Source organism: Artemia sp. Qi Xiang Cuo, chromosome 11 (genome assembly GCF_049724085.1).
Source record: "Artemia sp. Qi Xiang Cuo chromosome 11, ASM4972408v1, whole genome shotgun sequence".
Classification (NCBI taxonomy): Eukaryota; Metazoa; Arthropoda; class Branchiopoda; order Anostraca; family Artemiidae; genus Artemia; species Artemia sp. Qi Xiang Cuo.
In genome coordinates, this window is record NC_142804.1 from 14,786,981 (window position 1) to 14,859,069 (window position 72,089).

Consider the following 72,089-nt stretch of genomic DNA (forward strand, 5'->3'; position numbering starts at 1 on the left):
AATATGTAAACTCCGTTACCGGTACTATAAACTATTTATTTTCTACAAATGTGTTGAATTTATATCCTTTATAATGAAGGATTTACAGCTGACAATAGTGAACGGAATAAAGGAATAAAGGAATCCAAATTTTAATCTCTAATTATTAATTTAACACCTGATCAACTGACGTGGATCAACTGATCAACTGATCACGTGGATCAACTGACCTTCATTATTTGTTGTGTTCTTTCAAGTGATATTATAAAAAGATTTTTGAGATTTCTACCTTTATTTTCTCATATTGGTGAAAACTTTGAGAAAGTCATTTTAGAATTTTTAAATAATAAAGATGCGTAGACATCACTAATTGTCAGGGATAGAGATATGATATTGCGTTTAATATGTCAGGTAGGACTCTAAATCCAGAGTAAAGCGACCGATTTTTTCTGCTCTTTTTATATCATGCGCTAATCATTCAGTAATTTCCATTGGAAACACTGCTGCCGAAAGCGGCATAGAAATTTCTACTTTTTTCAATATCATTTAGGAATTAACTTTTTCTTAACAAGTTCTGCACATTGCTAGAGCGCATTACAGAGATTTTGTAAAAGCAAACACTTGAGTATTGAACCTGTTGGTGACACTAAGGGATCTGATCGTTCCGATGCTATAAAATTGTTCAAAGAAAATTATGAACAATTTCAACTTTTTTTGTGTCATTTTTCCTCAAGTAAAGAAGAAAACATTAAACAAATTCCAAAGGAGTCAAATTGCATAATAAACTATACAGATTTGAGTAAGTATTTACTATATAGGAAAAGGGAGAATAGATGCTTCAAACGAGACTCTTCAACAAAATTTCAAATCCTTAAGTAAGCAATTTTAATATATGATTCATTAATATATTTCATAAAAACTGTTAGAGATGAGTATAACAATTTAGAAAAAGAAGCGAAAAGGTTAAAGATATTGCAAATACCAATAATAAAAACGGCAAAAATAACAAAAATATTTCTTGATAGAATCCCAGAACACAAAATGAGATCCAGTGACAAAATCATTTTAAAGTTAATATTTTTTGTAGTTGCATGCGATTCTTTCATTAGTAACATTAAAAAAGATCTGAGGGATAAATATTAATTAACAATAATTACAAAACAATTTTCAGGATTGTAATGTTTTGACTGTTCAATCGAGAAATTAAATTGTTATGAACAAGATTTAAACATAGATGAAATGAAAAAGGAAGCATTGCAATTTAAGACTTTAACAAATATACTTTATTGTTTACACGTTACGTTATATTGCTACGTTATGTTTATACGTTGTTTATACTTTATACGTTATAAAAAGTATTGTTTCACCAGTAACCATATGGAATCTAGGAAAATAATATTAATGTAACATTACCTAATATAAACATAATTGTGAGAATTTATTTAACCCTTCCAATAAGCAATCCCAGCGGAGGGAGTTTATGTTCAGTCATAGTCAGCACATTTTCTTTAAGATCCACATTAGGTCAGCAAAATCAAATATTTTATCACTACTTTATATAGAAAAAGAGTTATTAAATAGCCCTATTAATTTTGACAAACTGATTGACGAACTTACAGAATTAAAAGTTAGAAATAAGGCAAAATAACTAATCAACTTGGGTGTATTTGTTAAAGTATTATTTTTTGTTTAAATAAATTACGTTGATGTTCGTTTCTTAAATTAATTATGTTTTTTTATATATGTTTATTATTTTTTCCGTTTCTTCTTCTAATCCGATAATTAAATAAAACTACAAAGTATATGGTTTAAAATCAAACGCAAAGCATGTGTTATGACTGATAAATAGGCCCGGAATTCCAATGTTGCCTAAGGCCGCTGTAGCCCTAGTCTATCATTGTATACAAAGTGGATAAAGGCACTGAAGAAAACAAATATGCAGGTCTAATCTCTTTCTAGCCATCAGAAACTTAAAAAAATATACAAAGTTATGATATGTTTAATTTAATATGTTTGGGACTAGACACATCAAAAATATTCTCTTTTTTCAAATCTGTGAAATGAAAGGAGAGGTCCCATAAGCTTTCCACTATACCATAACAGTACTTCATCATTTTAATATGATTTAGTACTTTAAATTTTAGCAGCAAACTCAAGCTTTTCGTAAACGTCAGTTTATACTCAATTCTATTTTTATACTCTTAGAGTGACAGCTTATCTCAGCAAGTCTTCTCAATAGGTCTTCTGTAATCTCTAAAGCAAAGGTTTGTTCTAAGTTTCAGCGTTAATTGCTATGAAACTGAGTTGGGAAATTAACAAAAATTTCAACTGACGTTTGATTATTGAAGGCTCTGAAGGCTACTGACTGAAGCCTAGTCATTTTTAATGCTGAATTGCAGTTATATGAATGGATATTATTAGCTTAAAATTATTTTCAAGTTTTTGAACACACTAAATTATGTTTTTTTTAATATAAATTTTAAACCATTCTAGAATCGACAGAATGTTCTCTTCTTTTTCGCTCATTTAATGATTTTATTCAAAATTTTAGGCTTTCATACTTTACATCGTGGCAACGCTACCCTTCTCGTAAGAAATTCAAATAGTACACTGTCAAGGTAGAAACTTATTGTAAATTAGGACGTAGCCCTATAACAATTATTATATTTCCAAGTAGCATACCTATTATTATATGTCGTTCAATAAAAGCCCATTGGTTTGGCTTGACCTAACTTCTCAGCTGTAGGCCTAGGCTAAGTATTAATTTAATATCTTTAGTATGCTTACACAACCTCCCATATTATCCTAATCTTTGACATTATACAGCCTATACAGGTTTACTTACTTGGAACTGGCTTGATAAAGTTCTACAAAATCATATTATTGAGTTAGGAATAAAGTGAATACACCATTCAATGCCTTTTTTTATGCTGATTACAAATAGGCCTATAATAATCATTTAGCCTATATTGGAAATAAATTTAAGCCCCCCCTATATATACCTAACACAACCTAACCCTGAATTGGCATATATAAGGGGGGGGCTGAAATTCATTTCCGATAGAAATGATTAGCCTATTATATTTGTAATCAGCATAAAAAAAGGCATCAAATGGTGTATTCACTTTATTCCTAACTCAATAATATGATTTTGTAGAACTTTACCCTGGCTTACAGTTGGGACAAGACTAGTAGGAACTAGTTGACTAAAATCTCAGAAAACTTCTGGTTTTCAGTAGGCTAGTCAAATTTAGACAAAAGGGTAGGCTAAGATTTTCCTTTATCATATTACCTTAGTTAAGAAGAAAATGAATGCACACCTTGATGCCTTTTTATTACCTTTCCAAATATGATACAGGGGAGATTCCATTTTTAGCCTTTGACAGGGTCATGGTAACTTATTACCTTGTCTAGCCTAGCTTATTGTTTTTAGACTAGCCTATGATGTGGTTAAAAAATTAAAGTAATCAAAAACCAACTATATATAAAAAATAGCTTTTAAATGAGCCTGTGAACAGTTCTTTCAGAGCACTGTTCTGTTAGTGCAAAAAAATAAAAAAATGAATAAAGAGGACATAACAGTGTTACCCATGCTAGAAAAGTAAGTTTCTTTGTTTCTCAAGTTGGAAAGTTGTAAGTTCCGTGTAGGCTATAGTGTTTTTGACAATAGTGATTCCATAGGAGTACTTTTTGTTTTGCTCTGTGGTATTTCCAAAAAGTTGCAGGCACTTGTAGTTTTTGGCCTCATATTCAATGTATACCACACACAGGCACCCATAAGTAGATTTGTTTTGTTGGGGGGGGGGGTACTTTGTGTAGTTGGCACTTCCAATGTTGGATATTGACCCTGGTGCCATGCCTACACATGCATCAAACACTGCTGACAAGAGGCCTGGTTGATTGCTGCTGAAGTATCATAATGTTGCCAGCACAACACCACTGTCTAAGGTGGCAGTGTCTGCTGACTTTGAATTAATGTGAACCAATTCTTTATTACATCAACCACAATGTTAGAGCTTTACTTTTCTTGTTTTGTTAAGGATTTTGATTTCCCTACCTAGAAATCAAGTGCAGTTTGTAAAATTAAACAAACAAGTGCATATACAAATAGGCTAGTTTGCATGAATTCCTTGTGCTTTCAGGGTGAGTTTTTATTCAGCACTAGTTCTTGTAGCACATCCATTAAATAGACAATTGTCTCTTGCCTTAAATTGCATGTCTGGTGAGATAAGGTTGTGATAAGCCTCCTGTGGAATATCTTGCTGGTGGTGTGACATTACTGCTGGTTTGCATTCCAGGTTAGCATATACCCTGCATTGGCCCAATCCTGATCAACTCCTTTCTTGAACACATCTATGATTTCAGACTAGATAGTGGCTTCAGAGAGGTTGTTCCAGTGTGGGACAGCATGTACAGAGAAGAAGTGCTAGAAATCATGTCAATGGCAACAAGGGACTTGCAGCTTCTTTGTGTGACCTCTTGTTGTACTTGCAAGGGATGAGGAGAAAACTTGACTTGAGTGGTTGTTTTCTAGCAGTTTGTGACTAGCAATTGTGTCTCCTCTCTTCCTTCAATAGACTAAGGTGGGGAGTCTGAGGGACACAAGGTGTTCCTCATACAGCTTGTCTTGCAAAGCTGGTATAAGCTTTGTTGCTTGCCTTTGGACACTCTTGAGTGCTCTAATGTCCATTTTATAATGGGAAGACACTAGGGTCATTCCAAATTCCAGGTGTGGACATACAATAGCTTTGTACAGCTTCTTGACCACACATAGCTTCCTGGTGGTAAACATTTGTTTTATGAACCCTAGGGCTCAGTTTGCTTTTTGCAACTTGAGCTTGTGTATGGCTGTGGAACTTGAGTTCATCATTGACAATAACCCTCAGGTCCTTCTCCTCACTTACAGCTTCAAGTAGGTCATTTTCAATATGGTAAGGTTGTCTAGGATTGTCATACCCAAGATGTAGGACTTTGCATTTTGACATGTTGAACTACAAACCCCACTCAGATGACCATCTAGATAGCTGATCAAAATCTTCTTGCATTGTTGAGTGATTGGGGCTAATTTGGGCCTGTCCTAAGAGCTTGCAATTGTCAGCGTTTAGTGGCAGTGGGTTTTTCAGGTGAGTTGTACAGTCATTAATGTATATGCTGAACAACATTGGCCCTGGGATTGTACCCTGTGGAATTTCTCTTATGACAGAATTTTTGTCAGAATAAACAGTTTTACTGGTGGCATCATAAACTACTACCCTCTGAACTCTTCCAGTGAGAAAGGCTTCGATCCAGACAACTATGTCCTCATGCACCCTGTCTGCTTCCACTTTCAGGAGAAGAAGTTGATGCTTACTCTATCAAAGGCTTTTGCTTGATCAAGCAATATGACATCCACCAGAAGTCTCATCATCCAAGAGTCTGGTCACAAAGTCAAATGTTTCAATGAGGTTTGTATTGATTGAGCAACCTTTACAGAAACCATACTGATGTTTTGAAAGTGACCGATTTCTTTGAAGGTAGGAAACCAGTGTGTCATTTACAATGCTCTCAAGGACCCTGTATACATCTGCATAAAAAGCAATAGTGCCTTTTTTGGGAAAGCTTCAAGATTTCTGCTTTCTATGGGTCCAAACTGATGGAGAATAATATGGGATCAGACCTTGTAGTAGCTGATGATCTGTGTGCACTATGGTTTTACCCTCCTGGCAGGCGTCAAGTGTTTGAAATGACACCCATGCCTATTTTGAACTCACTTTTCAGGAATGCATGTATGAATTTGGGCATTGTCTGTCTGAGGTGGTACACCATAAGCAATGAGGCTCAGATGTTTTGAACAGACACCAGATTAAATTCCAGGTAGGAACTTGAGATTTAAGGACTTCTCTATTTCAAAACACCTTGATATAGCTAAGAATCAATATTTCTTGAGTCCTTGCCATAGGCAGGTGTTTATAAATACTTAGGCTTTGATTCTATGACAAACCAGTGTTACTTGAAATGGTAGGTTCTGAAAATTCTCAAGTTCTTGGCTGTTAAATTCTGAATTTAATATCAAGGACAATTAATGTGTTTCATTATTTGTCATAAAACCACTGGAGGTGTAATAAATAGGAGCAGACTAGGAGGTGTCTAATTATAGGACAGGGACCTATTTCAGACATCAACAAGGCACTAGGCCTTTCGATTTCCAATCGAATGAGCCCTTTTTGAAACGACAACGCTTTCTAAAAACACCTTATATGTCCCCAGGGCATAAATTACAACCCTTACCCTAAGGGCTGTTAGGGTGGTTGTCATCCTCTAATACCTAATTTCAAGAACTTTCAACTACATTAAAAAAATGGCTATCTCAAAATTTTGATTGGATGTGTTTGGGGAAATGGTAGGCGTGAGAGGGGCGTTAGTTGCTTTCCAATCACTTTCACCTATTAAAAATGGCACTACCCCTTTTAATTTACAATCAAATGAGCCCTTTTGAAGTGTCTACGACAAAACTTTCAATAAAAGCCTTATATGCCCCCAGGGCATAACTTATAACCCTTGCCCTGAGGGCTGGGGGGGGGTTGTCATTCTGAAAGACCTAATTTCCAGAACTTTCTACTACTTTGAAAAAAATGGCTATCTGAAAATTTTGATTGGATGTGTTTGGAGGAATGGTGGGCGTGGGAGGGGGTTTAACTACCCTCCAATCACTTTCGACTATTAAAAAGGGCATTAGCCCTCTCAGTTTCCAATTGAATGAGCCCCTTTTGAAGTTTTACGACAATTCTATCTATAAAAAAAACCTTATATGCCCCCTGGGCATAACTTACAACCTTTGCCCTGGGAGCTCTGGGGGGTTTGTCATCCTTATATACATAATTTCCTGAACTTTAAACTACATTGAACAAAATGGCTATTTCTAAAATTTGATTGAACGTTTCTGGGGAAATTGTGAGCGTGAGAGGGGGGTCAATTACTCTCCACTCACTTTCTACTATTATAAAGGGCAATTTCAATTTCCAATCAAATGAGCCCTTTTTGAGATTTCTACAACAACTTTCTATATAAACCTTATATGCCCCCTGGGCATAACTTACAACCCTTGTACTGAGTGCTCTGAGTGGGTTATCATCCTAAAAGACCTAATTTCTAGAACTTTCAACTACGTTGAAGAAAATGGATATCTCAAAATTTTGATTGGATGTGTTTGGGAAAATGGTGGGCGTGAGAGGGGCGTTAGTCGCTTTCTAATCACTTTCAACTAGTAAAAAAGGCACTAGCCCTTTCAATTTCCAATTGAATGAGCTTTTTGAAGTTTCTACAACAATGCTTTCAATAAAAACCTTATATGCCCCCAGGGTATAACTCACAACCCTTGCCCTGAGGGCTGTGAGGGGGAGGGGTTGTCATCCTTAAAGACCTAATTTCCAAAACTTTCTACTACGTTGAATAAAATGGCTATCTAAAAATGTGTTTAGATGTGTTTGGGGAAAAGGTGAGCGTGAGAGGGGGCTTAGTTGCCCTCAAATCACTTTCGACTATTAAAAAGGGCACTAGCCGTTTGAATTTCCAATTGAATGAGCCCTTTTTCGAGTTTCTAAGACAAAGATTTGAATAAAAACCTTATATGCCCCAAGGGCATAACTTACAACCCTTGCCCTGAAAACTGTGGGGGGGGGGGGGAGTGTCCTGCTCAAAGGTATAATTTCCTGAACTTTAAACTGCGTGGAACGAAATGGCGATCTCAAAATTTTGATTGGATTTGTTTGGGGAAATGGTGGGCGTGGAAGGGGTGCTAGTTGCCTTCCAATCACTTTCGACTCTTAAAAAGGATATTACCCATTTCAATTTCCAATCGAATGAGCTCTTTTTGAAGTTTCTACAACAATACGTTCTATAAAAACCTTATATGCCCCCAGGGCATAATTTATAATCCTTGGCCTGAGTGCTGTGAGGGGGTTGTCATCCTCAAAGATCTAATTTACAGAACATAAAACTATGTTGAACAAAATGGCTATATCAAAATTTTTATTAGATGTGTTTTGCGAAAAGGGGGGCGAGAGAGGGGGGTTAGTTGCCCTCCAATCACTTTTGAATATTAAAAACGGCACTAGTCCTTTCAATTTCAAATCGAATGAGTCCTTTTTGAAGTTTCTACGAAAGCGCCTTCTATAAAAACCTTCTATGCTCCCAGGGTATAACTTACAACCCTTGCCCTGAGGGTTGTGGGGGAGTTTCCTCCTCAAAAACATAATTTCTATCTGGAAATCAACTTTGGTGAACAAAATGGTTATCTCAAAATGTTGATTGGATATGTGTCGGGAAATGGTGGCCGTGGAAGGGGCGTTAGTTGCCTTCCAATCAGTTTTGACTATTAAAAAAGGCAGAAGTCACTCTAATTTCCAATTGAATAAGCCCTTTTTGAAGTTTATACGACAACTTCTTCGATACGAAGTGCCCTGCTCTAAAGGAAAAAAATAATAAATAATACATTGTGCCAACATCATTCTTATATGCCCCCTGGGCAAAACTTAAAATCCTTGCCCTGAGAGTTGTGGGGGAGTGTCCTCCTCAAAAATATATTTTCTATCTGGAAATCAACTACACTGTACAAAATGGCTATCTCAAAATTTTGATTGGATGTGTTTGGGGGAATGATGGACGTGGGGGGGGGGGGGGCTAGTTGCCCTCCAATCACTTTCGACTATTAAAAAGGGCACTAGCCAGTCCAATTTCCAATCGAATGAGCCCTTTTCGAAGTTTCCACGACAACTCCTTCGATACGAAGTGCCCTGGTATGGAAAAAAACAACAAAAAATAAATGAATAATACATTGTGTCAACATCGTTCTTTACTTAGGCAGCGTGACTGCGCTGCCTATGATCTATTAGCATCAAAATTCCGTTTTTTTTAGTTTCAATTACTATTGAGCTGGGTAACTCCTTACTTACAGTTTAAGGCTAACTCCTTCCTTACTCATTAAATAAAAAAAAAACAAGTTTCTTCAACTGAAAGTAAAGAGCAATATTAAAGCTTATAACGAACAGAAATTATTACGTGTATAAAGGGTTGCTCCCTCTTCAACACATCGCTCTTTACTACTTTTAAAAAAGCGTCTTATTGTTCTAAATAGACGGCATTGTGTTTCAGGAATTATTCTTAAAGAATTGGGACGAAATTCAAACTTTAGCGTAAAGAGTGAGGTGTTGAGAAGGGGGCGACCCCCTTTGTATACGTAATAAATTCTATTTGTTTTAAGTTTTAATGTTGCTTCTTACTTTCAGTTGAGAAAACTTGTTTTTTTTATTTAATTTCTGATCGTTTTTTAATAATGCCAGGAAATGCTGGCCTCACCTCCACGGAGAAACCCCCTCCCCACAGAAACATTATCTAGACAGTTTAATACCGGTGAAAATTTACCCCGGACAATTACTCTTAACCACTTTGCGCGTAAAATTGAGACGGAAAAGAGAAATCAAGACACAAAAAATAATTTTGTATAAGAACTCTGGCAAATCCCCCAGTGTAATTTCCCCTGACAAGTTCATTCCCTGGAAACTTCCCTCCCCATGGAAAATTCCCCCTGGGACAAACCCCCAGCAGAAAAATTGTCTCTCCCCCACCCGAAAATGCGTGCATACTTCCCAATAACAGATACTATGGGCAAACAATGGGTAAATTTTATAACTTAAAGACCTTTTCCCTTGGGCTGTGGGGGGGGCGTCATATTATACCCAAAGGCATTGTTATTGGGCCTTTCAACTATGGTGAACAAAATGCTTATCCCAAATTTTGATCAGAAAAAAGGGACGGAGGAGGGGCCTAGTTGCCCTCCAATTTGGTCACTTAGAAAAGGCACTAGAACTTTTAATTTCCATTCGAATGAGCCCTCCCCCGAAAATTTAGGACCACTGGGTCGATACGATCACCCCTGGAAAAAAACAAAAACAAATAAACACGCATCCGTGATCTTTTCCCAAGATCAAATTCCCCATTTTGCAGATATGAGCTTGAAACCTATATAGTTGGGTTCTCTGATATGTTGAATCTGATGTTGTGATTTTCATTAAGATCACTTGACTTTTAGGGCGTGTCTCCCCTTTTTCAAAAATCAGGAATAGTTTCTCAGGCTCGTAACCTTTAATGAAATTTATATATTTGAAATCAGCATAAAAAGTTGATTCTTTTGATATATCTATTGTTATCAAAATTCCGCTTTTCAGAGTTTTGGTTACTATTGAGCCAGACTGCTCCTTACTTACAGTTTGTTACCGCGAACTGTTCGATTTTCTAGTAATTGGTCAAAACACTCTTTGAATCCATTTGGTGACTAAGGCCTGGACATGTAAAAGTTTATCTTCATATGGATGTATTATGTTGAACTTAACCAGTTATATTTGAATGATCTATGGCTTTCAGAGCTCCAGTTCTATGGCTTATGGCTTTCAGGCAATAATCTACAAGCGCCGGAGGCCTAGCTGCAATATGACCAACTCTCATTCGTACCCAATCATCTTCATTTACTTTGCTGATTTAATAATTGTTGTTTTTGCTTTTCACATTAAGTGCTCAAAAAGTCCATTTTGCCAAAAAATCAAATACGGGAGAAACCTTCTTAGTATTCAATGTGTTGAGATTAATTCTACCTTAAGATTACTGTCAGCAAACATAAGTAAAGTTGAATCCATTTGTTGCCATTCACTATTAAAAACAGTTAAAACCTAAATAATTTAATAACTTTCCATTAACTGTTTTTTTTTCTTTTTGTCATCCCAATAGATCCTGTAATTTAAGTAGATTGGACATGTAATCCACAGTCTGTAAAATAATATGTGTGTTATATGCACCCTAGACTTCAAGTCCTGATGTCAGGAGTTTGATTCCTAGTGTTGCTGGTTATTTGGTTAGGAATAACCAGGTTGTGACTCTGTAAGCTCAGCCATAGTTAACAGCTCTAAATGAAAGCTCGGAGAAATCTGAGAGTGGGGGGAATATTGGAAGCATTGGATGATTTGCCCTCAACCACGCATTTCACTCCCGGCCAAAGGTATCAAATCAGATGATTAGTACCTGCACAATGCAGAAAATTGGTCATTATGCAAAAAAGTTTTGTTTTAAAGATTTAAGCGTACAAAATTCATTATGTATTTTCTAGTCTTGTCCTATTTTTTTCCCATTTAAGTGTTCCAATTATCTTTTTGTCATTGTCAGTATTTCTAAAATATTTCAACAAATGGTTGGCTTATGCACCATTCACAATGAGATTATGCTAATACTAGATTCTTCTAGTGTTAATTTAAACCATTAACACCTTTTCATAGAATTTTCCAACCAATCAGAAAAGTTTATGACAAATCTGATTGGCTCAAATTAGCACTAGTTAGATATCAGTATTAGTAAAATCTTATTGCAAATGACTTTTGTAGATATTTATTGCTACTCTCTTGAAAGAAGCAGAAGTGTGTTGAATATTGAGAGGAACCATAAAACTATCTTTATATTGATAATATTTTTCAAATGGCGCTAATGTTTTTGGTGCAGGCAATAAAACATATAGTTCACTTAAACCTTGTAAACCTTATACCATCCCAAAATGTATCTAAATGATTTGCCTATCCTAAGGTTGAGAATATTATAAATATCCTTGGGAAGATTTACTTGGATAGTTCTAAAGGTAGTTATATTTAAATAATGTTCTGTTCTTCAAAAAATTCTTTTCAACAATGTAATATTTGTAAAAAAAAAAAAAGCTGAAATGCACAAGTGTTAAATCATAAACCAAGGTTCAAACACCCAACAGAATTATTACATAAGCAAAGGAACTGCAAAAACTATACAATAGTTGAAGGCAACAAATTACACTAAGCACTCTAAGCAACTCAATATTCAGTTGGAACTCACAGAATTAGTCTTGATAGCAGTTTAATCTGTCTGCAGCTTCTCGTTGATATTTTACTTCTATCAATAATTATTATTGCCCTGTGACATTGTCAGTGGGATATTGAGGTAGAGAATTATTTCTCTTTGGATACCTTTGTTGGAAATTATCATTGGAAATTAGGTTTCAGATAGTCAGGAATGAAAGATAGGATGTATCTTAAGTGCGTGCCCCTATAGAGCTTTACTGGAGATGCATAGCCATCAACTGGTGTGTTAATGTGTTCCAGAAATGCATGGTCAACATCATTGTTGGATATTTGTGTTTTTCTTGTTATGGCTTTTCCAGTACCAACTGCCTTTTTTGCTAGGCCAATAGGCTGTGGTGTGGACTAGAAGTTCGATTATCTATGCCCCATTCTTTCATCAAACTTTGAAGTATCCGTCGAGGGGAAAACTAGTGGCAAACTCAACATACACTCGGAGTTATATCCCATCTCATGATAGAACTCCAAATTGGAATTCCATGCGTCTCGTTCCTTATCTTTTCCCATGTTTAAGATTTTTGCTTAATATTAAAGTAATTTTGTAATAATTTTGAGTTTTTAGTGTTGTTCTCATTGAAATTTAAGATTTTAGCTTTGTTTCCCAGGAAATGGAAGATTATCCCAATTTTAGTTGCAAGTTGTAATTCTCAGATGGCGTCAATCATGGAGAAGTTTGTTGAAAAATATTCTATTTTCAATTTAGATTATTGTATCAGTTATTCTAGTATTTTTCTTATGTCAATTACTCTTTGTATTTGGACCCAATGCACATACATATAGATGATAAAACTTGACCTTCAAGTTGTAAACTCTATTTTGCAAGAAAAAAACTTCTAGCGAGATATGTGGCAGCTCTTGATACCCGATATAGACCACACAAATTTATCTATTTACCGACAATTTCTCAGAGCGAACTAATTGACTTTCTTTCAGCAGAAGTTAGGGAGAAGATCCTCGACGAAGTTTGAATTCAGAAATTTATTCTTTGATACGATCCCCGATGCTTTACACTCTGATAAGCTTGTGCTCATAATCTGCACTATAAACTTGGATGGGACACCTAGAAAGAGATTATTACATGTTAGCGAGACTAATGACGAAACCGGGCAGGGTGTGGCCGAAAGCATAATAGGAACATTGTCAAGGAGAGGAAGTCCTCTGGATAAACTAGCTATTCAGTCTTATTACTATGCAAGTACGGTGTCTCGTCAATTTAATGGAGCCCAGTAGGAAATATCTGAACTTCCTGATTGCCGTGTGCCCGATGTTCCCTATAGGGCCGTATCCAGGGGTTAATTTTTTTTATAGTAAAACCCCCTCCGAAAAAAATCCTGGGTACGGCCTTGGTTCCCTGACAGGCCCACAGACAAAACATTGTTATAGAACATAGTGGCAGCTCATCTCTTTGGATAGTTGAGCTTTTCAACGACCTTGACAAAATATACGTGTTCTTCTCTTCATCTACAAAGCATTTTGCCACCCTTAAAGAAAGCTCTCTTTGATTGAAAACAGCTTTAAATCCTTGAAACCTATCACGGACTTGGTAAACTGCAAGTGCTGAAACCATACAAGCAGTAGTTACTTATTTTGAAGCAATAGTCTTAGCCCTTTACGAAACAAAACAGATAAGGAACACCGATGCGAAGTCAAAGGCACATGCTAGTGGCCATCTGAAAATGATTTCAAACTTCGAATTTATCGGTTGCTTCATCTTTTGAAAAAAATCATGTACAAGATGAGGATAGCAACAGAAAAACTTGAAGAAGAGGAGATCAACATTATCGACGCAATTGTGATACTTGAAGAGATGAGTAAACTTTTCAAAAGAATATTGGAGGATGAAATGAACAATTTCATTGACACTACAAAAATGTTAACCAGAATGAGAGAAGCCGATCCAGAGGCAGGTTTCGTCAGACACCATCGTCGCCTGACTTGAACGATCTCGTTTTGACAAGTCAAGCAGAAATCTCAATGTATCAGTTTTATAGACAGCGGTTTAGAATCCTGCTTGAAACTTTGAGTACAATGATGGGAGATATCTTAGAGCTTGCCTCGTCCATTTTTAGCCATTTTGATCCTAACTTTAGCTTCCTATAAAAAAGGGTTTCAGTTGCAGACATTGAGCTAGCACCAACGCTTTTTTTCTAAATCAAGAGAGACCTCCGGATTATACTGATTTTCAAATAGAGCTTGAAGTTCTGTTTCAGTTTCGCCACGGCGCTACTTGCTTCAGAGAAGTCCCAGGGGAAGAAAATTGCCGACAACACCAGCTTAAGTAAGCTAATCTCCTTAGCCAGCCAAATTGACTGCGACATCACCTGTTGCAGTTGCTGCTGCCGAAAGAACATTCAGCAAGCTCGAGTTTACTAAGAATTTCCTTAGAACGGCCTTGGTTGATTTTTGATTAGAGTCCTTATGTTGTTGGCGAATGAGAAAGACCTCACCGATGCCCTTGACTTAAACAAGATTGTCCAGCTGTGGTCCACTTTGAAGAACAGTCGAATAAAAACATAGCTGTCCTTAGTTACGCATGATATATTCGGTTTCAGCTTCTTGTTTGTCTCCGTAGATAAGTATAAATGATAGAACATTAATTATAATAAATTTACAAGAGTCGTATAATGTGACCTAGGAGTCATTTTAATAGTGGGATTTCATCCCCCCCTGGCCTTAGTCCTTCGAGCCATCCCTGTATTTATGTATTTACTTATCTAATTTATTTTATATATTTATTAATGTTGGAGTCCTGAAGTAAAAAAAAAAAAAAAAAAAAAAAATGTCGTAATATTTATAGTTTTATATACAAATCAGGAAGTTCGAATTCCAAAAATCATATTTTGAACATGCAAAATTTTATTTTGGAGGGAAAACTGAACGTGTTCAGAATCGAAAATAAATGAGATTTGCCCCAAGGGCTAGCTTCAAAGATTTCTCAAAGGCTTTATTTATGCACTCTTTAGGTTTTAATATTGCTCTTTACTTTCGTCTGAAGGTCCAAGTTCATAATAATCCATGGATTTAGTTCAAAACTCATTCCCTTTCATCCTATGTCATTAATTTACTTGTTAAAAAGGAGCGTATTCATTTCTGGGTATATATGCCAAATTAGGAGGATGTATTTCTCCTTTTAGTTTTCTGATATTTTCAAATATATAGTTTGAAGCTAAAAAAGAGTTTATTCCAATTTTGACTGGTAAAACATAACGGTTTTAATTTATACCACGTACAACTACAATCACTGTTATCATTTCCTCTTTACGTCTGTGTTAAGTTGAGTGATTGAATTGAATCTGTTCATCCAGCAGATGGTTTCAAGGTAATGTATTAATTTAAACAACTTTGGGAATACTCATTTGCAAAGACAAGATGAGACTAAACCTAATAGGAAATATTTCTGAAGGTAATTTTTTTTTCAGAATTAACAAAATGGGAAAGAACAAACCACGTGAGAAGCCTCAAGCGAGCAAGCATGCCCATAGCATGAACCCAAATAGGAGTACCACCACCTTAAAGGGGGTAGCCAAGCCAAGGGACAAGGCAACTATTAAACGACTACAGATGTACAGGAACTTCAAAGCTAAACGTGATCGAACCGGTAAAATTATCCGAGCAGCACCTTATCAGAGCAAAGTGCCAGATGGCACCGTGGCACGGGTTGAACCGAATCAGAGGTGGTTTGGTAATACAAGGGTTGTTAGTCAATCTGCATTGCAGAAATTTCAGGAAGAATTGGGTAAGGCAATGCGAGATCCTTATCAAGTTGTGATGAAACAGACTCGTCTTCCAGTAACCTTGCTAAATGAAACGGCTAAGTACAAGCGAGTTCATCTTCTTGATACAGAAAGCTTCGGGTCTGTTTTTGGAAAAAAGAAAACGAGAAAGAGGCCTTCTCTTGGTACTTGCGATCTGGAATCCTATATTGAAACTGCTCATAATTCATCAGAACTTTATGATGAAGACAAAGATAAGTCTCTGATACGTGATGCGCCTGACGAGGTAGCTGCTTCTAGAGAAATGGTGATGAAAGCAGGACAGAGCAAGCGCATTTGGAAAGAATTATACAAAGTCATTGATTCATCAGATGTAGTCATCCAAGTTTTAGATGCTCGAGATCCGATGGGTACTCGGTGCAAACAAGTTGAAGCCTATCTGAAAAAAGAGAAGCAACATAAGCAGCTGATATTTATTCTGAATAAGGTTGACTTGGTACCTGTTTGGGTTACTCAAAGATGGGTTAAGATCATCAGCAAGGAATATCCAACCTTGGCTTTCAGGTAAACACTTTTTATTTTACGACAACCGAAAGAAAGAATAATGCAGTAGTAGTAGTAGTAATGATAATTTATTATACAAAAAATAGACAAGATCAATCAATTGCGCTCCAAAAGCATCGTTTGCGAGGGTATGCTACAAAAAAAACGAATATACATGTATATATTCTATAAGAATTGGAGGGTGAAACTTTCATAAATATTTCATTCACAATAAAACTACAGAATATCATGATTTCAAAGTAGAAATGTTTATACATTTATTATCATTTTAAGTTGTGTGCGATACACAGCTAAATGTAGCCATATTTTAAGAAGGTATTTAGCAGATTTTGAGGGGGGGGGGGTCGAAAAGAAGGTTTTAAAAGTATCAAGGACATTACAATGGAAATTTGCTTGTTTAATTGTAAGTAGAAGCTTACACGAGTATATATCTTGTCAAATTGGGAAAAATCAGGTTTTCAATTTTTTTTGGGAAAGGGACTTATATTCCGTTATAGTTTTTGGCAATAGAGGGTGCCAGATTAAAAAAGAAAACATGATTGCAAAATTAGCAAAATAAGTCAAAATGTGTGACACCAAGCAGCCTGAGGAGATTTACCGTTTTTTTCAGGAGTTTTTTCACGAATCAAATGTTTGTTTTAATTTTTACAGATAAAATGCATTGTCAAATTTAGCTTTAATTTTGCCATTTAGATTCTGATAAATAAATATTGGAAATTGAAATATTTATGGCATTATGGAATTATAATTTGCTACTTACTTACAATTTTTTCATAATTTCTTTAATGAAATTTCTGCATTGTGTATTCAAGAGGTGACTTCAAGAAAGAATTTGTTACTTACTTATTTACAATTTTTTCATAGTTTCTTAAATGAAGTTTCTGCATTGTGTATCCAAGATGTCACTTCAGGAAAGAGTTTGTTACTTGCTTACAATTTTTTCATAATTTATTGAATGAAATATCTGCATTGTATATCCAAGAAGTGAAAACAATAAAGAGTTTGTTACTTACTTGCAATTTTTTCATAATTTCTTGAATGAAATATCTGTACTGTATATCCAAGAGGTGAAATCACTGCATTAAAAAATAAATTAAATTGATCATACGATCTAAATTATTTCATCAGATACGCCAGCATTCATAAATGATCCTTTTATGGCTTTTATGGTTGTTAGGTAGTTGGTTTTAATTCTTTTAATTTTTGGCTTTTATTGTTACATCGTTTCGTTTCGCGCTGAAGAAGAGAGGCGTTTGTCCTCTCGAAATATTCGCTTTTTTTTTTCAGTATCGTCATTTGGCCTATAAAAACCCCATTTTTGCTCGTTTTTCTTTATTTATGTGAATACAAATATCTATATTCGTTGCTAGTTTCGAATAGTGTGCTAGTGCAAATTATCATGGCCGTATCCAGGGGGGGGGGGTACCCGGTTTGAACCCCCCCCCCCCGAAATTTTTTTAACGACTCGAAAATAAGTCGAAAATTAGTAAAACCTAGGTAAAAATCAGTAAAATTAGTCGAAAACTGAGTCAAAAATTAGTAAACCCCCCCCCAAAAGTCAAAAATTAGTAAAAACCCCCCTGAACAAAAATCCTGGATACGGCCCTGCAAATTATAATTACTAAATCTGTGGAATATTTCAGTAGAAAATGATAAACCATAAACCATTTTGATAATATAAGTTTAGAAATAGGTTTGAAAAACAAAAATGTGAAGGCAGGCACGGGGGGGGGGGGGAAGGGGATTTTTTCGAAACCAAAAACAGGTAAAATATATGAATATTGTGGAAAAAGACTCACAAACAGGAGGTTTCTTGGACATTCTGCTGAAAAAGTTCTCTTGGACGTTTTGCAAATATTTTGTTCCAATATTGTAATTCATCTACCAGTGTTTTATTTTAATTTGGATAAAATCATAGTAGAGAGCCAGCGATTGTCATTTAACATTGAAACCTTTGCTCTGGAGACAGTTGCGACAATTGTATTTTGTTAATATTGGTGGTGGTTTTATTTGTTTTTAGTTTTTTATCTTTATTTCTTCTGTGCTGAAGACGCCTCGTTGACATACAGGCGAAATATCCGCGTCGTCTTAGTTTATTTTATGTTTCCTCTACTGGCAGCAGTCTCGTTTTGTTGTTTTTCATTGAGTTGTTTCTCTCTTTGTTGTTTTTGTCAAGGCTTGCCAGTTTGGCATAAGATCTTTCAATAATTTCGGTTCGTTTTAAGTTATGGCGCCCCTTACTTTGGGTTGAATTTTGTATTTATTTTTTATTTCATAAGGTATAAAGGTTACTCATTGAACCTGAACTGAACTTTTATATCTTTATTCAACAGATAGCTTAAATATTTTTTTTTCATTGAGGCCTAAAATATTCATTATGATCCCGGAAGAAAGGAAATAAAAGGAAAGCTTGGAAAAACTTTGAGGTCAAGAAGTCAGTCCATTCTTTTGATGGCTAAAAATAAAAATGGGGTGTTAATTGGTGATAATTGGGTGATGTGGTAAATGAGCTTTTGAATAATGGTGTTTACAAAGTTATAGATAAAATGTTATAAAAATGATTTTGGATTAATAAATAGGGTTTTACATAGGGATTCTAGTAAAATTGAAATTCAAGCGGGTTAATTCTTTGCTCATTAAAGTTGATTCACTGAAAATAATTAGTTGAATAAAATGGCAGGTCTCATGGAACACAACTAAAGTGCTTACCTATGCAAAGGGGTCAACTGTGTGTTGATAATAGTTCGTCAACTCTCTGTTTGCCAACTCTCTAAAAAATAGTTTAAAAAACGCTTAAACACTTTGTCTCCTTAGTGTTTTTTTAAACTCAAAAATGATTATGCATACTATTTAATTTGGTTTCAGGAATGCCCACTCATTAGAGCATGCATAAACAGCTTTAATTTATTTATATGATTCATTCTTTTGATAAGATAATGGTTGTCTTCCTGCTGAAAAAGTTCTAAAAATGAAAAAAACATCGACTCCATTTCTAAAGAAACTTAATTTGTAGACTTTTCCACATAGGAATATGCAATAATTGTTTAAATTGGCTTCATCTCATAATTGGCTCGGTCCATCTTCTTCAGCTCGAGGGCTGATTTATCTTCAACACACGCTAAAGCAACATTAAAAACAAGAAAAAAAAACGCAACTAATATTTTAATTCAATTTGATATAGTTGTACTCTTTTTATATGAAAAAGCGTGTGTAATTATAGTCTTAAGCGCACACGACCGAAACTCCAGGTAGAGTTATTTCTAGGAAACTCCAAACGATTATTTCTAGGAGGAGGAAGGAGGTTTGAAATTCAAAAAGATATTCCTGGTTACAGTTTTTGAATTGTACTGGGGTGTATTTCATAGAGGGTTTCCTTAGTCTTTATAAATACAATTGAAAAGACGGAAATTTTTGAAAACTTCGCTTTTATTTACATATATTCAATTAGACCCTCCCCCTTTCCCTACTCCCAGTCTTATATAGGATAACCTAGGATGTAGTGCTGAGAAGAAACATAAGTTAAATTCAAAAGAATGTTCTTGATTTAAACTACGATTACCTCTAAAATTTAAGGCGAACATAAATTATTCTGTATTTTTTAGGGATTCCCCCCTCTCCCTTTCTCAACCCTACTGTGCTTTATTCTAAAGTTTAACTTACTTCCCCGATACTTCCAGAAAAAAAAGATCCTCTAACACATGGGCAGCGGGTAGTAGATTCTTCAAGAATGGATTCACAATTCTTAAAGAATAGAAGGGGCTTACTTTTTCGATTTATGTGTTATGAGATTGAATCAGTAGTAAAACACTAAATAATATGTCAATTTTAAAGATTTGTACATAAACCTTGTGATAATAAAAGTCTATTTGGCAGCTTTAGCAAAAGTTTAGTTTTGCTCTGCTAATTATTCAACATGTGCAATAAACTTTGAGCTCGTTATTTGAAGTATTAGAAAGTGTATGTTGAAATTGTGGTCTTGCACCTTTAGAAGAACGTTTTAGCTTTAGTTTAAGTAACTAAATTTACTTTTAGATCATCTTTAACTCACCCTTTTGGAAAAGGGTCCTTGATCAACCTTTTACGACAATTTGGAAAGCTCCATTCAGATAAAAAACAAATTAGTGTTGGTTTCATAGGATATCCTAATGTAGGAAAAAGCAGCATAATCAATACACTTCGGTCGAAAAAAGTTTGCAAAGTGGCACCAATTGCTGGCGAAACCAAAGTGTGGCAATATATTACCCTTATGAGAAGAATCTTTCTTATTGATTGTCCAGGAGTTGTTTTCCCTAGTGGAGAGACAGATGAAGAAAAGGTCCTCAAAGGTAAACTTGATGTTCCCATATTTTTGAAAGTCTGTTTATATTTATGTCCTATCAAATCTAAAAGGCCAGACTTGTATTTCCACCTTCCTCGGGCTTCAGAAACCATGAGGAATTATTAGAATTCATTCCTTCTTCTGGGAAATCCGGCGCCCCCTTCATAGCAATGTCCCTTCCCCTATGAAAACTTCCTCCATGGTAAGATCCTCCCACATAACCCCCGATGCATATAAAACTTGCTATGAAGGTTAATATATTTAAAACATATATTTATAAAAAAACATATAATAACATATAATAATTATAAAACATATAAAACCTTGATGAAAGAGAACTAAGAAATTAATCTGAAAACAGTGCTGGATTGGATATGGTCTGTCAACCTATTTTACTAGTTTAATTGAATTCAATTGGAACTTGTGAACAGGAACCCATGCCATGCTATATAGTTTTTTGAGGGGGGGACTTACAAAAAAAACTCTAAAGCATGCATCAAAATTTGTTTGTATGCATTATATGTTTATATTTCATTACAATTCATTCCTTCTTCTAGGAATATTAGTAAGGAGATTAACGTCTTCACTTTGTTTATAAGAAGATGCCTTTTTGATTGTTCTGATATAGTTTTCACTTCTGGCTATCCTATTTAAACTTATTCAGATATTATAGATACATTTATTCAGATACCAATCTAAATTTACTCAGGTACCCATTTAAAATTATCTTTATGATTATATTTATAAAGATTATTATTCAGATACTCATTTAAAATTATCTTTATGGCTATATTTATAAAGATTATATTTCAAAATTTTCTATATAATAAGTTGCTTAATAATACATTAAAATCCTATTGTTGTGCTTGTATTTTTTTTTTTTGTGTGTGTTAACATTTTTTTTTTATATTTTAAGTCTGTTTCTCAGAAATATTGTGTTCTATTTTAGCCAAATATTGCTGAGTTCAACATTGGTGCTTAACTTGTACCAGAGGTGGTTTTGGGGGAGAGATAGAGGAGGCACTTGCCCTGATGGCAGAAATTTTAGAGTGCAGAATTTCAAATAATGAATCTAACGGTTATAATCATTTTGTAATTTTGAAAATTTTATTTCTATTAAAATGAAGTAAAGGGCGTAGTTAATAAATTAAAATAATTAATAAATTATTAATTAATTAACACAATAAAACTAAATTAAAAAAAATTAAAAGGTACTAAATATTAATAATTAAAATAGTTAAATTATAGTAATTAATGATAATTAAATAATTTAAATGTTAAACTAGAAAAAAATTAAAACATTTATCATTAATCAATTCAAAAATTGAAAATATTTTTGTTAATAGATGAAAATTTTGTTAAAATTTGGGCTTAAAATTTGCGGGAGACGGGGGGGGCGCTAATCAAGATTTTTACCCGAATGCAAGAGAGGCCAGAGCCACCACTGGCTTGTACAGTCTGTTCCATTTGAAAGCTTCTGAAAAAAAAGTACAAATGGAAATCAGCCTCTGTATTCTCGTCTTTCTTTGTCAAATTTTTAAAGAAATGATTCTGTCCCCTTAAATCTAAAATAGGTGTGTTGTCCTTTTTTCATATCTTTCTTTATGATCCGATTAACGCTGCATAATCAACGTTTACATAAAATACTGCAGATTATCCAGGTTGCAGCGGTAGCTTGCAACCTAGTAAGAGAGGATCACGTCCCATACTAAGAAATACAATAGCCCATAAATCCTAAAAATAGAGTGAGATCGAAACACAAAGCCTCCCTCTGTGGTTCCGGAACCGGCATTTAATATCGCGATTCGGCCACCCTGATTTACGGGAAAAAGTGACTGTGCTTGCGGGAAAGCTGTCGTTATCTGCAGTTCTTACTGCGCATCATAATTTACGTCGTTTTATGTAAATAATTGTTAAGTGTGCGAGTTTGCTTTTTGTTGTTGTTGTTTTTTTTTTTTCTTGATGTACTCCGCTTCTTTTTTATAGTGGGTAATAAATAAATTATTATTATTATTAAAGAATACCGTTAGAATAGCCTTGTCCAACACCCCTATACATGGGCGCCCATAAGCTGAATTCCAGGGGGGGCAAACTTCGTCTAATTGCTACTTTTAATGCTATATAATAGAAATCTCAGAACAAAAATGTAAAAATAAGGCAGCATCATTCATCCAGGGGGGCAAGAGCCCCCCCTGCCCCCCCATATGGGCGCCCATGCCCCTATATAGGAAACTTACAGCTCCTTGGCTTGAATAACTAAGAAAATGTATTGGCTTGAAAAACATGAAAATTCGCTTGAACTACGATATTCTGCATCGCCGGCATCTTTTTTTTTCCTTTTTTTTCTATGCAGCTAGCGGGGCACTGGAACATCATAGAGAGCTTTTTAATGGCTCATTTTAAAGGAAATTGGTGTATTTAAAAATCTTTTGCAATTGAAAAAAATTATTTTAGAAATAGATTAACTATAACACAACTATTAACTAACAACTATAGCACAAAAAATAACTATAACACATAAAAATGCCAACAACTATAACATATAAAAATAACAACTATAAATTCTACAATTATATAACACAAATAACACTAACGACTATAACACATAAAAGTGCTAACAACTATAACTTATCAAAATGCTAACAACTATGATATAAATGATAGAGCTAAAAAGTAAAGGATCGATATAGCCCATCGTTTCATCGGATATAGCTGAATCCCATTCAAGAGCTAGCCCACAGTCCCTTGTAATTTCACTGCAACATTGGGTGCTCTTGGTTACTTTTGGTTGCTCTTGGAACATTGCAACACTGCAAAATTGGGTGCCTCTTGGTTACTTTTGGATGCTCTTGGAACATTGCAACACTGCAACATTGCAACACTGCAACATTGGGTGCCTCTTGGTTACTTTTGGATGCTCTTGGAACATTGCAACACTGCAAAATTGCAACACTGCAACATTGGGTGCTCTTGGTTACTATCGCTAGCATATTCAAGACTTAATAGGGTAAAACCACTCATAACCGATAGTAAAATATGTTTTCTACGAATTATATTAAAAGTCGGTTTCAGAATCGAGGATATATATTTATGTTGTTCCATTTGCGTGACTAGTGTTAAATTATTATTTATTCTTTTTACAATTTTAATTTTCTAGACTCTCTTGAAAATTATCTTGATTTTTTCGTCTGATTCCTTTTTGCTTTGTTACCAGATCTTGTATAGGGTAATTCTTTTTAGGGCTCATGTATCCTTCAGGTTCATTTACCTTAATTTTTACCCATCAGCAAGTTAATTTATCCTCATTTTCACCATTACTTTCGGAATCGAGAATGTATATTTCTACCGTTCCTTTCGTCTTATTAGTTATCTCCCCTAGATTTTTATTACCGAATGCTCGAAGGTTTCCATCCTCAATTCTACTCCCTGTTGCTGCTACATATCTAATAGGTATGTTTTCATCATCACTTTCAGAATCGAGGATATATATTTCCTTCGTTCCTTCTTGTTTATTTTTTAGATTTTTCATTTTCAAGACTTTTCTTTCTTCCTATTTTTCCTCTCCTATTTGTCACTGGCTCTTCTTTAAAACTACCTAGTTTATGATCATTTTTCTTATTGTTGTTCTATCCTTCCGGCTCTATAACCTTAACACCTACGTAGTCTAACTATTATATTAGAATTAACGAAAAAATTTATGCAGTTACCACTTTCTTAAAATAGTTTGAATGCATAAAATATTTGTGCAATAATATTTATGTAAATAATATCTCTATTATAACATCGAAGTTGCTTTTTATAAACTAAAGTTTATAACCCAATTTGTATTGTCATGGTAACCAGACTACTATGCAAAACTTCAATCAGGCTACTATCCAAAAACAAAACAAAGCTTATTATATATGCATGATTATAAATATGCATCTCTATGCCCATAAAGTGGTGTTTTGGTTCAGGATGCGAACCAAAGAAGTAATCTCATTTGTTGCTTAGAGATCGAAGCAACAAGGGAAATTAAAGGCTAGTAGCCTTTAGCATGGCAGAAAATAAAAGTGGTATTGGTGCATTATGCGGGCACCGCTATATACTGTATGTGGAATGTCAAACGGGAAATGCTACAGTCAAACGGGAGAGAAAGATACCCGGTTATAATGGCTTATGAACAAAATAATAAGAATTACAAGTTACAATTATGCGCCCAGAATGCTATAATGTCTTTCGCAATCGCTGAAAAATAATCTCTGCTTTCAGACTTCACTTCAGATTGTCAATTAAATAAAAAAAACAAGTTTTTTAAACTGAAAGTAAGGAGCGACATTAAAACTTAAAACGAACAGAAATTATTCCGTATATGAAAGGGATTGTCCCCTCCTCAACGCCTCGCTCTTTACGCTAAAGTTTTTTATTGTTTTAAAAAATAAAGTTGTGAGACAGAGTCAAACTTTAGCGTAAAGAGCGAGGCGTTGAGGAGGGGACAGTCCCTTTCATATACGGAATAATTTCTGTCCGTTTTAAGTTTTAATGTTGCTCCTTACTTTCAGTTTAAATTTTTTTTTTTTATTTAATTTTTGAACGTTTTTGAATAAATGCAGGTTTTGATCTTGGCTCACCGTACATGAATAATTAAAACCAAATTGTTATATTAATTTACTCTTGTTTAGTTAAATGGCTTTCTCGAAACTTGTTTAATTTTATTTACGAACGTTTTTATTAGTAATAAATATACGTAACTTACGAATTAACTTACGTAACGAACTTCTATAGGCCTATTCATTAATTTTTAATTTGTTTATTAGGGGGTTCGCCCCCTAGTCAATACCTTGCTCTTTAAGCGAAATTTCGAATTTTGTTCCAATTCTTTAAAAATGACCGCTTAATCACAAAGGCCGTTAATTAGAATAAATAGCTCTTATGAAAGTACAAAAAAATCTTTGGCTTAAAGAGCGAGGTATTGACTACGGGGGTGAACCCAATCATATATGTAATATTTTCTGTTCGTTTAAAGTTTCGATGTTGCTGCTATTGCAGTTGAAATACTTGTTTTTTATATTAAATTTCTGATCTTTTTTTAAATAATGCTGGGAAGTCCGGCATCCCCTTCATAGCAATGTCCCTTCCCCCATGAAAACTTCCTTCATGGAAAGATCCTCCCACATAACCTCCGACCCCCACCCCCACTACCAGGAAAAGTTTCCCCTGAAAACGCCTGTATACTTCCAAATAACCAATACTATATTGGGTAAAGTTCATAACTTTCAGCCCTCCCCCCAGGAACTTCGGGGGATTAAGTCATCCTAAAAGACATACTTATTATATTTTCGAACATGCTGAACAAAATGCCTATCTCAAAATTTTGATCAGGTGACTGGGAAAAAATGAGCGTGGGAGGGGGCCTAGTTGCCCTCCATTTTTTTGGTCACTTAAAAAGGGCAGTAGAATTTTTAATTTCCATTCGAATGAGGCCTCTCATTATATTCTAGGACCACTGGGTCGATACGATCACCCCTGGGAAAAAAAAAAAAAAAAAAAAAAAACAAATAACCACGCATCCGTGATCTTTATTCTTGCAAAAAATGCAAAATTCCACATTTTTGTAGATAGGAGCTTGAAACCTATACAGTAGGGTTCTCTGATACGCGGAATATGATGGTGTGATTTTCATTAAGGTTCTATAACTTTTAGGGGGTCTTTCCCCCTTTTTTAGAAAATCAGCCAAATTTTCTCAGGAGCCTAACTTTTGATGGGTAGGGTTAAACTTGATGAAAATTATATATTTGAAATCAGCATTAAAATCTGATTCTTTTGATGTATCTATTTGTATCAAAATACCGTTTTATAGAGTTTCGGTTACCATTGAGCCGGGTCGCTCCTTACTTACAGTTCGTTACCACGAACTGTTTGATATGCTTCTCATACAAGTATAATGTCATGGTGTGTATATTTTCGCACTCTTTTTGTCTTGGGCAATTACCCCTTATCCTGTAAAAATTCAGGTGCCTCTTTTTCTGTCTTTGGCAAATCCCAAAGTGTAATGTTAACATTCATATGTACCGGGTATCTGTCTCTCCCGTTTGACTGAAGCATTTCCCGTTTGACATTCCACATACAGTATATAGCGGTGCCCGCATAATGCACCAGTACCAATAAAAGTTTACTACAGACAAAAAGTACACGGTATCTGTAATTAAAAGCTTCAATTCTTTGGGTCCTAGAGTTGTCTCCATCTCTTTTATAAAAACCATAGAGAAGGGGGGGGGGGGGCAAACACCAAAAAAAATTTAAAGATCGAAAATGTTGGGAATTGAGAGTAGCGTGGCGGAAAATCATAAGTTACTGCAAGCAACAAGTAGACACTGGCTGTACTTAGAAGCTCTGATTCTTTGAAGAACAGTGATATCCACTCCACTTCTTTCACAAACCATAGAGAGAGGGATTCAGCAGGTGGGCAAACAGCATAAAAAACGGCTTTAAAAAGCGGAAACTTGAAAGTGGGATTAGCTTGATGGAAAATAATAACCTACTGCAAGCAGTAAGTGCGCGGTGGCTATCATGGTTACATCTGTGGACCAAACCTAGTGAAGAGCAAACCCCGGCCAACAGCAACCGGAAGTCTAAAACAGGCGTTTTGAAAAAAAACTGTCAAGTGAGGAAGGATCGGCCCTGAATTTGATTTTTAGGTATGGTAGCCTAACTGATATTTCGACTGATCTTAACAGTAAAAATTTATTGCGAAAACAAATTTATGGGAATTTCAAAAGAGGCTGAAACCCCTTGAAAATGGTGTCTGATCGAATCAAAATTACGCCATTTTAATTACCATGGTCAAAGACATCATATAGGAGAATTACAGTCCCCCATCTTGAACAGCACGGGAAATCACTTTTTTTGCATGCAAAGCGCTAATGTCTCTTTTTTATTCTTTTTTTACGATGGGAAACCGTCCCAGACTAGTGGTCTTGGGATCTTAGGAGAGAGCTCATTTGAAAGTAAATGTAAAAAAAGAATTTGACCTTCATCATTAATTAACAGGTGCAGAATAATGTTTGAACTGTAAATAATCCTAGTAGACAGGGATTGTTCCAACAATTTTAAAGATGATTTTTACAGATTTAGAATATTTTTAAAGATTTAAACAAAAAAACAAAAGAGTGCAATCTCAAGAGAAGTTGAAAAATGTGTTGCACCATTATGGCAGAAACATAGCAATAATGATAACACAAATTCCCTTGAATTACATTAGCTTCACATCTAAAATTAGTTCAATGTCCTTCAGTTTTTTTAAAATCTCTGTATATTTATGTGGGACAATATTTCATGAATATCCGAACTTTGAATCTGCAACTCCTCAAAGATACATACAGTAATTTACCCCTTGGACTCTATGTGTGACAAAATTGAAGGCTTTTTAAGGAAAGTCTAAGAGAGGTGCGAAGTAAAATATATTTTTAATGCCCTTTTTTAATAACTACTCATTTTGACTTATTTAATTTATTCATTTAAGTCAGAAATAGCAAAGTTTTTTCTGGTGGAAACGAAGAGTAAAGTTGAATTTTAGAACTAACGCAAATTATTGTTTCGCACTTTCTGCAAAATGTAATTGCAAAGCTGGTCTAAATAAACAGACTCGTGAAATAACCTAAATTAATAGAATATTGGGATACCAGCTCTTTGCTGAAAACTGAGCGTGCTCGGGTTTTATAGATCTACACGCTACTTCAGGACTTTTCTGCTCCCACTCCTGTTTTATTGCGCTGGTTTGGTGTTTTCAATAGTTTCTTCCCACCACGCCTTACGTATGAAGCACAGTTTATATAATTATCCAGTATGATCTTTCCCTATCTCACCCATTATAAAGACCCGGACCGGGGTGCAAGTGCTCCGGAGAACGTTTTTGCAGATAGAAACATAAGCGGCATCAGATCTTTTCACGGGTAGACAAGTCAGATTTCTCTTGGACGCGAAACTTGGCTTCAACGTTGGAACACTAATTTTGAAGAAACTAATTTTAAATTAATTTATTCCAATACATACATGAAAATCGGTAGTTAGTAGTGTAATGTTATTATTAGATGTTTTTAGGAATTAGAAATAGGTTTTGAAGTCTCAAGTTGGTTTCAAAGGCATTTTGAGAAAGTTTCTGCCAAAATACGTGTTCCAGGGTAATTGGGCCGCTGAAGGCAGATCAAATTAGAGGAGCTGTTTGTACGCGCCGATATAAATATATACACATATATATATATATATATATATATATATATATATATATATATATATATATATATATATATATATATATATATATATATATATATATATATACACTACGAAAACTTTACGAAAAAGAAAGTTTTTTTTAAAGAAAAGTAAAGGCCATATTAAACTTAAGATCAGTAGAAATAGAAGCCTACAATAATTCAAACTCAAAACGACCAGAAATTATCATTAAAGAATAAAGAAGGAAAGGAGAATAATTGGTATGGCGGTAACACTGCATATACATTTATATGAATGTATATATAGTGGGCTGTAATAAAAATGATAAACTATCCAGTTGCGGATCCAGAGGGGGGGGGCGAGGGTTACCCCCGTAAAGTAGTCTAAAGTAGTGTAATTTCCCTAATTAACGCAAGTTTTCATTAATTAAACTTGCTCCTAACGTAAGTTTGTCGGATCAACCTACTTTGCGCCCCCCTCCCCTAAAAAATCCTGGATTAGCCCCTGAAACCATCACACCTACTCCGCCAGTTATTAGAAGAAAAAAAAATTCCTTATTTTTATAAATTTCATCAACCGCCTCCTTTTTTACAAAATCCTAAATAGGCCAATCATTTGAGTCCACTGTATGTAAATAATAGATTAAGTCATAATTTGTATATAAATTAAGTCATACCTGTGAGATGGGACACTTGCAAACCACTTGGCTGGCTCACCAAGTTTTTTTCTGCTTTCGCAATTACGAATAATGCACTGTATAACCATTTCTCATTGAGTCAACACACTAACCCGCTAATGCAGAAAGAAGTGGGAGGAGCTTTTTGTTCGCACCGAGAACGAAGACCAGAAATGATCTGCGATAATTATATAAACTGTGGTATGAAGTGACTGAAAAAAAAATACATTGAAGCCTTAAGGCTCTTTATAGGCACGATGGAACGTTGCCTCTGATCTTTAATTCCATAAGATAGTGTATCATTTTAAATTAGAAAATAACTCAAAATTGCACAAGAATATATTCCAAAGGATTTTGTAATTTTTACTTAAAAGATAGCTTCCCAATTAAATATTGTGACACACTATGGGCTTTTTTGACACGGTGCCTCTCGGTTGTTTATGCTTTTGCTGTAGTTTTTAATCGTTGCTTTGTCGTTTTAATTGTTATTTTCTTTTTCTTTGTGGTTATATTTACGGACCATTCTCTTTTTGGATTCACAGATGCTTCTGCCATTGTGATGAACAAGTTTTTGGAGATTTCTCTTGCTGCTTGTGATCACTGCATCTGCGTTTCTCATATCAGATATAACTAATTCGTTTTTCTTTTATATCAGCTATATTTAGCTTGTTTCAAAACAGAGGTAAACAGCACGGTAGCTTTCTGGTTAATTTTGGTTATAGAGCAGAGATGAGATTTTAAAAACACCCTTTATTACCCATATCATACTCACTCAAAAATTTGATAATTATCGCCATTGTGTTTGTAATACAGCCCCTCCCCCCTCTAACGGGACTAGGTATAACCTCAAGCTATATAAAAAAGTTTATTGAATTGAATGAGGTAAGAATTTAGCTGTTGTAGTGTTTAGTTCAAAAGAGGAAATAGACTACTCTGGGTTAATTTTTGATATAGGCCAAAAATGTAATTAAAAAGATACCATTTGATTCCCAGTTCAATGCTCTCGAGTAAGAAGCTGAGAAATAAATGGGGAATGGTGGGAAATAAACTGTAAAGCTAATCAACGAAGAAATTATTGAAACAAATTGATAAATGAATGGTCTTGTGTCAAACTATTACTGGCGAATTAGAGAATTTAATTGTTTATCTTTGGTTATATTTTTAAAACATTGATTATTTTACAGGTGTGGTGCGTGTTGAAAATATATCAGCACCAGAAGATTATATCACGCCATTGCTGGGTCGTGTCAAGTCAGAGTATATGAAAAAAACATACAAGATTGAATCTTGGAGCGATCCAAATGATTTCTTAGAACAACTTGCAAAGAAATGTGGTATTTAATTCTTCTTTTGTATTTTTCTTTTCTAATTTAGTTGGCATCAATGCCTGAAATTTTCGGTACAATATCTCAGGAACGGTTAAGGGTATTAAGTTGAAACTTTCAGAGAATGTTTAGGGGCATGTCGAGCTCAATCAAAAGATATTATGTGCATCTCGGTTATCACGAGGGTGTATCTGTAATATCCCAGGAACGGTTAATGGCACACTGTTGCAACTTTTAGGGAATGTTGAGGGCAGTGTGAAAATGAATTAAAAGACACTAATCAGAAGTACTAAATTATAATCAGATATTTCAATTCTTAAAATGGAGACGTGAAAAACTTGAGAAATATTCAATCTGTTAACCAATAACAAAACTCTGGCAATCAAAAACGAACAGAAATTAATTAAAAAAAAAAACTTCCCAAAAAATAGTGTTTCAAAGAAAAGTCAAGATCCATCTTAGACTTAAAACCTACAGAAATAAATTCCCATTATAATCCAAACTCAAAGCGACCAGAAATTACGATTAAAAAATGAATGAAATCCAAAACGGACAGAAATTAAATAAACAATCATAGCAAACATACAGATAATAGGTACTAATATAAATGAATAAGTAAATCTTAAGACGAGCAAAGACTAAATCGAATGTTTAAGTCGAGCAGAAAACGAACAATATCACTAGAAACCGAACGGCTCTCATAATTAAAGCTGCGATATATGCCATTTCGGTCAAAAATAAATTGTGTACATGACGTGGGTAAACTCAGCACGAGGAATCGAATAATACGGTCAGAATTGTCCTATCTCGAACTGTTACGATGATTAAATAAGAGGCATACACCACTAAGTGGCGTTTATCAGTTCTTGTTGCAATTCAGAATGACAAAAAAGGATTATCTCACGGAGCTATAACATAGGGACCTGGCATTTGTCTCCTTTTTTTGTCAATAAAAAAGGAGACATACGCCATAAAATAGAATAATTTAGAATTCGCTCGATGTAAACTACTTTAGAATACTTGAATTTAATTCATTCCATTGAAAAGAACATAAGAAGTTGGTTTAGAAGATGTTCCCTTTATCTCCATTATCCTCTTCCTTCAGAGTGCCCACAGCCGACAAACATCGTCTGTTTTTTGGCTCTCCTGAAAAGTTACAAAAATGACGTATGTCGCCCTTTTAATTATCACAGCCAAGGAGTTTTGCTACTGCCCCCTTCTCTCGCCCCTAATCGTAAAAGTCTAAAGCCTATTACGTCATTTGTGCTTTACTTAAAACGAATTATATTGCAAATATTTTCTTTTATTTTAACGATATGAAAAAAAAAAGAATCAATGAAATAAAATCTTGAATTGCCGAGTTTTCAGCAATCATTATTGTTATATATATCTAATATTTAGCTTATGTAGATCTTTCTAAGAACTGTTTCAGGCACATATAGTTTTGAATAAAACACAAAAGATATCTTCAATGAAATTCAAGTAAAATAAGAAGAGAGGAAGGAAAACGGAAAAAAGGAAAGAACCGTGACTCAGGCACCCAAAATACACAAAAGAAATTGAAATTACTGCATAAACAAATTGCCAGTCGTTCCAAAGAATGTATATATCTAGTAACTTAGACGGCTGAAATTGCAAAAAAAAATTGTGAACACTTGGTCCGTAACATTTCGGAACGTTCCGGTCTTGCCTTAGTCCTGGAAAAAAATATTGAAAAAAATTTCAATTTTTTTTGCAATTTTTTTTTTCAATTTTTTTTTTCAATTCAATTTTGCAATGACTAAACATTGCACACAACCTAAAAAAAATGAAAACTAAAAAGGAAAATAAAACTTTACACTTGAAGCTATACACAAATCAGCCACCTTCCGAAACTAGTAAAGTTCACAACGAAACAAGTTATCCTTATTTTGTCGAATATTTTTTCTCGTATTTTTCTCCTAACTTTGCCATTTTTCTTTAAAAATATGTATGTACTTCAATAGCAGTATGTTCGGACATGCCGATAAAATATCACCTCGGTTTAAAACTGAGGGAGGACGACTATACTGACGGAATATTATTAGTAATTATTATATTACTAATATATTATTATTAATAATATATAATAAGTTAGTATTATTAGTATTACAAGTATAAGTTAGTAGTTAGTATTATAAGTATTATTAGTAATATATTATTAATTATTATAATAAGTAATTATTAAGGGTGTCGTAAAGTCAGGAACATTGCGCCCTGCATATGCCTGTTCTAATGCCTTTGGACGGTTTGCAAACCCCAACCCCCGTGTATGTATTGTTGTTGATTTGATGTTGTATATTAAAGACAGAAGTGGTTTAATTGACAACAAAACATAGGAATGGGACTGCAAAAATGATCAAAAAGACGTTTTCAAAAAGACGTTCTCAGGTAGTAGTAGTATTATGCATTATTTTCCTGCTATTATCTAGATATTTTTTTTAATTGGATTGTTTATTACGTATTATTCTGCTGTCCTAATTGGGTATCTGAGGGGTCCTAGCCCGTCCTCAACCCCCGTTCTTGACACTATGGTTCTGTAGTCCTTTATTGAACATATGATAGACAATTTAAGCCCGTACTTAGTGATATATTAGTGGTAGTTTGTATAATTTGTAATTGGTAAAGATTTTTGTCTATTTGAAATTAGCAAACTATAATTTATAATTAATAGAGATTTTTGTCTATTTGAAATTAGCAAACTATAATTTATAATTAATAGGTATTTTTGTCTATTTGAAATTAGCAAACTGTAATTTGTAATTGATAGGGATTTTTGTCTATTTTAAGTCAGCAAATTATGTTTCTAGTTGCTCTACGTCTATTAGCTGGCGTTTCATTTTTTTAATCTCATATTGAAAACTAGACTACTTCAACATCAGAGAAGAATTACATTGTTTTTTTTTTATCAATAAGAATAAGATAAAAAAATAAACCCAGACACAAAAACCTAGTACAACCATATTTAGGTGTTTAACTGCATGTTTGGGAGCCCCCCCCCCAAAAAAAGAATATTACCTCAGTACTATAGTATATAATTTATTTTTTTGCAGGGAAATTGTTAAAGAAAGGTGAACCAGATATTAATGCTGTTGCTCGAATGATATTGAATGATTGGCAGCGTGGCAAACTTCCATATTTTGTAATGCCACCTGACAGTGAAGCTTACATCAAAGAACAAGAAGAAAGAAAGGACGCTAAGAAGCTACCAGAAGTGATTCAGGTGATATTTGATAAAAAATTGAGACCTTTGACTTTCTCGCCCTTTTTTTTAGCTCTTTTTGATCAAATTTCCTCCTTTACATGCTCTTTTTTTCATGGTGAATTCTTCTGTTTCATAAATCCTTTTAGTTATATGAGTTATAGACAGGCCAAACTGTACTCACTCTCACTTTAACAATATCCAAATGAGCGTAATTGAAAACCACTTCAGAAAAATTGTGGAATAAGTTCTTTTTCGCATGAAACAACCAGATCATCCTTTTAGGTTCCAATCGATTTCTTGAAATATACTAAACAAATTTAATAGAAAAAAAGACAAAAGTAGTGTGCTTACCTTGTATTTAACTAAAAGTGCATTTCTAGGGTGTAGAATATCTACACCCTATTATATATTTATTATATATTTATTATATAATATATTATATATATTATATATTAATTATATATTTATTACATTTCTAGGCTGTAAAATATCTACACCCTATTATATATTTATATATTTATTATTATATATTTATTATATATTATTATGATATAATTATATATTTATTTATTATATTATATATTTATTATAGAATTATAGTATTTATTTTTACTTTTTTGTTTTCATTCTTGTTTCCTGTTTGTCGTAGTTCCTGTATACAATGAAGATTAAATTAAATATTTTGAAAATATGAAATTAGTAACAGCTATAGAAGAGTTGCCACATTCTCGCACTGGGAATGTGGCGTTGGGATAAATGTGGCATTGCAGATTGTAATAGAGCGTGAAAATAATATACGCATCTGTGAGCTCTGAAGGCAAGGGCAATTTTTTTCATTTAATTTAATGCTGAAATACAAGATTTGGGTGAGGTATAATTTAATTACACTAGTTATGTTTTTTGCAAACATTAGTACCAAATTGGGTTATTTTCAATAATTCATGATTATAAAATTCTATGTTGGTGGTCAATTTTTTTTTTTTATACCATGCTAAAACGTCTCTCCATTTTTGGTCGTGTGGATTTTGACAAATTCATTCCAAACTTTGAATTCTAAATAAAAAATAGTTTTAGAAATATTTTTTGGAAAAAATAGAATTTTTAGAATGTTTTTTTTTTAGAAAAAATAGAATTTTTTTTTAGAAAATTTCAGAACCTCCCTCCCCCTCCCGACTACGGAAATTCTCTAATCCTCTTCCCCAAATGATCAGACTTTTGTGTACCTATGAATGTGTAGGGTATGAACAGAAATTTTACATGCCCAAGTTGAACTTATAATGATTATTTCATGAGCGCCCATAAGCTGAATTCCAGGGAGGGGGGTGCTTACCTGCTCTAATTGGCACTTTTAATGCTATATAATAGAAATCTCAAAACAAAAATATAAAAATAATGCAGCATCATTCAGCCAGGAGGGGGCTGGTGCCCCTCCTGCCCCCCTTATGGGTACCCATAGATTATTTTGACTATTCAAACGATTTTGGCTAATATATTCTCTGATTATCTTTAGTCTCTTTTCGATACTAAAATTTGTTATTACTTTTCTTTTAGTTATTTTAAGTTCCTGGGTAAATAAACTGAACAAAAATAAAATTTCGGATGTAGAGAATTTCTTTTTTCAGAACTTTTCTAAGATTCGGGTTGACTTCGAATACGAAGGTGATGATGTCCGGCCACTTGAACCTACGTTGGAAGCGCCTATTGAATCTGATGTGGAAGCTGATTCTGATGCCGAAGAGGACGAACAAATGGAAGAAACTATGACAGTAACAGATGAACAGCTGACAGTAACAGCTGTTACAGGTGTGGTTCTATTGCTTTAATTTATCGACCCCAAGTAAAAGTTTTGCAATTCAAATTTATCTTTTTACAAATTTTTATTTTCGTTTATTCTTTTTTTTAGGAAAGAGGAAGAGGAAGGAAGAAAGAGGAATTTTTATTACTTATTATTTATTTATGGCTATTATTTATTTATGGCTATATATTTATTATTATGGCTATATATATATATTTATGGCTATATATTTATTATTTATTACTTATTATTTATTTATATATTAGTTATTGTGCCATTCCAAATTTTCGTCGATCCACTTCCCATAGCTGGCGAAATACTTTAGAATCAACGGTCGTCGTAATCAATAAAAATAAGAAAATATTTTCAATAATAAAATTTGAAGTTCAAAATTTTGAAGTTTTATGGCACGCGACAGTAAAAAGATGGTTTGGCACACGGATCAATCGATAAGTAGCTAAATGACAATTCTGGACAATTCTAATCGATGCGACAAGTGTAATTGCCACAAGTTCTGCTTTCAGATATATAGTAATTTATCACAGGGAATCCCTTTGATCGGCCTTCTCCCTCCTTCTCTCTCTCTCTCTCTCCTCTCTCTTCTTTCTCTTTCTCTCTGTCACTAAAAGGTCGATAAAAACACAGAAAAACTACGTACTTCATATCTTTCCAGGATATGGTTACTCTATTCCAGTCGTTTTGTTAATGTTATCTATTTATCTATGAGTACTAGTTAACAACACGTTTTGTTAATTCCAAAGGTTCTACTGATTCGGATTTTTTATTTTATTCAATTTTTTTTGCAATAATCTACTTTTGATGATTACATCACGATCAATTGAGCACAATGACAACGCTCATTCAAAAAGTTATCGTGATTAATTGCAACTGTTGACCGCGGGGTAAATTTAAAAATAGTTATTACTATAGAAATTCAAGAAAAATTAAAAAAAAAAAATGACAGGTGATCCAGTAAACATCTCAATTTCCAAATAAAATATTTAAATTTTAACCCACCATGATGAAGAAATATGTATTGACCGATCAATTTTTAAACATAGTACAAAGAATTTTTTTCGAAAATTGTATGTGTTTCAACCGAGTTTACCCCCGCCCCTCGCATAGCTACTTTTCTGGTATCGCCTTCATTTTTTATATCTATTTATTTTGTTTCTGCCACAGCTGCGCTCATTTTATGTTTTAATTTGCTTTTTAGAATCACTCGAAACTAGAAGTGAAGAAGTATCCGTAGAAGAAGAAGAAGGTGATAACTCAGATATTGACGTAGATGCCCTGGTTAATCGGTCTGAACCACTTACAGACACTTTGGCCGAAGAAGTGACACCGGGAAAACGGAAACAGCTTCAACTAAAAAGCAGGACTGTTAAGAGAAGTCGAAGTGGGGATTTTGTTGTAACGCCTAGCAATGGCCGCTTTAAGACGAAATCACAACGTAAATTAACTTCAAAAGAAAAAAGAGCACTGGAAAGAGCACAGAAAAATAAGAAAGTGGGCCTTAACTTCTATGATGTTGTGAACGTTAAGAATAGGAGCAATAAGTCTTTTGTTGAGATGGCTAAGGCCTTCAGAGGTCATTCTAAGAAATAAAATTGCCTTTTTATCGTTTTCTACTTTGATCCTTTTTAATTTTTTTTTTTTTTTAGAGCAAGAAAGAATCTACTGAAGGGCTTAGTAAAGAAAATCGGACTTTCTTTTTTAAGATTATTTTGTAAGTCAAATTTAGGTTTTTGCCTCCTCGACCAATTTGTGCAGATTAGCTTGGCAATTGGGGCTCGAGTCTGTTGATTCTCAAAAACATCACTAACATACTATACTCTCTTACCGAAATAATATCAGTTTCCAGATTTTTTCTTTTTTCTTACAGAAACCTATAAATAAATGCAGATTTATGTTTTTTTGTGCGAAGTCACTATAGTAATTGAAATATCGTAAGGAGGCAACACTGGCAAATTGGTCACGTAAATTGCCTCTGGTTCATTATATTTTTTGCAGTGACTCGTAGGCAGTTTTGCACAGTGGTGTGATTTCATCAGAGTTCAAGGGGGGGGGGACAAAGTTGGAGCCAATTTTCCCAAATCAAGTGAAAATGACAGTAAAAATGAGCCATTTGGTACCATGAAAGTACTATATAGTACTATAGAAGTACTGTAAAGATACTTTATAGTACTATAAAGTATATGCTAAAGAAAACTGATCCATTTCTGATGATGCTTAAATTATGCAGGTTTATCTTGTTTTGACAAAATTTTTGAAGAAACTAAATTTCAGCTGGGGGGGGGGCAAACTGGGGTCTGGGGGAGCAACTGAGGTCTGGGAGGGGCAATTCCCCCCCCCCCCCCCCCTAGAAAATTACGCCCCTGGCTGTGCATATGTTTCCTTTAAGTATTTGACATCAGGGAATTTTTCTAGGGATCGTAGTGGTCTAATTTGTGTGCTTTTAACCCAATTTTTCGCAAGTGTGCTTAAAATGGATTCCCAACTGAAATGTTCACTCTTTTTTATTTTTTCAACCTTGAATGTGAGACAATTACAGAAGAGTAGGTAAGATTTTTTTGTTTAGTTTTTTTTTGTCTTGGTTTATTTATATATTCGTTTAATTTGAAGGGTTAGATACGAATTATAAAACAATATTCAGGAAGTTTCATTTGAAATGGCAAGAAAAGAAATTTTTGTCAATTTGGCCACCGATCTAGTATTTTGCGGCTAGTTTTCGCTAATCTTGGATTCTGGGTGATTGGGTCGATTCTGAATGTAGAACTTCTGACCTTTGAATTTTAATTTTCCTAATTTCTGATGGTATCGGGAGGGGGCTAAATGTAGTCCATCACTTTTGACGCTCAAAAAGGAACTAGAACTTCCAATTTTCAACCAAATAAGCCTCGTCTAAAGTTAAACAGCCATCCTTTCCATAAAAAGCTTAAATACCCCCTGGGCATTACTTACAACCCTTACCCCTAATCTCTGGGGTTTGTTCCAGCCCCAAAAGCCTCGTTATATGATATTTAGACTATTTCGAACAAAATGGCAATCGCAAAATTTCTATTATATGGATTTTGGGACAATACGACGTGTATGTAAGGGGGGGGGGTAGCTGCCCTCCGAACACTTTGAATCTTAAAAATAGCACTAGAGCGTCTGATTACCTATCCAATGAGCCTCCTCCGAAGTTTATATGACCATGCTTTCTATTAAAACCTTATATACCCCCAGGGCATAACTTACTACCCTTGCCCTGAGGATTGGGGGGATTTTTTATCCTCAAAGACAAAATCTCCAGACTTTTTCAAATACGTTGAACAAAATGGTTATCTCAAAATTTCAATTGGAAGTGTTTGGGAAAATGATGGGCATGGGGGGGAGGTCATTTGCCCTCTGATCTCTTTCGACTAATAAAAAAGGCACTAGTCCTCTCAATTTCAAATCGAATAAGCCCTAATTGAAGCTTCTATGACAAAACTTTCTATAAACACCTTATATGCCCCAAGGGCATAGCTTACAACCCTTGTCCCGAGGGCCATGGGGGGGGGGGGGTTCATCCTCAAAGAGATAATGTCCAGACCTTTCAATTATGTTGAAAAAAATGGCCATATCAAAATGTTGATTGGAAATGTTTGGGGAAATGATGGGCGTGGGGGGGGGGGTGTGATTCTCCATCCAATTACTTTCAACTATTAAAAAGGGCAATAGCCCTCTAAATTTCCAATCAAATGAGCCCTTTTTAATGTTTTTACGACAACGCTTTCTATAAAAACCTTATATTCACCAAGGGCATAACTTACAAACTTAGCCCTGAGGGCTTTGGGGGGGGGGTCATACTCGAAGACATAATTTCAGGACCCTTCAACAATGTTCAACAAAATGGCTATATCAATTGTTGATCCAAAGTGTTTGGGATTATGATGGGCGTCGGGGGGGGGGGCATTTGCCCTCCGACCGCTGTTGACAAATAATAAAGACACTAGTCCTCTCAATTCCCAATTGAATGAGCCCTTTTTGGAGTATCTAAGACAAAAATTTCTATAACAACCTTATATGCCCTCAGGGAATAACTTACAACCTTTGCCCTGGGGGAGGTGGGGGGTTTGTCTTCCTCAAAGACATAATTTCTGGATCTTTCAACTACGTTGAACAAATGGTGATTGGATGTGTTCGGAGAAATCGTGGGCGTGAGTGGGGGGGGGGAGTTAGTTGCCCTCCAATAAATTTCGATTATCAAAAAGAGCACTAGCCCTTTTAGTATCCAATCGAATAAACCCTTTTTGAAGTTACTACGACAGCGCGTTTTATAAAAACCTTATATACCCTGAAGGCATAACTTACAACACTTTCCCTGAGGGTTGTGGGGGGGGGGGCTTGTCATCCTCAAAGACCTAATTTTCAGAACTTTCAACTACGTTGAACAAAATGCCTATCTCAAAATTTTGATTGGATGGGGTGGGGGAAATGGTGGGCGTGGTTGGTTGCCATCCAATTACTTTCGATTCTCAAAAAAGGCACTAGCCCTTTGCGTTTCCAATCGAATGAGCGCTTTTTGAATTTTCTACGACAACGCTTTCTATAAAATCCTTATATGCTCCCAAGGTATAACTTACAACCCTTGCCCTGAGGGCTGTGGGGGGGGGGGGAGCGTAATCCTCAAAGACGTAATTTCCGGACCTTTCAACTACGTTGAGCAAAATGGCTTCTAAAAATTTTAATTGGATGTGTTTGGGGAAAGGGTGGATACGAGAGTAGGGTTAGTTGCCCCCCAATCACTTTCGACTACAGAAAAGGGCCCTAGCCTTTTCAATTTCCAATCGAATAAGCCCTTTTTGAAGTTTCTACGATAACGCTTTCTATAGAAACCTTACATTCCCCCAGGGCGGAACTTACAACCCTTGTCTTGAGGGCTCTGGAGGGCTTGTCATCCTCAAAGACCTAATTTCCAGGACTTTCAACAACGTTGAAGAAAATGGGTATCTCAAAATTTTGATTGGATGTGTTTGAGAAAATGGTTGGCGTGAGATGGGGGCTAGTTGCCCTCCAATCCCTTTCGATCATTAAAAAGGGTACTAGCTCTTTCAATTTCCAATCAAATGAGCCCTTTAAAAGTTTCTATGACAACGCTTTCTATAAAACCTTATATTTCCCCAGAGCATAACTTACAACCCTTGCCTTGAGGGCTGTGAAGGGCTTGTCATCCTCAAAGACCTAATTTCCAGAACTTTCAACAACATTGAAGAAAATGGGTATCTCAAAATTTTGATTGGATGTGTTTGGGGAAATGGTTTGTATGAGAGGGGGGTTAGTTACCCTCCAATTACTTTCGACCATTTAAAAGAGCACTAGCTCTTTCATTTTCCAATCAAATGAGCCCTTTAAAAGCTTCTATGACAACGCTTTCTATAAAAACCTTATATGCCCCCAGGGCATAACTTATAACCTTTGCCCGGACGGCTGTGGGGGTTTGTCATCCTCAAAGACCAAATTTCCAGATCTTTCAACTACGTTGAACAAAATGGCTATCTCAAAATTTTAATTGGATGTGTTTGGGGAAATGGTGGGCGGAGAGGGGGGTTAGCTGCCCTCCAATCACTTTCGACTATTAAAAAGGGCACTGGTCCTTTTAATTTCCAATCGAATGAGCCTTTTTGCAGTTTTTACGACAGTACTTTCTGTAAAAACTTTATATGCACTCAGGGCATAGCTTAAAACCCTTGCCCTGAGGGATCTGGGGGGAGTGTCATCCTCAAAAACATAATTTCTGGACCTTTCAACTACGTCGAACAACTAGATTCCAATATAGAGAGTGAGGAAGTGAAAACCTCGATATGGTCCAAAGTAGAAAAGAATAAAGAGACACTAATTCTTACAAAAATAAGAGTAGCATTAACAGATTAACAAGCATTAGGATTAACAGAGACATGGCTTTCCGATAATGATGACACTAGTGATTTTTTACTCCCTGGTTACCAAATAATCCATATGCCCAGGAGATTGACTAAGTGTTCTGGTGGTATCTCACTTTACATCCGTTCGAATGTAAATTTTACCAGGCTATCAGAGTGCGAATCTATTTTCTTTACACAACTAAATCTCAGATGTATTTATTCAATAATTGTAAACATAGTTATCGGCCAAAATTCCTATATACTCTCCTTATTTTATAAACCTCCTCCATTTCCGACCTCATGTTTTTGTAATCTGTTTGATGATTTTTCTAATTTTATTAACCTACCCCATAAAAAGGCAATAGTTCTTGGGGACTTTAATTGCAACCTACTTAATGTTGATAAAAATATTGAATCTGACACTTTTTTTGAATCGGTATCGGCGAGTGGTCTTCTATCCACAATTTTTTTTCCCAGTAGAGTCGATCCTGTGAGATCAACTTCAACATTAATTGACAACATTTTTGTATCCACTTCCCTGGGAAATGACCTCTCCTCAAATATAGTATTTTCGGATCTGTCAGACCATTTTCCTATTTACTTGTCTCTACCTTCGCAGCCACTACCTCTACGGTCTAGAATTAATATCCCAACACCTACTCGAAATTACAGTTCTGCAAATATAAACCATTTTATGGATTGCCTAAGAACCACTGACTGGTCCGATGTCTTAAATTGTCAAGAGGTAAATTCTGCCGCAAATGGTTTTGCGCAAAGGCTAAGTGAGATTATCCATTCAATTTTTCCTCTTCGTAAACCTAACCGGAAAACTATGCCCCTGGATGTCACATAGCCTCATTATCTCCTCATATCGTAAAAACAAATTATATAAGTTAGCCTGTAAGACCAGTAGTGATATTGACCTATCTAATTATAAACATTATAAAAACTTATACACTAAACTCATCCGTGAAGCGAAGAAAAATTATTATTATACAAAAATTCTCAATTGCAAAGGAAATCTGAAAAAGATATGGTCCACCATTAATGATATACTTTCAAAAAATAGAAAATCAAAGTCTATACCTATTCGCCTTAAAGACACAAATGGTAGATTAATTGACCCTTTACATGCACCTGATGCATTTAAAAATTATTTTTTGAATGTTCCTCATACTGACTCCCGCTCCTCCTCACAGGCTGTATTCCCTTGCTTCAATTTTAGATCCATATTTTTCTGCCCAACTGATAGCAATGAGGTACTTCAAATCATCCTCCCTATTAGTTTTACTCCTGACTGTCTTGGATTAAGTAATAAACTCATGAAGAACGTATCTCCTTTTGTTTACGAGTCCATCGAACACATTGATGAGTCCCAACCTATCTTTAACCCACGGAGTTTTCCCTGATTTACTAAAGTCAGCCATGGTTATTCCCGCTCTTAAAAAGGGCGATCCAACTGAGATAGGTAATTATCGTCCAATCTCAATTCTTCCTGTTATACCCAAAGTGCTCGAGAGAATCATCTTCAGACGTCTGTCTCCCTTTCTGTTTGACAGTCAGCACTCCGTATCCTTGATTTCTCCTCACCAATATGGCTTTAGGCCGAAATTCTCAACTTCTCATGCTCTAATTGACGCCACACAGTTCATACGCTCACAACTCGACCTTAAAAAACTGTATTGGGCTTATTTTTGGATTTTTCTAAGGCCTTTGACATGGTCGATCATAGTATTTTAATAAGTAAATTAAATAGTTATGGTATTCGTGGTGTTCCCCTCTCTTGGTTTGATTCTTATCTATCTGGAAGGGTACAGAGTGTGAGCCTAGGTGGAGTATCCTCTCATCCCTTACCTGTTCGGAGGGGTGTCCCGCAAGGCTCCGTTCTAGGCCCTATTTTATTTCTCCTGTATATCAATGATCTTGTTATAGACCTGGGCCCTTCAGTGTATCCTGTATTATTTGCTGATGACAGCAACTTCTTCATCACTGGCAACAATCCACCATTGACAATAACCTCTGCCCAAGTCCTTCTGAACAGAGTCCAGGCGTGGTGCCTTACGAATAACATGACTATTAATAGCAAAAAAAGCCAAATAGTGCTATTCCGGACCCCCTACAAAAAAGACGTTATTCAACCTGCTCTTGGTCTCAGGTACTCCTCCGACATCCTCCCACAAGTGGAGGTTGCCAAGTTTCTTGGTGCATTTATTGACTCAAGCTTGTCATTCTCTAATCATATTTCTTACATAACAGCAATAATTTTGAGACAAGTTGCTATGATTAACAGTGTGAATTATTTTCTTCCTCCTGACATCCTAGTTACCCTCAATTATTCCTTTATTGTTCATTGCTTTTCTTATTGTGGATCTGTTTGGGGAAATACAAAACGGTCCTTCATTAAAAACTCAAATTTGCCCAAAACCGCGCCATTAAAGCAGTTTTTCGGCTTCCCCGTCTATATCCAACTCGTGATTTGTATTCAGATTTTGGCATAGCCCCACTTGATCAAATCATACAAAAACTAAATTTATCGCTTGCTTACTCTGCTTTCCACAATAATCTTCCACCTCAACTCCTAACCTATTATAATATTAATAATTCGGAAGGCCACTGTCTCCGTTCATCCAATAGAGCCTTTAAAATTCCTATATGCGTTTCTAGTGCTGCCCAGCAATCTCCCATTTACAAATCTATTATTCAATGGAACAAAATTCCCTCCAGTGTTGAACTAGCCACAAGTTTCTGCAAGTTGTATAAAAATGTAACAAAACTTGATAGTATAATTTAATATTTCCATTTTTAACAAATTCGCTCTAATTAGCCATGTTTTATTCTTCTATATTTTTTTTCAGTGTTATTTTAATTTTTTTTTCTTTTGGTCCTTAACAAGTTATCTTCTAGGATCTTTATTGTTATTGATGTTTGTGTTATGTTTTTATTCGAATGAAATTGAATTGAATTGCATTAGACCCCCAGAGCCCCTTATTTACTAATGAATAATAGAGATAAATATGTGTAGATAATAGATATAGATTGTTCTCAATCAACGTCTGGCGGAGTTTAATGCTGACCATAATTTCCATGTTAAAAACTTCGCCAGTCGCCAATATATTACGGACTATTAATTCTAAGAAAGACCTGAGACTAAAACGACAAAACCTAAAGAGAGAGCATGGTAAAACGACTGAAATACACAAGTCAAGCCCGGATCGCCACAAGAACATCTACGCCAAGAAAAAAAGAAGACATTAGAGCATTAGTTGACATACAGATTTTCGCTCATTCGTCCTATGTCTTGTTCCCTCATTGTAAATTGAACGAAAATAGAAACATTCGGCTACGACGGTGCTATAAGCATTACCTCAACGGCCCAGATCTCTTTGAACAGCACAGATATGAAACAAGTTGTAAACTGAGACCTCAAATTTAACAATATAGAGTAACTTATATTTAAAGGATTGTTTTAAATCTAAGGGAGAGTTAAATAAATGTCGAAGAATTAAATAAGCCTTGTATCGTCGTTTCCATTCTCAAAACAAGTTATAATAAATCTATGTTTGATATTTACCAAAGGGAAGTCTATGTATATGAAACCAACATGATAATAATGTCGTTTTATTTAAATAAAAATTAATGTAGTAATATTAGTGTATCTATTTAAGGCTTTCTTGTAGGGTAACATTAACCCCAAAATGCACCTAATCGTATTGATTATTATGTATTAAGACTACTTGATTTTAAAGAACGTGTGATTCTGCCTCGTTATTTCTATTACAGGAAGAGGATTGACATATTGGAAATCGATCACTACAATGCATAATCCAGTGCAGATACAACCTAGTAGCATCTATTTTCATCAAACCTCAACCAACAAAGAGTACTCACCATAGACTCCAGGCAATTTTAATCCCAGCTTCGTTTACGAAAATTATAGTTACCTTTTGATCGTTTTTTCGTCGAACACCAACCCTATTACGTATCAGGCAAAAATATGTTTGAAAATTAGTACCCCGTGTATGTTTGAAAAATATAATTAGGTAAATCTTGAGAACCCCATCGACTAGTAAAAGTTATAAGTACATAAATACCACCCTTGATAATCCTTATGGACCCATATACCATACGACTGTATAGTTTTGATATTTGATGATCCCAAAAATTATTTACGTTTCGCAGATTCACGCGTCGAATCCCTTTCGACCATTTCTCGGAATCCATTTTATCACCTCTATGCGAAAAGTTAATATCTCTGATATCCCATAAATGTTACGAGATATTTTCTGAAAAATGGACCTGAAAACCAACCATTGAATTACAAAAACCAAAATTAACTCCAGTGACTAACCCCTCAGTGACAATATACCCCTCCCACAAGTCAAAGACAATATGTTGAAGGAGTCACTAAAGTTTGACATCGACCCATTCCAAATCCAAACATCAATTCCCCTATGATTAACCAAGGAATCACCGCAAAAGTTAATAGACGCAAGCCAGACACGAACAATTTTATAAGAGAACTGTAATCACTAAGTGCACGAATGAACAATTTTATACGAGAAATACATTCTCTATGTGCTTTAAAATATCCCAAGAATGATATGCTGAGAAGAAAATGAACGCAGTCCCAGTGTTCAACCCCTTAATGATAAGGCACCCTATGAACTATCCAAAAACAGCAGGTGAGAATGAACTCTAATAACAAACTTCCACTCGCCTGTACCTGGGAGTATCATTTCTCATTTGACAGTTAGAGAAATCTTTTCGTGCAAGATGAACAAAATCATGTTCAAACTGTTCTGTGAAAAAACTATATCGTAAGTGCTTTAAAAATTTTGCCAAGACGAAAGGAGTGAAGGACCATAATTTACAACAGAAGGATTGAGTACGCTAAGAGACACGAAGGTGATGAAATAGGTGTGAATTTACATATGTTACATTTTAATAACTTCGATAACTTAAAAATTCCAATATCCTATCATTAACAATTACATAGCAAACATCCCCAGTGAAAGTGTTCTAATGTTTACCAGTGAACGTGGTAAACATAATATTGTGTGTCTTAAATCGTTCTTATATGTAGTGTTAGATGTTCAGATAGAGTTATTTGTAGCGTTGTCGTACTATTCATTTAATGTAGCGTAAGGAAGCAGTGTGCCCTATAGTCAGCAAAATAAATAAAAAAAACTTGTAAAAGGTGAATTCTCAAAAAAAATCTTATGTAAAGGTAGAATAGCCCCAACCTTATTGGAAATTTAAAAGTCATCAGTGTTAGATAAAGAAAAAGAAAAAGAAATATTTAGTATAGCAGCTAGGCTAGAACCATAGATAATCTCAGTTCGGTAGAACAACTTTAATAAGTAATGTGGAATAAAAATAAGAAAAGTTATTTAAAGCATTTTTAGCTTTTCCGACTAAGCTTTAAGAAACATAAATAATTTAGAGATCTCAATTACAATTAAGTTGGATAGATAGTTGCATACTCACAACTATTTAAAAAATCCAAAGTCAAGTAAATCATAATGACGGGACGTCATTAAATAATGGGAAGGGTAATATGTACCGTGAGTAACATGTGATATATTTAAAATACAAAAAAATAAAATCTTTTTCCTTCTAAAGAAAATTCCGACTTCCTCTAATTAAGTTTAAATCTAGCTTCAAAAAAAGAAAAGTTCTTAATCAGCAAAAAAAGAAATTGCTTTTTAGCCTCAGTCAAACAACGATGCTATTTGGTTCGAATTTCACTAAGACATTTTGGTAACAAAAAAATGCTAAATACAATGATTCTGAGGAAGCTTAAGTTATAACGTTTAATCATCAGATTTATTTAAAATAAAATCATTGGATAGATAGTTCGCATAATGTAGGGAGTGTGCGAACATAATTAAAAAATAGCGGCCACCTCCACAGGACTTGGGCCAATCGTGAAAAAGCTGGTAAAGCGTAGAAGTTATATTTGTGTGATATAGTGAAATAAAAACTGTTTTTCGTTTCAATTATGGATTGTCTCAATTGCCATCAACATTATTTTTGAGAGCCAATTTGATCCTTGCCTTTGTTGTCGTCATTTGAAGGGAAGCACTGTTGTACACCTAAATGTAAGTCTTAATAAAACTATTGCTTTTCTATTTGTGTTTAATTTATTCTATATGTCTGTATCTAATCGCACGGAAGGTAATTAGTTTGTATGCCTCCATCGGTACGTTAGGAATCTGATTTCGTAGCTTGAAAGCATAACATTACATTTGACCCGGTCAATCTTTATTACCGCAATTGTCACAATCCTTTTTTTTATATCGCTACAAATTTTACTAAGTGCTGGCGCTAATACTATCGACCTATAGCTATCATGATCACTAGGACTACCTTTCCTAAATAGAGGTACCATAATCGATACTTTCCATAGGGAAGGCCATACACCACTACTTATATTTCTATTAAAAATATTCACTAAAACTAGCAAAAAACACCAAGAAACCTCTTTAACAAAACTGCTGGTATACCATCTATTCCTGGCCCTGATGCTCCCTTCGTCTTCTTAACTACTTTCCTAACTTCATCTGAGGTTACCTCCTTCACTAACTCATAATAATTTTCTTTTATCGCAAACTGCGCAGCAACACTTGATTCTTCGCTATCAAGGCCACTAGAATCTTCATCTATACTCTCAAGAAAACTAGGCCAAGTATCAGCTTCAGGAATTTGTAATTGGCCTTTTCCTTGTCCATTCTCCTGCCTTATTCCTGACCAAAATTTCTTTGTATCCCCTACCATATAAGCCTTCTCTATCTCTTTCTGTTCCTCTCTAATTTTCTCCCGTTTTTTCCTCCGTTTTAGCCTATTATATTCCCTTCTTCTTTCCTTAAATCGTAAAAACAAACTCTGACTTTCTTCCTCTACAAAGCACGCATTTACCAAATCCAGTAACTCCCCCAACTCCTTTTTAAAAGAACTACATTCATCATAAAAAAAAACTATTTTTCCTTTTCATATTTGGTCTCTCTGAAACACGAGCACACTCATAAATCACAAACCCAAATCTTCCAAAATTTCATCTATATCTCATGTTTCATCATGCAGACTCTCAACTTTCTCAATTATTTCAGGTCTCAAAAACTCCTCTTTCATCAACTCCAGCTCCTCTTTACTCCATTAACTCTTTAAAAAATTCCCTGAAAAACAAGGATCCTTTGTAGCCCTACTAGTAGGACTATCACCTTTTTCATTCCTTGGAACTCTTCTTCCAAGGCAAAGCTTAATCTCACTGGTAATTGGTCAGAGCCTACGATCTCAAGAACCTCAACATCAACTGTCAGGTCCACGAGCTCAATACCAACCAAAACATAATCAATTACACTAGGGTTTGTCCCCGACAGACAGGTAAACTCACCCTCCTCCCCATTCTTCCCAAATCTTCCATTTCTTATCACTAATGCATTATCTGAACACAGTTCCAGAATCCTGTTACCCCAACAATTAACCCTTCTTTCAATGTCTTTGCTCCTTCTAGATGTCTAATAAATAATAGGTATGAGGTCCGGCGTATCAACAAATGAAACTTGATTAATATTCTTACATATTTCCGTATAGGCATTAAAGTTCCCCACCACTAAAAAATAATCTTTATCAAAACGTGATCGCAATTGCCTAAGCTCCTCCTCTAATAAATCCCATGTCACTTCTACTACATACGAAGTATTCTGGGGGGTAATATACACGACACCTAAAATCAAACTTTTAACACTAACAAGATGAATTCGAGCCTATATAATATTCTCCGATACACTAGAAATTCGAGAATGTTTACAGAAACGACCTTGCTTAATTAACAACAAAATACCTTCATAATATCTTATATTCTTTGCTGGTTTACGCGCCACATTTTCTACCCAGTATCCTTCAAAATAAGGCACCGTATCGTCACTATGCCACGGCTCCACAAGAGCAATAATATCAACACCACCTAGGTCCTTCAGTACTTGTTCAACCTTATTTCTCACACCCTGGACATTCCATGTGATTACTCGCATAGGGTGAACATGGCAACACTGTCCCTATTCACTTAGAACAAGCTGGTTGTTGGGGTTCCACCCCTGTTTCTTTTCCTTTCAGATAAATGACCTGTTTTCGTTCTAATTACATTTGTTTAGATTTGCTTATAATATAATTCTCAATGACAATTTAAAAGTCTCGTTACTAAGCCAGAGTTGTGTTGGAATAAGTAAGCTTTGAAGTAAGTTCTGTTTTTGTACTTCCTGGCTGGAGTCATTGAATAATAGAGATAAGAAGTTGGAATTGGTTTTTAATGGGGATTGAGATGATTGGCTGGGCCAAGCGAAGGTCCACCCCTATGAACGGTTGTGTACAAAATATTATTTTGATTTAGTCTGCGTTTAGACCCAGGTCGGGGAAACATATTTTTATGATTATTGTGAACCTTTGGAAGGATATAAGTAAGGTATTTTCTACAAACTGTGTACTAGTTTCCGTAACCCAGGCAGGGTAGGAGAAGAGCTACGAGATACCGTCATTATTTATTGACAGGGGGTTTGTTACCTCCAAGGAGAGAGTTAGAGATTTTCTAGCCGTAACCCAAGGCGGGTACATTTGGCTTTAGAAAGTGGCCATTTGACCACTCGACCCCGTTACCATACCCTGGGACAGGGTATACTGTTAATAGGGTAGTACCAAACCCGATATTTGCAGAACCGGTGTGGTAAACGTGGCATCAAATTATATTTTGAGGCCGGGGCTTTCCCCTCCAATAAGTGGTGACACTCGTATATTACCACGCCAGTGGCGTTGTGGCCAACCGATATAACACTGGTGGTTATCACGTCGAACATTGGCGCCAGCGGTGGCTAAAATACCACGAACATTGGTGGCAGAGGAGGGAGGTCCTATCAGTAAACCTGATAGTAAAAGAATTCCGCGTTTTCGAAGAGACAAGTAATTTAGCCTACAAGAGTAGCCTATTGTGGTTACATATATAAAAAATCGCAAAGACAATTTTTTCTTTATCTGGGCTGTACCTAGTTGGATAACAATAAGTAATAAAATTTAAGAATCAATAGATCATGCGCAAAATTTACTCGCGAGACAAGGGAGGCTGCACCACTCAAGTAGAATCGGCAAATTAAAAGGAAAAAATGTGTCACGGAAATATAAAAAGAGACATTGCAAAAAGGACATTCATTCTGACGGAAGACGTAAAATAAACGTTAAAATAATGGCAGAAAAATGAAAAACTCAGACAAGATCTCCCGTGCTAAAACAAAAATCGTATTCAGACGCATCGCAATTATATGCAACTCCCGTTGGAAACACCCTAAGAAAAACACCATCAGATAAAACCTTTTATCACTCAGGGGGTAAAATAGAAGACATTTCTGACACGTATGAAGAGGAAATCTTCAAAATAAAATTAGTAATAAAGTAGTCTCCGGTACGGACCATGGAAGAAGAAAATAGTCTAAGGTAGACTCAAAAAGAATTATTCCCAGATAGAGAAACCAAGATCAAACAGAAAGTGGCGATAATACATGAAGAAAACTCACAATATGAAAGTACGAATAAAACAAAACCAACTCACCCTTCAGAGGAAGTACAAAATTTAGGGGAGTTGAGGGTAAAAGAAAATATAATTATAGAACGAACAGAATCAAAAAATGAATTAAGAGGATATAAAAACAGAGAGAGTCATAGTAGGCCAAGTAGCACCAGTAGCAGAAGTTCAATTTCCAGCAGGGGCTCGCGAAAGAGTACTCAAATAGATACAACACAACAAATATTAAACTTTATGAAGGAAGAGAGGATAGCTAGAGAGCAGAGAGAAGAGAATATTAGAATAGATAGAGAACGAAAAGAAGAGGCTGATAGAGTAGCCAGAGAAAAAAAGGAGGAGGAAGATAGAAAAGAAAGAGAGAGAGATAGACAAGAAAGAGAGAAAGAGAGGATTGCTAGAGAGCAGAGAGAAGAGAACATTAGAATAGATAGAGAACGAAAGGAGGATGACGAGAGAGAAGAAAGAGAAAGAGATAGAGTAGCCAAAGAAAAAAAGGAGGAGGCAGACAGAGAGGAAAGAAAATACATAATGGAAATGATTGCAAGGGGAAATTCCCAAGAGCCTCAGAAATCGTCTACAATAGAGGTATTGCAGGCAATAAACCTTCAACCAATGAAAGAAAATGAAGATGTACATTTAGACATATACAATTTTGAAAAAACAGCGGAATTAAGCGGATTGCCGAGAGAAAATTGAGTGACAAGAATACATCCCCTCCTTAACTACAAAGCACAATTTCCATATAAAGCATTACCAATGGAGTACTCAAAAGATTTTGAAAGACTAAAGCAAGCCATTTTTGAAAAGTTTCAACTCTCCCCCGAGTACTTTCAAAGGAGGTTCAGAAGTGAAAGAACACGAGACAACGAAACTTATAAAGAATTCGGGTACAAATTGAAAGATATGTGTTTAAAATGGCTAGAGTTAGAAAAGTAAAGAATGTTAGAAGACCCGGAATTAATAAAAGAAAAGAAAAGGAAATAATAGATAAAACAGTAATGGAACAATTTTTAGAAAATACCCACAGAGAATTGAAAATATATTTGAAAGAAAAGAACCCAAAAACAAGCGTAGAAATGGCGGATATGGCAAATAGGTGGACCGAAATAACAGAGGAAGTTGAGGAGACAGACATATTTCAATATAGAGAGTATAACAAAAATAGGCACTATACACAGCGCAGGGAGAACTAACTTGCTATAACTGTGGTACCCCGGCGCATTTTGCAAGAAACTGTCCCAGTAAACATGACCAAAAACCACATAAAACGACAGCCTGGGCCATGACCCATAATAAGGAAAAAAATTACGCATTTGCAGAATCGCATAAAATATACGGAAAACTGAACGGGGAATTAGTCGAAATGGTAATTGATTCCTGCAGTGACCAAACCTATGTGCGAACTGACCTAATTAATAGAACGGAGATTGACCATAAAAATAAAATTACAACATTATATTATTATGGAGACAAGCACCCATGCGTGCACCCATATTCTGCTTGGGTAAGAATAGAAATTGCAAAGAAGGACGGTACGGTCCAGAGAAAAACGATAAAAGTAGGTTTAGTACCTACGCTAGCAGTGGATGTTTTAGTAGGAGGAGACTTTGGGGATATAAGAAATCTCCTATCGTTAAAAGTGACTTCTTTAACAGTGGGAAAATTACATTACGACGGAAAAATATACAACTCCGTTGACTACGGGGGAAGGTGGACCGGCCATAGAACAAATTGGGACCCTGTGCCACCCTGTCGGAAAAGCGAAATACTTGATGCGCATGTTCGAAATATTGATAATCCACAGAAATGGGATGCAGAAGTTAACAGACAGCATAATATTGAAAATAAGACGCGCGAGAATGATTTTTCGGGGAAATTTCCAGAAAATGGAAAACTTGAGAACACTTTTAACGAGTGTGAGACGCCGAAAAATGGTTGCCAAAATGAAGCGCTGATTGCACCAGAAAAAAGGCGATGCAAGGTTCGCTCAAAATTTTACTTCATTCCCAGTACCCTTATCGTTTTCACAAGCCATTGCATTTTCGGCCTTAGATTATTTGAAATTATGCCAAGGGGCAATTTACTTTTTTATTTAGATGTGGGGTTGTTTCCAGAGATGGAAATTAAGAGGCTAGTGCAGCCAATTTTTCATGATGAATGGCGTCTTCACATGTGCCAGAAACTGATTCTCTGCTCCTCTCAAATGAAAATTCGTGAGAGCGAGAAAATTTTTCGTTTTTGATTGTGCTTCGCACAATCATTGTCTATGAATCTTGGGGACTTCAAATTTCAAAACCTAATATGATGTTATACGATTTAGACCATGGTGGTCCTACAGTAGAGACGTGTCGATGACGACCGATCCAGAGCCAAGCGGTGGAAGTAGTAGCACAGATACTGGTGGAAGAGAGAAGGCAAATAGATTTTGCAAATTTTAAGTTAAGTGTTTATGGTTGGAAGGGTGGACCAAAGTAGCGCACGGGCTGTCATTTATCTTACGAGGGGAGGTGTTGCAGTTCCGTCCCTCTTTCTTTTCCTTTCAGATAAATGACCTATTTTCGTTCTAATTACATTTGTTTAGATTTACTTATAATATAATGCTCAATGACAATTTAAAAATCTCGTTACTAAGCCATAGTTGTGTTGCAATAAGTAAGCTTTGAAGTAAGTTCTATTTTTGTACTTCCTGGTTGGAGTCATTAAATAATAGGGCTAAGAAGTTAGAATTGGTTTTGATTGGGGATTGAGATGATTGGCTGGGCCAAGCGAAGGTCCACCCCTATGAACAGTTGTGTACAAAATATTATTTTGATTTAGTCTGCATTTAGACCCCGGTCGGGGAAACATATTTTTGTGATTATTGTGACCCTTTGGAAGAATACAAGTAAGGTATTTTCTAAAAACTGTGTACTAGTTTCCGTAACCCAGGCAGGGTAGGAATAGAGCTACGAGATACCGTCATTATTTATTGACAGGGGGTTTTGTTACCTCCAAGGAGAGAGTTAGAGATTTTCTAGCCGTAACCCAAGGCGGGTAAATTTGGCTTTAGAAAGTGGCCATTTGAACACTCGATCGTGTTATCATACCCTGGGACAGGGTATACTGTAAATAGGGTAGTACCAAACCCGATATTTGCAGAAACGGTGTGGTAGACGCGGGCATCACATTATATTTTGGGGCCGGGGCTTTCCCCTCCAATAAGTGGTGACACCCGTATATTACCACGCCAGTGGCGTTGCGGCCTACCGGTATAACACTGGTGGTTATCACGTCGAACATTGGTGCTAGCGGTGGCTAAAATACCACGAACACTGGTCATGTGTCGGCAGGAGAAAGGACGTTTCTGGCTCATCAGGTAAGTATGAAAGTCTATAATAATCTGTTGATGACGGAGCTCTGGTGCTCCTCGACTGACCCCTGTAGTCAGCTCTTCCGCCACCAGATCTAGAGTCCTTTCTTGCAACATTACAGGCATCAATACGATTTTAATCATCCGGGCTTATGACCTCCCAGGCTTTTCGCAACTATTGGGGAATTCCGGACAGGACGCGGAGCACCCTTCGAGAAATGCGGTTTAGATTACGTATATTAAATTCTATCACCGTCTCGATATCACTCTCGGCTTGACTATTACTCTCAGAGCTTTCAGACACCACTAGGCCAGCGACGAAAATGTCCATTTTTTCGCTAGCCGGTTCTTTAGCTAGTTCGACTTCTCTTGTTTCTGCTGACGCGTTTCGAGGAGGCCCCTGTTTATTCATTTCACTGGAGCTGGTGGTTACTTCCTTAACACATTCCGAAGGAAAGTCACAAACAAACACTCTGCCGTCGATGTATAACTTTTCACCTCTAAGCCTAGCTTGGTGGTGTTTCGACAAAGCGTACTCTAAGACCGGTTTAAGGTTTTTACGGGCTTCCTTTTGCCTGGCACTATAATCGGGGGCAGCCAACAACCCATTCATCTTCAAAAGGGGGTTAGACTTAAGAATTATCTTGCAAAATTCAACAGAGTTCATTTTTGTAAGACTGGTCCCGCACGCATTCTGAACACGTCTTTGACGTCACAACGGTTCAGATTTAAATCCGGTATACACTTATTAAGAACCATGATTATTTCTTGCTTCAGTGTATATATAGCAGGATTAAGAGGTTTGAAGTTATATAGGACAACATTACATCTTCTTAGTTCTTCATCAAATGCGTCAGCACGCATAGTAGCTTCTCGTAGATTCTTCCGAAGCATCTCAATTTCTTCTTTCATCTCTTCACAAGCTTTGGTATTGTCAGATAGTTTTTGGTTCAAAGAAGAAAACTGGCTTTCAACTGATGTAACCTTCACTAAAACTTCCGGCAGAGTCTTTTCAGTAGCCTCAATTAATCATGGTATCAGATCTAGCTTGAAGTTATTTCCTGTAAAAACTGAGCACTGGCTATATCCTCAGGCATAGCCTCAGTTAAAGCTATACTCGCTTCGTTTGAGTTGTTCATTATTCAAAAATTTCAGTCCTCCCTCACCTGCTTACGTATTTCTGCTTCAATAATACAAATCACGATCAATAACAGTCCAGAGTCATTATCACAAGGGTCTAAATTCTATTTCGAATTTGAATTTGAATCGACAAATAATAGTCATTTCTGTTTGTCTTGAGTTTCACTGATGTATTGATAGTGATTTGTGGTAGCTTTACACTTGGAAGATTATTTGAATTAAGCATCATTTTGAATAGAATAACTATCTCAAAATTTCTATTAAATACATTTCGTGACACAACGACGTGTGTGTGTGTGGGGGGGGGTAGGGTCCTCCAATAACTTTGACTCTTAAAAAAACACTGGACGTCTAGTTACCAATCCAGTGAGGCCCCTCCAAAGTATGTATAACCATGCTTTCTATAAAAACCTTACATGTCCCTAGGGCATAACTTACAACCCTTACTCTGAGGGTTGGGGGTTTTGTTATCCTCAAAGACATAACTTCCAGACTGTTCTGATACGCTGAAAAAAATGGCTATCTTAAAATTTTGATTGGAAGTGTTTGGAGAAATTATGGGTGTGGGGGGGCATTTGCCCTTTGATCACTTTCTACTAATAACAAAAGTACTAGTTTTCTCAATTTCAAAGTAAATGAGCCCTTTTTGAAGCTACTACGATAAAACTTTCCATAAAAACCTTATATGCCCCAAGGGCATAATTTACGACCCTTGCCCTTTGGGCTATGGGGGGAGGATTGTGATCTTAAAAAACATAATTTCCATACCTTTCAACTACGTTGAACAAAATGACCATATAAAATGTTGATCGGAAATCTTTCGGAAAATGATGGGCGTGAGGCGGGGGATTCTACCTCCGATTTCTTTCAACTATTAAAAAGGACAATAGCCTTTTCAACTCCCAACCGAATGAGCCCTTTTTGAAATTTTTACGACAACGCTTTCTATAAAAATATTATGTGCCCCCACGGCATAGCTTACCATCTTAGCCCTGATGGCTTTGGAGGGGGGGGGTGTCATCCTCAAAGACCTAATTTTCAGAACTTTCAATTATGTTCAACAAAATGGCTGTCCTAAAATTTTGATTGGATGTGTTTGGGAAAATGGTGGGCGTGAGAGGGGGGTAGTTACCCTCCAATCACTTGCGACTATTAAAAAGGGCACTAGCCCTCTCAATTTTCAATTGAATAAGCCCTTTTTGAAGTTTCTACGACAAAGCTTTCTATAAAAACCTTATATGCTCCTAGAGCATAACTTACAACCCTTGCCCTGAGGGCTGTGGGGGGAGTGTCCTCCACAAAAAAAATTCTATTTTCAAAATTTCCTTTTTCAAAAAAAAGGAAATCAACTACGTTGAACAAAATGGCTATCTCAAAATTTGATTAGATGTGTTTGGGGAAATGGTGGGCGTGGAAGGGGTGTTAGTTGCCTTCCAATCACTTTCGACTATTAAAAGGGCACTAGCCACTCCAATTTCCGATCGAATGAGCCCTTTTCGAAGTTTGTATGACAACTCCTTCGATACGAAGTGCCGACGTATGGAAAAAATAAAATAAAAAATAATACATTGTGCCAACATCGTTCTTTACTTACGCAGCGCTATTGCGCTGCCTATGATACTGCCAAGGTAAATGGATCTATCCACGTAATCAATATTTTTGTTACGCAAAGTCACCTTTCGAGCTTTACTTATTCCTAGCCTTAGCGACCTACTATTCTTAACGTTAATTTTCAAACCTATTCTAGCACCCTGAAGTCGCAAAACCTCTAAAAGTTAATTCTATTTTGCTCACACTTTCACCTAGAATGCTTAAATAATTAATCTAAAAATACTAAAAATTAAATAATCCAAGTCGAGGAAAATTTTCCTTTCCATTTAAATCCGTGGTGTCCCATTGTCTTTCTTGGGCTCTTTAAGACAAAGTCCACCAAATTAATCAATATAAATGGGAATTGAACATAAATCTAAATGATTTCTGAGACCACTCTGGCTAATCATGATAAAACATAAAATCGTGAAGAAAGGAAGAAATCGAGGACAATTAATAGCCAGTGAAAAAATTGAAAAATTATGCAAATATTTCGGTAAGACCTCGGCTTGACCGTCCTCAGTGCAGAATAAAACTGACAAAAATATAAAAAACCAAACCTTAATATAAAAACACAAAACTAAAATTGGACGACGGTGAAAGGGTAACTCAACGCGATTTTATGTTTTAACATAAGCCTTCTTAAATCTTGCTTTAAAACGAAACCAGGTACTATTCTCACTTCGCTAAAGCTCTTCTGTCAGCTGAACCGTACGGTCTTGAATAATTAGTAAAACTGAGGACTAAAGGTGTTTGATGATTCTAGCACTTTTCAATTATTAACATAAGAGTAACAAATTTGGTCGACACATCTTCTACCCTTCCTAAAACTGTTCTGTTCTTCTCTTGAAACTTTCTTTACACCATAGCTAAGTCTAAAAAGTATCAAAATGCTAAGTAATTTGCTACCTACAGAAACCAAGTTAATGCAGCTATAATTGCCTCACTCACCTTTATCACCTTTTTTATACAGGGGAATAATTAGGGTTTTCCTTACAAACCAGCTTTTGTGATACGAAACATAGACTCTTTTCTTCAACCTCAGGGCTAGTTCTATAGAACAATTCTGTTTTTCCCTTCTTAAAATAGACTCCACTTAACTCATCAATTGTGACGCTCAAATTCTTCATAACAATGCCGGGAGCTTTCAAGCTTTTCCATTGCCGGAAGTCTTCCATGTCCATTATCTTACGAATATTCCCATCCTTACAAATATTCCCATTCACCCATGTATCATCAATCCATATTTGGATTCGCTGACAAATTTGACTTACAAAATTGTTTCTTGTATTTTTTATCAAAGCACCTTAAACTTTGAACCCTAGAGAAGCTTTTAGCCCTGGTAAAGAGATATAAAGATTTAATGTTTTTAAGTAAAATTTACCTCCCCGAAGCGTCAAACAGTAGATACGTGCTAACTCACAGATAATGCAGAATTTTGCTCAGTGCTGTAATAGTTGACAAAACTAGTTTCCAATTATCGCGAATGACGGAGGAGGTTCTTAGAGCTTTTTCGATACATTTGTTGTTGTTTTTATTATTATTATTATCAAAAGTACGCTATGATTGTAGGGAATCATAAAAAAATGGTTGTAGGTTGTGACGTTGTCCTTCTGTATTTACTAGTTCGACATCTATGTAGCTAGCTGTATGGAATGGCGGTCAGTGTCTACAGTACCTACCTGGTGTATAGACGGTATTTTACCAGAGGGTTTAAGCCTACTTTGAGAAAAAGTTTCAAAATAGTATGATGCAAAAAATATCTCACCTTAATATATCTCTTTCTTTTTATGTAACCAATACCGCTACCTCTATTTATAGGAAAGCCTTCTTACGTATACCTTTTGATTCAGTATATTTGTTTAGTATTGTGGTATCATTAAGTCGAAAAGTGAAAAACTGTAGATATGTCCTTTTTCCTTTGGACGGCCGTCTATATAACCTTTAAAAAACCTGGCCTGAGAATGAAATATGAATACTGCTGTTATTTATATGTTCTACCATAGAACATTTTTTCTTTAGTCCTCCATTAGTTTTCAGTGAATCACACTTTTCAAATGTGATCTTAAATTTTAATTCACTATTGGCTTTAGTTCAAACATATCTAGCACAAACTATATGATAAGCTTAGTTGAGTCTCATCAAATGAGCTTTTTTTTTTGTTAAACCTCTAATTTGTTTGTTTGTGTTTTATTCCTGAACAAAAACAAACGAGGGAACTTGTTGAGGAGGAGGGGGTAAAAAATAACACGAAATAGAATAATACGGTAGTTTTAGAAATATATTACTAATGGATACTAAAAAATTTTTGACTTTGTTTTTTTTTTTTTTTTCGTCAAGTTCTGCAGAAAAGTTGGAATGCTTCATTAAATTTAACGTAAATATTTAAGTTGCGAAGTTTCTACAGCGAAACTGCAGCAATAGGAGTGTGCGAGAAATGTAACTTTGAGTCTATGAGTCTCATCACAATAATTATTAGAGCAGCATATGTGACTTCACTCCTCACTTACAAAAATACTCAAAGTAATTTTTGGCATATATATAGAGAAAATATTTACTTTATTTACAATAGCTATATTACACATAAGAAAAACTGTAAGAATTTAAAGTGGCTTCGCCCCCCCCCGTTCTTCCTAATTGGTTTTCTTTGTCTCTTATTTCTAGATCAGACATCTTCAGGCTTTGACAGCAGTTAGTACACCCCAAGTATTGATTAATTTTGATTATTTTGGGAGAGGCGGGGGTTAGATAAATCATTCAAGCCTGAAAGTAATGTAGATGTAGATGTATTAATGTAATGTAAAACGAAATTTGTGTTTTCTCTTTATTTAAACCATATGTTCCGTGATTTTAAATTAGAATTTGTAAAACCTTATCAAAATATACTAAGTTACTGATAAATATACCAAGGTAATTTTAAGTTAATGAAACTCTTTATTTTAAGCTTATTAAAATTAAAACTTACAAGAATTGTCGCATAACGCTTAGTATTACAGGATGAGTTTCACATTCATAGCATAGAATTTGTCAATATTAGCGGACTGGAGACAGTAGTCAAGCATAGAAATTACACTTTGGTACTTTCTAATTCATTATCAAAAATTAATGACGACAAGGAATCGTAGCCAAGTGGTTAAGACCAAGGTAGGCTTTTGAACCAGTTAAACCAAGCCTAGTTGACATACCTTTGGTTCGAATTCTAGAGAAAATTAGCCATTTTTGTTCGTTTTAATTTTGCTTTTGATTTTCGTTATTGTTTGTTTCCAAACCTTCCTTAATTTACAAAAATTTCTAAATTTGTCAGGACGAGTCAACACTTTTTTGTTGACATCTATACAATTGCAACTTTAGCTGGCTGGTGGGCACTCGATTCAACTATATTTCAAAAATATTTACAACAAAAAATCCCTTCACAAGATTGAGGCATTATGTTTCAAAAAGTTACGTCAGGTGTAGAATTAGAACCCACGACTAGGTCATGTAAGAAACCCGGAACCTTCTGTCTGGCGCCGCAACCATTATGCCAACCTAACACATACCAATGTAATATTTAGCAAGATGTTCATGTAATCTTGTATAATTTTGGATGACGTCATAGATTCATAAAAATATTCAATACGATCACGGAAAACGATCAAAATTACGATACGATAAAACTAGGAAAATTGAAAGGTTTAAAGTTCTAATTTCAAAATTCTAATTAAATGTCTATTAAAGAGAGGATTGTTTATCAATAATGTATAACTGTAAAAAATCAATGTTTGCATAAAAATATTTAATTATTTGGAAAGATAGAGTTATTTGAGTTATTTATTGATAGTCATTTATATTTGCTTCGAATATGACTTACAATTGGATCCTATTTCCACTCCCCTTTAATGTAGCTCTTTACTTTCTTTTGAAAAACTTCCTTAATGTGATTTTTTAGAAAATTAATTCTTAAATATATTTCAGAGCAATTTTTGAGCTAAACTATCATTTCTACTATTAGCAAATCCATGCAGAGCCTAGCGGCCTGAGGCCAACACAGCTACATACACTCCTACTCCATTCCAATCTATTCAAAACCTTCCATTTTGCACCCCACCCCAAGAAGCTCCAATTTATTTATTTCCTCTTTACTACTTCCTTCCACCCCATTTGGGTACACCCTGTTTTTTTGTTTGGACTTAAAGATTGGCGTAAAAACACGATTTTCAACAATCTGTCATCTTTTCAGAAAACACAAAAAGATACAAAAATATAAATACGACTAACGGGTCTATGGCCAGTAAATGAAAACGAAGAAAAAAAAAAAAACGAATATTTCGCCCGCATCTAAACAAGGCGTCTTCAGCGTAGAGAAAAAAAAAACTAAAACTAAAAAACATACATAAAATTAAAATAGAGTAACCTAAAAATTAAATGTACAATTACTTAACATTTACAATTTGAAGCTAACTTGAACTAAACCCTGGGACATTTTGCAGTACTTTATTTTTATTTTTTAATATGGGTTCATTTTCAAAAATAGTGTCATAAATAAAATCAATATTCATATTCCCAGTATCTCTATTAATTGATAAACCTGCAAAATTTATTTCTAATGCTTCAACAGCCCATTGCCTGAAACCTTTGTCATTGGAAATCGCTGTTGCCTCCTTGAACTGGACAAAATGGTCCGAATAAAAAAAAATATTTTCTTCTAAGCCTGAACTGAAACTTTCTGGAAGTTTTGTAAATTTTAGAGCATTATCTATTGAATTCCGGTGCTCAATAAATCGTTCCACAAAGTGCTAGTATGTTCGACCGATGTAAAATTTCCCGCAAGAGCAAGGGATTCTATAAACTCCACTTGACAAAGTATTACTTGTTATACCTTTTCCTGAATTTAGAAAGCTACTCAATGGTCTGATTGATTTAAAACAAGTTGAAATATTATGTTTCAGTAAAGTTTGTTTAATTTTCTCCCCAAGAATTGGTATGCAAGGCAATGAAATGTATCTATTGGAAATTGTAGGGTCCAAAAGTTAAGAACCTTCGCTTTTAATAACTTTTTCATGCTTAATCTGCCTTTTTTGTATTATTTCATTTAGAAATTTTACAGGATACCCGTTGCAAAATAAAATATCCCTCAAATACAATTGTTAGCTATCAATATACTCCGGGGAACAAATTTTAAAAACTCTATCAACCAATGATATGACTGTTCCCTTTTTTTACTGAAATTGGGTGAGATGGACGAAAATTTAAATACCTGTCGTAATGAGTTGGTTTTCTATAAATTGAAAAAAGTAAACCTTTACCACTCTTTATTAAAAAAATATCTAAAAAGAGTAGCCTATCTTGTTTTTCTAGCTCTAGAGTATATTTAATACTTTTTTCAAACCTGTTTAAATGGTCTAGAAACAAATTTAAGGAATCCAATCCATGTTCGTGCTTTTACCAGATTCTATTTCTTCGGCTTTAAAGCAAGATTCTAAGTCTGAATATTTTACTTCAGCCCTTTTAGAACATATTTTCAATTTTCCAGAGCATTTTATTTTGTTCGAGAATGTCTCTTTGATTTCTAGGGATCGGGGTTTAAAGCAAAATTTTCGTGAAACTCTTGAAATAAAGAAAACTTATTCAAGAATATTGCTTTGAATTGGGACGCAGGTGAATTTGGGCTGAGTTCTATATATGATAATTTGTTAAAATCTGACAGAGTCAGGTTCAATTCACCCAACGTACTTGACCTCTGTCCAAATGTTATATCATTGAACGCTAATGAACCGAATCCAAGAAGGTTAAAGAGGCTAGCTTCCGCCTTTGCTTTGAAAAGAAATAGAGAATTAAACAATATGTAGTTTTATTTAATTTCTTATATAAACTTTTGTTTAAAGTTGTTTTAGTTTAGTTTTACTACTGATGACAGTCACTGTATATGTGACCGAAATATCTGGTATTTTTATGAATTTCTATACACTGTCAATTAAAAAAGATTTTATCCCTATTTTGAACTTTTATTTCATCACCGCTATAACCTCAGTAGAAAGGCCCTAATGAATACGGAACGAACACATGTGCTGCCATCTACAATTTAGTCTAACTCCGAACGGGGCACCATATATGGGCATAAAATACAGAACGAACACTTGTGCTGCCATCTAAAATTGAGTCTAACTTCAAACGGGGCACCATATATGGGCATAGAATACGGAACAAATACACGTGCTGCCATCTACAATTTAGTCTAACACCGACGTGACATAATTTATTCAAGGATTATCGATCGAGTCTAATGGATGGTGTCAAGGTCGATTTATTTGTTGTTTCTATGTGTAATAACACTGGGGGTGATTTACATAATCGGTGGGGAATGTATTGATCTAGGAATCTCCGATGGATTTCCGAGAAATTGATTGCGTAATCGAAGGGGAGAGGATTTCTGAGAAATTGATTACATAATCGCTGGGGAGAATGTATTGATTCGATAACGGGAAACAGGGTCATGTGTCTCCTTCTAAGCCAAACACAGGGCCGGAAATATTAGCGGGAGAGGATTGCAGAGAATATAAGCAAAGGATTTTTGCTATAGTTTTTATTAGTCTGTGAATTGAATTCAAAGGAGTGAGAACAGTTTGACTTTACTCATTTGGATATATTTGTGCTGATGATGAGTGGAATTTTTACCCTATTAGAAGTTGATAGTGGAGTTGGTAGCAATAATACAAGAGCACCAAACATTGCGGTGGAAATAACGATAGGATCACGGCTTTTTCTGGGATGGGATGAAGTCTATGCAAGATATGTGATATCCTTGAGCAAATTTAAAATGTAGGATCAATAATGTTTTGCTGCAAAAGTTGATATAGCACATGTGAATAGACTTCAATGTGCTTTAAGTGCATTAGTGAAACATATCGAAGACAATAAACAGTATCGCTAATTGTACATGTCTACTATTATTGTACTAATTATCCAATAAAATTGTTGCGAAATCTAAAATGTTCCCCTTTTTTTGTTAGAATGTTAGGCTAACGAATCATGGTCAGTCTAGAGTCAGCAGTCAGAGTGATAGGATTGAAAAATGAATAAATTCGAGAAAGAGAGAATTAGATCGAATCTCGTGTTTATGGAAAAATATTTGATTTTGGATGATGATTTTCTTGAGTTATCTTTTCAACGCAGGATATTCTGTCGGGGAACACTTGACAATATAATGGGGACTGATTCTCCCCCATTGGACTATTGTATGAAGCTTTGTCGATGTGACTCAAATGCTTATACTCAATTTATTTATATATTAATTGGAACAAAGCAGAATAATATCGTGGATACACTTTTGAAAACATTGCCATAAATTCAATGTAGATGGCTCCCCATTCGAAAGAGGTGACGTCACAGAATTACTCCTCTCACCTTACCTCCACCCTGAATTTATCGAGCGAGGACGATCAGTTTCATTTTAGCTGTGAGAGAGTTGACATCGGAAACCAAAAAAATGTTCTATACATGTCCACTGTGCATGTACACTCTTGGCAGTTGGACTCAATGTGAGAATTGAGCAACCATTGATGACTATAGTGGAAAGTGTAAGTTATGTAATCCTTGTGAATTACATAGAGGATATGCAGTAAATATTAAAGGCTGTAATTCATGTCTTGAAGAGATTTGTCACTCTCACTCTAAAGGACAACTGTGCTCCAGTTGTCACTATGACAAATGTGATCAGTGGGGGAATACTTACCCCGCTATGATTGGAAAGAATCCCAAACGTGATTTTAGTGTATTTCTACGATATTGGAATCGTCGTGGATTTTAATTATTTTGGGAGGAAGAATCTGGTCTACGATTCAACTGTTGGGGTAACAAGACTATTTGGTTTCTACGTCATCGTTGTGACGACACTGCCTGTTATGACTATAAGCCTAGTGATTTTTATTTGGCAGTTACCGAATGTGATTCACCATTTGAAAACCCTGTATGTGATATTGCTCCAAATAGACAGATTGAAACTTGTGAATTTCATAATATGAATGCAAATAGTATTATTGACTATACAAAGAGATATGACAAGAGTGAAGTTACATTATACTGTTGAAAATGTGACCCTGACTTTGCAGTCAATCAAGATCAATATACAGTGAATCCAAATGATTTACTGGCATTAGTTGTTCACGACAGCTGTATATACACCGAAGAAGAAATCTAAATTGAAGATTTAAAGACATTGTTGTATATGTATATATATTTTATTAATAAACAAATTCACAAACATTTTTTAAGCACTTTACTCTTAGGGAACTGAAATTTATATTATACAGGTCTGAGAGGATATTTTCCCCTAGTGATAGTGATAGTGATAGTGATATATTTAATTAACAAAAAGTTTAACTACAAAAATCAATATGATTCACCCAAAACCAAACGGTTGACGTGGGGTGAAACAAGCAAAAAACAAAAAAAAAAAAAAAAAAAAAAAAAATAATACATACATGTAACATCATTCAAATACACTATAATAAGAAAGAAAGATAAAAAGAGACAAAAGAAAAGAAAGAAAAAATAAATAAAGAATAATAATAATAGTACAGGGACAGCAACTACATACCATATTCATGTTGTGGGGTCGCACTCACAAACCAACAAGCAATTACAACTTAATTTAAATTAAATCAAATCAAGTCACCTCCAAAACAAACAAAACTAGAATTCATACTTACTTAATAATTTTTCTTTCAATTTTGCTTTAAAACCACTAAAATTTTCAAGTTTCTTCATATCATTATCCAAATTATTCTATAAATTTATACACTTTATAACAAAAGAAAATGTGGACATGGCAGACAATATAGGTGAAGTATAATAATCATTTTTACCCCTAGTATTTTGGTTATGTATATTCCATCGGCTGTAAAACCAACCGTTAAAACACTCCGGCAGCTGCTTCATATTGTACCTATGCATAAATACTAATATATAAAAATGATGAAGACCCGCCGCTGGCAGTATCCTAAAATCCCTATAGACTTCTCGAACCGAGTCTCTTTCTGATTTTCCTGATAATACTCTAATAGACTTATTTTGGATAATTCGCACAGGATTAACAATTGAAGAAAATGTACCCATGTATACAGAAGAACAATACAAAATATAGGGATGGATTAACGAAAAATAGAGAAGCCTAAGTATACTAGTTGGAAACATATTTTTAAGTTTACGAATTATCCCCAAATTACGCGATAGATTACGGGATGAAGTTTCAATATGGGATCGGAAACTGAGAGTCTCATCTATAATAATGTCAAGATACTTTACTGCCTTTTGACGAGCAATCATACCATCCGCATATGCTATATGCTGTATCCATGGATAATAATTCGATGTCCTCGAAAATATAAGAAAATTACTCTTAGAGGGATTCACCTTTAGCTGATTCACTCTCAGCCATCTTGAAACCTCATTTAGCGATTCTCGTACACTCTCTAGGAGCAGTCTCTCTGACTTTGCGATCACCACTAAAGAAGTATCATCAGCAAACATAGGCACTGTAGCCGCGCTATCCTTTTTGACGATCTCACTCATTCTTGTTTCCAGTTTACTAACAGACTGTGGAAGATCATTCACAAAGATTGAAAATAATAAGGGTCCAAGTACCGAAATCGCAGGATTCAAGGCGTAGATAGTCATTCAGGCGTGGATTGTCCACATAAATGTTGAGAAACTGCTTGTAAGTATAGCTGCGACATCGGAACACAAAATTATGTAGTGCATGGAAGCAACAGCTTTTAGTCATCAGATCCTGCACTCTCCTCCGATTTTGAATAATAGTTTTCCCACTGCTCTCAATATAGTTGCTGATGTGGGGTGTGTAGAATGTATAGGGTAGACCAAGAGGATCAAAAAATTCAATCGTCTTCATTGTTTGAAAGATGCACAGCCAATGACCCGTCAGCACAGTTGACGAACTGCTATTAACAATAATTAAAGTATTGTTGGCACTTTGAATTTTTCCAAGAAAGTCTGAGGGCAGACAATAGGATTTGTACTGGGACATGTAGGGGTCCATATTAAATACATTGATTATTTGACTGGTGTTCATGGTGCCAAGTCTAGTAGAACACTGCCTTCGGGAGTAATTTCCCAATAGGTTTCATATTGATTTAGTGAGATTAGTGCAATACTCTCAGCCAATGGGTCGGCAAATATACACTCTAAATGCACACTCCCCGTACGTACTATACTCATATCCTGCGTGCCAGACAAATCTAGTACAATGATACCATGTGATTTAGCAAACATTTCTTCGGTTATACCATTTTCAATTAGTTGTGATTCATGATCTAGGATTTGCATGGTCAACTCATACAATGTTCTATAGGATTTATCAAAAGATAGATTGTAGAGTGGGATGCCGTTTACTTTGCAGACAAGAGATGAAAGTCCAAACATTTCGAATTTATGTGGGCATCCAGTCCACGATCCTATTGCACTAGTGCTTTTTACAAATGCCAAAGCGAGTTTTGACGGAATTTCGCCATTGATAAAGGATGAGTCGGTGAAGGTGCGTGACCCCATGGCAATATGACGTTTATTGCTGATTGTATGAGGAACAAGTAGTTTAATATTATTTCCACTGGCTCTCAGTTTTTCCACGGCCATAGCAACAGAACTCATAACTTGTTGTTTGCGTACATGAAGTATTGCCGAGGTGAGGGAGAGACTTACATCAGGATAGGCAGCAAGTTTTTTTATCAATATGAAATTGGATGGTGCAAGCGTTAATTTTATATCCACTTCAACATTGGGTGGTAGCCGTTGGGGTATATTAAATATTTCATGATATATTTTTCCAACTAGATGTAATTCACTAGTTGTAGCATTTTTAAGTGCATCTGTACTATCAGTATTAGTAATATATTCATATCCATTGGAGGTGCCTCTCAATTCCTTGTATGACTTGGGTGTCATCAGCATGAATTGTATGTAGCTTGTATAATTTAAGAAATTATTGCTTGTACTCACCAGTTTGATATTTACGCAAACAATGATTGGACGTATACAATTGAGCACGGCGCACTCCTCATAGGATGTGTTATTGGTGAGAGCCGGCATAGCGTTGGTAAATTTCCGAACATTCATTCATAAATCAGCGGTTGTTAACGACTAGTACATAGGGTTATCCTCATTGGACTTATCTTTGAGACGGGTATTATCGGAGAAGGGTTGTTGTGGATAAAATTATTCATAGTATTCATGCTTGACACTCACATAACATTTTCTGCATTGAATAGATTCAATGAGGCGGTGATTGAAGCTTGAGAATCCTTATGCGGTAGGTAGGACATCTTAGGAAAAGAAATCTAGTTTCGATCTAACAATTCTCTTCCTGGGGCTTATTCTTCTTCTACTACTGTTTACAGTACGTGTCGACTTTTTCCTTCTTTTCTTTAACAGGGATGATGTCTTTCGTTTCTGACCTGAGTAGATACTGATGCGAGATGCATTGTTTCTCGACCTTTTTAAACCTTTTCCATTTTGTTTCAATCTCTCGCCAAGGATTCGCGCACTGGACCTAAGATTTTCCGTAGCACTTTTTTTAAAATCCTTGCCAGAGCCCCAATCGTATAGTGTAGAGGATGCAAAATCTGTTGCAGCCGGTACATGATATTTTCTAGCCAGAGGTAGTGAAGAGCGAAACAGCTTAACAAACCAACTGCCAAAACCATAGCCAGACATTGTTGTACGCCCTTTGTAATAGTCCATTCCATTGCCCTGTTGTCATGGGTCGAGAGTATTAACATAGCAGTCAATATCAGGACAAATGAATACCACTTTTCTATTAGACATCTTGTTGAACGATGGGACGAAAATGGCATGTAATCCCAGCCAACCCTTTTGAAATTTCTAGGAGATCACCTAATTCAGTTCTTAGTGTCAGCTGACTGAGTTCCAAATAGGAAGTGTTTACGGGAAAATACTGAAGATGCTTTATATTGTAGTTGTGAATATGTTCTTGATGGGTTTTTCGTTCAAGAACCCGTAGGAGGGGAAAATTTGAATTACCAACACGGGATGTTTCCAAAAATGAAGCGTAGAGAAATATACATGTGTCCGTGGAGAAGGCAGGTGGGTAGTCAGCAAAAATAAAATTAGTGTTACCTTTTCATTGGCAATAGGTGAACTAATGTTGATCTTGCCCTCTTCCTTTGAATAGTTGAAATGAAAAGTTCCTTGTTTACGAGCGGAGTTTTTTTTATCAATAGAACGGCAAAAATCATTCATAAAGGTGAGTTCTTCATAGGGTAATGCAATGTATGGATAATCTGTCCAATTGATCTTTTGAATTTGTTCTTGATCACCTGAGGGTGGTGGCGGCCAATCATTGGGTCTAATTTTTATTTCATATTTACGATCTTTTCTCAGGATGTCCTAGGTATTTTTAAGAATACAGTCGACAAGAGCCACTTCATACTTTACATTGTCGTCGAATTTGATGGTGGGAGAGAGTTTTGTCCAAAAATCACTTGTTCTATTCAAGTCATTGTAGAGAGGATCAGAAACATTGGAGATGAAAGTCACATAGAAATCATTGGGCATTCTTTATATCTTCAGCACTGACCCAAGAATCAAAATCAGAGTTGTATCCTAGCCAGCGAACAAGCAACTGTCTCTTGCCCCTCCGAGTGCGACTCTTCAATCTTTTCAATTTGATAAATTTCGCTAGTGTTTCTACCTTTTTGCAGTTCATATTCATAAAAACCGCCGAGAATCTTATCATCTTTGGTGTCTCGCAGTCGGTATGTCGTGGGTTCAGTTTCCAGGATTTTGGACACTTTAAAAAGTTCAGTGCTCCATAAATAATTCCCCTTTTCAAAAATATTGGTGGTTCTATTAATTCGAACAGTATCACCAACATTGAATTTCTTTTTCACATTTTTTTCTTTTTCACCATTGGAATATTGCTTTAGAAAAGCATCAAATGTATTTTCACTGCAATGAACTTCCCGAGGGCTTGAGTTGGACAGAGATCGATGGAGTCGATTGTTGTATATCTGTATGATTTTATCTAAATCATGAATAAAAGCAGATTTATATTTCAGTGTACAATATCTTGAAATTAATAGACGAATCGTTCTTAATCAATCGTTCAGGCAATGCAGCCTTTATCGGGCTGTGACTATGATAAAGTGTTGTATTATATTTTAATATAACCATTTGCACATGGGGATTAACAAATTCGCTACCGCGATCCGACTGAATTTTTCTATAGCAATCCTGTTCAAAAATACTTTCTAAAGTCGAGCAGCTTCAACACCTCTCTTTGATCGTAATGGAAGGGCATAGGCATAACGACTAAAAATACTGATTGCCACTAGAATATAATTGTAGGGTGCATTGTGACACCGTTGAATCGTGTCTAGAGTGAAAAGATCAGTTTGTATTATATGCAGAGGGAAAAAGGCTTTAGTTTATCGATATCACAGTTGGTAGAATTATCCAGTTAGTTTATCGCAGATCATTTCTGGTCTTCATTCTCGGTACGAACAAAAAGCTCCTCCCACTTCTTTCTGCATTAGCGGGTTAGTCTGTTTCCGTCAATCAATGAGAAATGGTTACAAAGTTCATTATTCGTAATAGCGGGTTTCCACTTTTTTCCGATTGTTTCGCGTCTGACTTGTCTACCCGTGGAAATATCTGATGCCGCTTATGTTTCTATCTGCAAAAACATTCTCTGGAGCACTTGCACCTTGGTCCAGGTTTTTATAATGGGTGAGATAGGGAAAGATCATACTGGATAATTATATAAACTGTGGTCGATATTGTTTGCCACGAAGCCTGCGATTCCGATGCAGTGTGTAACTCGGTTCATTCTGTAGATCTCTTTTCCTTTTTTTTTAATGTGCTGCCAGAGGCAAATTTAGAAAGCGTTTTGGGGGAACTTAAACTTCCCGCTTCATCAATATTTTCATAGACATGTTTCAGAACTTTAACCATTTTGAATGCAAACACGTAGTGTAATGTCCACTCCCCTTTTGCACACTGAAGGGTGGATCAATCCGTCTTTGCTTTTGACTAGCAGCCACAGGTGTTATAAAATCATTGCTGCTGCTGCTGCTAGTATTTTCCAATATTGAATCTTCTTCTTTTTTAAATGGTGGTAGTGTTGGCATTGTTGGAGGACTATATTCTCTTAGTTTCTTTAGAATTTGCTTATTGCCAATAAGACTTTTGGGAAAGTTTGATGCATTTAGAAAAGCGTATAGATTATTGTTAAATGATAAAAGTCCTTTACGATTCGTCATCATATCACAAATTAAATCAACTAGATTATAACTTTTTCCCTGAATTATAATTCGTTTCCCTGCGCTGTCGACTTGAACTTGATCACTAGCAGTTCTCAACATAACATAAGATAATACTATTTCTCTCTACTCTCGATAGGTCACTGGCAACAAGTTTTCAATTTATGTAGGAATGGAATTCAATTCCTTCTTCTTCGATTGCACTGAACCTTGAGGAGATTTTTCCTGTTTAGAGGGATCTGTGACGGCGATGGTGGCGGGTCTCTCACGATAAGGTCTATGTTTGTCCACACGTTGCTTGTCATTTTGAATTAAAAGCAGTTTTTTGTCATCAGCAATATTCTCATCATTAATGAATTTGCTTAGATTGTCTTCAAAATGTTCGACGGGCGGGAGGACAAGTTCAAATGGTGTCAATTTATATGGTTTAGCCATTCTCTAGAGAAAACTGTTGACAAGTCCTACAATTATTGGCAGTAAAACTGTAAAAAAGCTACCGCCCGCTTGAAGGAGCCGTTTTCTTTTAAAAAATTTCCCCTTGTTTTTGCAAGCCAAGGCGCGTACAGTGGAA

At 35.4% G+C, this 72,089-nt stretch overlaps 1 protein-coding gene across 1 annotated transcript; it reads left to right on the top strand.

Moving 5' to 3' along the window:
* The first annotated feature begins 2,564 nt into the window (after positions 1–2,564).
* On the top strand, positions 2,565–37,336 carry Ns2 (nucleostemin 2). The gene is made up of 7 exons (XM_089097081.1): positions 2,565–2,597; positions 15,302–16,159; positions 20,192–20,484; positions 30,552–30,701; positions 33,764–33,933; positions 35,538–35,718; positions 36,927–37,336. The coding sequence occupies exons 2-7, from the start codon at positions 15,312–15,314 to the stop codon at positions 37,316–37,318; spliced, it is 2,034 nt and encodes a 677-aa protein (XP_088953207.1). The 5' UTR covers positions 2,565–2,597; positions 15,302–15,311; the 3' UTR covers positions 37,319–37,336.
* The last annotated feature ends 34,753 nt before the right edge of the window (positions 37,337–72,089 follow it).

Coding starts and splice junctions, on each gene's coding strand:
- Ns2 (XM_089097081.1), top strand. CDS start 15,312: ATGGGAAAGAACAAACCACGTGAGAAGCCTCAAGCGAGCAAGCATGCC. Junction 33,934..35,537: donor AGCTACCAGAAGTGATTCAG/GTGATATTTGAT, acceptor TTCTTTTTTCAG/AACTTTTCTAAGATTCGGGT. Junction 35,719..36,926: donor GACAGTAACAGCTGTTACAG/GTGTGGTTCTAT, acceptor TTTGCTTTTTAG/AATCACTCGAAACTAGAAGT.